This window comes from Myotis myotis, unplaced genomic scaffold, assembly GCF_014108235.1.
Source record: "Myotis myotis isolate mMyoMyo1 unplaced genomic scaffold, mMyoMyo1.p scaffold_m19_p_1, whole genome shotgun sequence".
Taxonomy (NCBI): Eukaryota; Metazoa; Chordata; class Mammalia; order Chiroptera; family Vespertilionidae; genus Myotis; species Myotis myotis.
In genome coordinates this window covers 189524520-189593464 of record NW_023416313.1, presented here as the reverse complement: position 1 = coordinate 189593464, position 68945 = coordinate 189524520, and the positions used below count along the sequence as shown (strand labels likewise).

Below are 68945 nucleotides of genomic sequence, written 5' to 3'. Positions count from 1 at the left end.
GTAATTTAGGATGAAAATGGGACATCAGAAAGGGGATTCTGGACGGAAATAATTGGGGAATGGGCAGTGGGTCCAGAAGCCTAGAATTTTGCCTTCAGTCTTTACTTTCATGATAGCCTTCTATAAAGCTGTGTTTCATCTGCAATCAGTCTGCCCATGGTTTCATGGAATTAGACCTTAGAGGGTGGGGGTCTTTGTACTATTCACTGATGTACGCAAAGCTCCGAAATTAGTGCTGGGCCAGAGGAGGGGCTCAACAAATACTTGCTGTGTCAGGGAAAAAGAAACGGTTCAGGTATTTCTTTTTTTTTTTTTTTTTTTTTTTTTTTTTTATATTTTATTGATTTTTTACAGAGAGGAAGGGAGAGAGATAGAGAGTTAGAAACATCGATGGGAGAGAAACATCGATCAGCTGCTTCCTGCACATCTCCTACTGGGGATATGCCCGCAACCAAGGTACATGCCCTTGACCGGAATCGAACCCGGGACCCTTCAGTCCGCAGGCCGACGCTCTATCCACTGAGCCAAACCGGTCTCGGCCGGTTCAGGTATTTCTAATAGAGGTGAGGTCAAAGGCTTTATTCAGCTGATGCAAATCTGGACCTGAAACCCAGAAACTCTCCAAAATGATGCAGGATTGAGGTCTTCTGGGTTGACAAGAGAGAGGTATGGGACCTTGTGGTCTGGCCTAGGCTGCAGTTTTCTTTATCTTGAACCGCTGTAAAGTTTGCATTGTGACAAACAGTTGACAATGACTCTGGGTTTTCATGACTCCTGCTGGAGATCATTAGAGTAATCTTATTCCAGAAATTCAGAACAATTCTTTCAAGAGCTGCTTTTGTAAGCTTGGGGGTTGTGTGTTAATCAAGGCTCATGGAAGGGGAGATAGCAAAACAACAAAAAAAGGGGGGGGGATAGGGAAAGCAAAAATGGGAAAAAGAAACAGGAAGGAGGTAAGAGTTGAAACAAGGAAAATGAGGTCTGTTTTAATCTTTTTTTTTTTTTTGTCAAATGAATGAATAGGCAAATTGCCTTTTCTTCCCCTCAGCTATGCATCTGCCCTTGTGAAATTGCTAGAAATATTTGCCATGTTAATTTTGTTTGAATACACACATATATCCCAAGCAGCTGCTGCCGAATGTCCCCCTAAGAGCTCTGATCTTATACGGGAGATTTGTTTCTGTCTTCGTTTCCAAAGCCTCTGTTTTAGTAGTCATGGTGAATTAAAGTCAGCTTCACCAGGGGCATAACATTTCTTAAGCGATGAGATCAGGACTTGGGGTCCCCACTGAACACTTCAAATATATAGGCAAGAGAGCAGTCAGCCAAGTTCTACCAAGTTGAAAATTCAGTCTAATCCTGTGCTTGTATGTAACTTTGATCTGTTCTGGGGACATAGCCTGTACTTCTAATCTGGTCCCATCACCTTGGAAATGTGTACCTTGCTCATAAGAGACCTGAGAAAGAAGGGGTAGGTAGATCAGGGTGAGACTAACACCACCCCTGGGAAAAGCAACTTCAAGGGTAGCACTGGCACTGTATCAGCATTATTACCTGAAGTATGAAAGGTCCTTAATGTAGGTTCAAAGGTATTTGATTTAAATTTAGGACTGTGCTTGAATTTTGGAATTGAAGAGGGGAAAGAAGGCAAAATGCTATTTTATTTCTTAGGAAAACCCTAACACACACCATCTTCTCTTTTAAAAAAAAAAATTCTTGTTACAATGAATGAATCTTCACCACCTGTGTGTAGAGTCATTGGCTCACAAGAGCCAATTGTGAACATCTGTTTCCCACTTTACATTCAATATTAGGTTGGTAGTTTTAAATTAGCCAAAGGGTGGGAGTACTTATGAAAATTGCAAAATCAAGCTCCCTGTTCTCCCCCACTCCTCTGCTCAAGAGCTGGTTTCCACCAGCACGCCACTGCCCCATCCATCTTCCATGAACTGGCTTAGTACTCATCCTATATAATAAAAGGCTAATCGACTGAATTGTGGAACGACTGGTTGCTATGACATGCACTGACCACCAGGGGGCAGAGCTCAATGCAGGAGCTGCCCCCTGGTAGTCAGTGCGCTCCCACAGGGGGAGCGCCGCTCAGCCAGAAGCCCTGACCCGGGCTCACAGCTGGCGAGTGCAGTGGCGGTGGCAGGAGCCTCTCCTGCCTCTGTGGCAGTGCTAAGGACTTCTTGGGGGATATCCGCCTGCCGGCTTAGGCCCACTCCCTGGGAGCAGGCCTAAGCTGGCAGGTGGACGTCCCCCAAGTGCCCCCCTCCCTCACTCCCCACCCCAGTGCACGAATGTCATGCACCGGGCCTCTAGTTTCCTAATAAAGCTTCAACGGACTATTCCAAGCCAACAATGATTTCCTGCCTGTCAAAAGCTGAGAGTACTTACATGATCTACTCCACTTATTTGACATTTAAACAATATATTGTGGCTTGGATTGTTGACTTTGCATTATTTTAACATGTCAACATTTTACCTTTAAGGATCCTTCATGTAGATTGTAAGCTCCATGAGAGGAAGAACAAAGTACTGCATATCTATATGTCCCTTGGGGTTTGCCAGAATGAAATGGCAGGGACCAAAATAATGTGTTAAAGAAATGTTATTGCCCTGGCTGGTGTGGCTCAGTTGGTTGAGTGTTGTCCTGTGCACTGAAAAGTTGCTGGTTTGACTCCCAGTCAGGGCACATGCCCAGGTGGTAGACTCAATCTCAGGTTGGAGGGTGCGTGGGAGGCAGCCAATTGATGTTTCTCTCTCACATTCATGTTTCTCTTTCTCCCTCTCCCTCCTTCTCTAAAATAAATAAAAACATTTATTTTTTTTAAAGAAATGTGTCATTGAGTAATATTTAGGTGCTGGAAAAATGTAGGCAATTGGAAGGAAAGGAAAATACATTTTGAAGTATGTAAAATTGTATTTTTGGGAAATTTAAATCGACCACATACAGCCGTATGCTATGCCACTTCCAAATTGTTGATAATTGATCTGGTTTATGGTTTTGGGAAACTTTGACATGCCTTTGTGCTAGTTCAGGTGTGTAATCTGAACATTGATGCCCTGTTTGCTCATGCCAGATGTCCTTCAGCACTGAAGCCAGGCATTCAAAGGCAGGGAAGCAAAATATGTCACAAGGTACCCTCTTTTTAATCTGCTGTCTCACTAATCAGTTCTTAAATGGCCATTAATCTTTCCTCAGCTAATAACTGAAAAAGTGATGTAAATTATAATCTGTGCTCCCTACCCAGCTTCACATAGTCATGATTTCTACCAAATGTGTTTGGGGTCAGGATATGTCTTAATACCAAGCAATAAAGCTTCATACATAATGTACCACAGTAATGGATACACATGTTTATAAATGTTTGTTTTAATGCTAATGTCAGATTATTTAGAGCCTAATCCATTCTGTTTATTGAAACTAGTATAAGTGGAAATATAAAGATTTCTATCCCTACATTAACACATTTTATGGGTTGCAAAGCCCACTCTTTCTCTACTAAAACACAAGGTTATGAACTAACGAAATCCTCACTTTCTGAGGGTTTTATTTGACTTAAAAATAGTTTTAGAAAAGACTAATCTACAAAACAGGCTTGTAGGAGTACTGGGTAAATAAGATATCCTAGTTTATAAAATGTTGCTTTCAAATCAATGTCTGTTCCACAAAACATTTGTTAAATGGAGTAGAAGTAAATGTTAAGAAGCACTCTGCTCAAAGCTATTTATATTAATGTGCTGTCACAGATTACAATTAAGTGACTTGAGGCAATCTCCCAAAGAACAAACAAAAGACTAAGAGGAAAGACTCTTGGATTTCTTCACATCCTTTCCCCTGAAATGGCTAAAATTCCTGTCTTATGGCCATTAATAGTTGTAATACTATGATTTATTGTTACTGGGCTCATGGTCTGCTTCACTTTTCCCTCTACCACATGTTCTCCATGCAGCTGTCTTTACACCAATAAGTGACAATTTCGTGGATTATTAAAAAAGCAGGAAAATCACATACTTAGCACTCTGCTTCTCAAAAACAAGATGGTCCCATTTCCTTCGTGCTCAGTTACTGACAATCTCCTGCCTGACATGAAAGAGAATTTTCTCCCTTTCCTCTTAGTGTACAGGTTTCTATTCTACTAATTTCTTGTTCCTCCAGAACGATCCATTTACAACGGACAAAAGTGCTGGAAACTAGGTCTGAGCCAGGTGACCTGACTCTGTTTTATCTGCCTGTCCTATCTGCTGCTCAGGCCTGGCAGCTGATTCAGGACTCAAGGCTTACGGCCAGCAGATGGAATCCATTTCCCAAGAAAACCTGGGCTAACCTATCTCTTTGCTTGGGATATTTGCTTTGAATTGTACCAGGATAAATATATGGGGGCAGGAAGGGGGAGGGGGTGGTAAAAGCAGGTTTACCATTCATGTGGAAAAAGCCATGCAGGTTATGATTATAATAATACAAGAATGAACTCTGTTTCGTGTACTCACAACTGTAAACCTAGTGTTGCTCACCCCTGTATTGCAAACTTTTTCCTTCCTAAGTAAGAAAAGGCTACTGTAGGGACATTACCAGAGCTGAAACAAGTTTCAGGTGCCTAAATGAATTCTATTTGCCCACCAGGAACTTAGTAAACGCTGGGTTTTAGTTTTTAAGAAAATGGAAAAATCTGAAACTTTAAAGTATTTTTCCCCAGTGAAATAATGGAGATAAAGGGACGCTCTGGATTTGTCCAAATAACTTTGTATTGCTTCTCTTTGGATTATTATGTAGCACAAGTGTTTTCTTCCTGCCCCTAGAGTATCATTTAGCAGCCCTTTTCTTTCCAACTCCCAGGGCATTTTCTTTCCTCTGTTCCTATTGGACCATCTGTAGCCAGTCTCGCCATATTCAAAACCATCCTCCACATAGCCACTTGAGGGGTGTTTTCAAACTGAAATTGTATTATGTTATTCTGCTTTTTAAAACTCTTTAACATATAAGTCCTAGCTCCTCAAAATGGCCACCAAGGGCCTGGTCCCTTGAGAAAGTAAAAAGCACCCCAGGCAGCTAGCCTGTGGTGTTCCCACTGAACGTACTGTGCTCACAGAACAAGGATCAGACAGCTCCTCTCTGCAACCACGTCTGGAGCACACAGACAAGGATATTCTAAAATTTAAAAAATGACTAAATATGCCCATTTCCCAGCTAACATGGAAGACTATACAATTGACAATGCAAGCCCCACTTCATTCTTCCTTCTCCTAGATAAAATTATTACATGCCCAGTTACTAAGTCAGCCCTGTTTCTGATGGCACTCAATCCAGAATGGGCCTGCACTTTCTTAAACCCTCCTTAGAAAGACTCAGCAAGAGCCCCCATCCTGTCATGAGCCCTTCCCAACTCCCTTTTACTCAGCTGCTCCAGGAATCTTCTGCTGTCCATTCCCTTGCTAAATTTACCTTTTTTTTTTTTTTGGCCTAGGAATAAGTTATCAATAGTTTTGATCCATTGGCTTTAACATATCTCTTCCCTCCACCTGCCATTTCCTTGGCTTTTTTTTTCCTCCCCAAATCCAACTCTCATGTCAACTCGTGTAAACACTTCTAAGACCCTACATACTTTCTTGAGTCAAGTTCCCATTGTCTTGTGTTAACTCTGAGCTAGAGTGTGTGGTTGTAGAGACTCACCATCTGCCAAACATTAACAGTAGAAGAACAGGTTCAAGTTCTGGCTTTGGCAATACATGACCTTATTACGCACATCAGGGATGAACTGAAAAATGCCATACCCCCTGACTAATTACTATTTTCATTACTACCCATCGATACTTAAATGACCCTGAAAGCAACTGCACAACATCTACGGGCCTGGAGCTCAGAACAATGTCTTTTTCTTATTTGGAGCTTAATAAGACAATGCCCAAGATTACTAAATAAATTATGTTCATTTCCTTTGCCTTTTGCTTCCCTAGTTTGTAAACTGGTATCTATCAACTTTATTCTAGAGCACGGCTGTGAAACACTTATTGGCTCTTCAGGGACGGAACCAGCAGAGGGTCTGAAGAGGAGGCGCAAGTCTCAGTCCCCATACTCTCTCCTGGCCATTTGAACCGGCCAGACTGTCTCTACCTAAAAATCTGTGGTCATTCTCTGAAAGTTAATGAGATGGATGCAAAGACTCTCTAAGTCAGTGGTTCACAACCTGTGATGCACATTAGAATCACCTAAGGAGCTTTTACAACATACGCCTGCGTTCTACCCGCTCCAAATTCTGGCATGGGCCTGTTCATTGGTAATTTTTTAAAAATATATTTTTATTGATTTCAGAGAGGAGGGGAGAGGGAGAGAGAGATAGAAACAGCAATGATGAGAGAGAATCATTGATCGGCTGCCTCCTGCACACCCCCCGCTGGGGATCGAGCCCATAACCCGTGTATGCGCCCCTGACCGGAATCAAACCTGGAACCGTTCAGTCCTCAGGCTGATGCTCTATCCATTGAGCCAAACCAGCTAGGGCTCACTGGTAATTTTAAAAAGTTCTGTAGGTGATTCTAATAGTGCAGAACATCACTGATCTAGTTCTTGGCAGGAAAGTTCCTCTAAAAACAAAGTATTCTCCAGAGCTGCAGAATGGATAACAGAACAAGCATGGACAAATGATTGATAAATTATTAAATTTTATGAAAACCCCAAACACCTTCTCACAGGGCAGGATTCCTCCAAACCAAATAGAAGTAAATGATGGAAAGAATCATAATAAAATTCAAGCTGTAGAAATGAAAACATTAGCAAATTTGGAAATGTATACTATTGAACAGATCAGGGAATTTAGAAATGAAATAGGGCCAGAAGCTAATTATATGGAAATGTTTCTATTTGCACATTTCTCCAGAAGGCAAAGTAGAGATTGCAACCAATATATCTAAACAAGTGACAAGAATATTAAGTTTTCTATCATCCCCGAGTGCATTACTTTTCTCAGCGTGTTTTCTGTCCTAGTTCTTGTGAAGGTGAGAATAATATCAAACTCATTAATTGTCTACATTTTAGATACGATAAGACTTTAGTGGATGTTGTTAATTAAACTACAAAACAACTCCTCTTGCTGTGGTGTGCATACCAAGTTAGAGCAATTAATTCACTCGCTTAAACTGATCAAGATTTAATTACCATCACTCTGTGCAAATTACTCCATAATTAAAGTAATTTGGTTCATTCCACTTGCTGACAGTGTCATTGAACAGCCATTCACAGAACCAAAAGAAGTGATAATTAACTTAAAGAATAGCTCAGGGCAATTTTACATAGACAAGTTCACTGTTAGTTATTCCTAAAACACCTAAAATGGGGTAGAATTGGAAAAAGGAAAATTCTGAGAGAATTCTTAAACAAACATAATAAAAATAAGACTTCAGGGTTTTTTCCCTCCCCAAAATAAGATTCCCAGCAATTTAAATGATTGTGGTAGCTATCATTATAACCCAACCACAAATTAGTGTCATGGCAAAACAAATAGAACTTGAAAATAAATTAAGCACTTAAACACTGGTTAGAGCTAAAAACATTGTTGGGGATTACTGCCTACCTGGGGGTACAAAATATCCTGGTACAAAAGGAACACTCAGACTCTTTCGAGAGAGCAACCCAAAAGGTGTTTAAAAATTGCAAACCTCAAGTTTGAAAGAAGCTTTGGGACACACACACACACACACACACACACACACACACACACACACGGGCCATGGAGATGAACTGTTGTCTCTACTTACCTGTGGAGTCATTGTTTTATAGAGTACCTAATTCATTAGTTCTCCAACCAGAGGAAATGGAGAGGCTAGCTGGACCTGGGGCTAGGATTTGTCTGCCTAGATCAGTGATGGCGAACCTATGACACGCGTGTCAGAGGTGACACGCGAACTCATTTTTTTGGTTGATTTTTCTTTGTTAAATGGCATTTAAATATATAAAATAAATATCAAAAATATAAGTCTTTGTTTTACTATGGTTGCAAATATCAAAAAAATTCTATATGTGACACGGCACCAGAGTTAAGTTAGGGTTTTTCAAAATGCTGACACGCCGAGCTCAAAAGGTTCGCCATCACTGGCCTAGATCATGCCATTGTCACTGGTCAATGACTAATGCAAACTATGGCACAAGTGACTCTCCATTAATCAAAACATGGTGTGTTTTCCCATTCATGACATTTCCATGTATGCATAGAAAATTTAGCTAATGCATTGCTCAGCCTTCTCTTAGAAAAATTCCTTTTTCTTTACTGATCCCATTTGAAAATATGAGAAAGGATTGTACAACACTGTTCAAAACTGACGAACATTAGGTGTCAGTGTCTTTATTATGCTCACTGTGATATTGCAGAGACATTATTTTTCACCACTGCTCAGCAAAATCATCGAATATGCTTAATGCTTAATCATCACTTGTATTATTTCATTTTATTTTTCCCAGTTTCCTTGCATTACTGGTTTTTAAGAGCTTGTTTATGACTAAAGATGTTAACCATTTTCCATGCATTGCAAATGAAATAACCATTTTTCTTGTTATTGTTTTACTCTGGTGTGTTACTCTTTGGTTGTATCATACTTGTGTATTAAATATAATCATGTTCTGTTTAACAAAAAAGAAAATATGATAAGGGGATGTTAAAATGTCATTCGAGAGATAAGACATAACCTCAGAAGATTCTTACAAATTAATGTCATCTATTTCCTGAATATAATGAAAACAATTAAAATAAGGATCTATGGGCATTGGATTAAACGTAACAATAATTTCATCTGTTTCAATGGTCTCCAATACATTTAAAACTTTGTATGTGGCTTGCATTATGACTATTGGGACAGCACTTCTATAGATTATTGGCAAAAGGCTTTAATAAAGTGAAAAATGCTAGAAATTTTAAATAAGAAAGTAATAGGAATTTTAAATAAGAAAATAATAGGAAAAATAAAAGGAGGGGAATGATATGGTCACCTGAGTAGGTGTATGTACATTTTAGGAAAAGGTGTGAGAGTTATTAAAGGTACAGGTGTATAGAACATCTTCCTGTTAAATGCCCATTAAGAACATTTAGACTGAATACATCTCATGAATGAAGTAAGTAGTTATCAAGTACCAAGCATTGTGCTTGACACTAGTTTTCAAAAGCTTTATCCTCTTCTTACATCTCATTGGCCGGAACTGCTAATCCCCAGAGGATAATAGAATCACCATAAATCTGGGGGAAGAATCTACCTTTCAAGGAATCTCTACCTGTTACCTGAACAAAGTCTTGTTATTTTTAAGACAATGTTTTTATTTTTTAAAATCAAGATTTTTTTTAAAAGCGGAGAATGAAGGTAACATGGCTATATACCACAATGTGTGCCACAGTATCCAGGATTTAAAATGAGCAGGTTCACAGCAATGGATCCCTTAAATTAATAACTAAAAACATCATTCAGACAAAACCATCGCCTGGGTTCATTCACATTTGATCATCATCTTCCCAAAACTTCAACCACAGACATAGAGTCCCGTGTCAGCAAAACTGAACTTTAACAACATATTTCATTTAGGTTTGGATTAGGAAATAAAAATGGTTTCAAATTAAGATACACTGAAGCATTTGGTCTGGAACTGGGTAAACCTTAGCAATGACTTATTTATTGGAAGGAGGAAGGGCAGGTGAGGAGGATCAAAGCTTTTATAGAAGACTAGAGGCCCGGTGCACAAAAATTTGTGCACTTGGGGGGGGGGGAGGGGGACCCTCAGCCCGGCCTGTGCCCTCTCACAGTCTGGGACCCCTCGGGAGATAACGACCTGCTGGCTTAGGTCTGCTCCCCGGTGGCAGAGGGCAGGCCCAATCCCTAGGTGCAGCCCCTGGTCGGGCTCAGAGCAGGGCCGATTGGGGAGTTGGGGTGCCGCACCCTGTCATGCACAGAGCAGGGCGGATTGGGAGGTTGCGATGCCACCCTCAGTCACGCTCAGGGTAGGGCTGATTGGGGGGTTGGGGCACCTCCACTTGTCACACTCAAGGCAGGGTCCATGGGGAGGTTGCGGCGCCACCCCCTGTCACTCACAGAGCAGGGCCCATCAGGGGGTTGGGGCACTGCCCCCTGTCACTCACAGAGCAGGGCCCATCCGGGGGTTGGGGCGCTGCCCCCTGTCACTCACAGAGCAGGGCCCATCCGGGGGTTGGGGCGCTGCCCCCTGTCACTCACAGAGCAGGGCCCATCAGGGGTTTGGGGCACTGCCCCCTGTCACTCACAGAGCAGGGCCCATCAGGGGGTTGGGGCACTGCCCCCTGTCACTCACAGAGCAGGGCCCATCAGGGGGTTGGGGAGCTCCCCGTGTCAAGCACAGAGCAGGGCCAATCAGGGGGTTGAGGTGCTGCCCCCTGTCATTCACAGAGCAGGGCCAATCCGGGGGTTGGGGCACCGCCCTCTATCACCCACAGAGCAGGGCCAATCAGGAGGTTGGGGCGCCGCCACTGTCACACTCAGGGCAGGGCCGATGGGGAGGTTATGGCGCTACCCTGTCACACACAGAGCAGGGCCCGTGGGGGGGGGGGGAGGGGGGCGTCGCACCCTGTCACACACAGAGCCGCAGGGTGATCAGGGGGTTGGGGAGCTCCCCTCTATCAGGCACAGAGCAGGGCTGATCAGGAGGTTGGGGCGCCTTCCCCTGTCATGCTGATCCCGGTGCTGGGAGGCATATTACCCTTTTATTATATAGGATAGAGGCCTGGTGCATGGGTGGGGCTGGCTGGTTTGCCCTGAAGGGTGTCCTGGATCAGGGTGGGGGTCCCCACTGGGGTGCCTGGCCAGCCTGGGTGAGGGGATGATGGCTGTTTGCAGCTGGTCACACACCCTTCAGGGTGGGGGTCCCCACTGGGGTGCCTGGCCAGCCTGGGTGAGGGGATGATGGCTGTTTGCAGCTGGTCACACACCCTTCAGGGTGGGGGTCCCCACTGGGGGGCCTGGCCAGCCTGGGTGAGGGGATGATGCCTGTTTGCAGCTGGTCACACACCCTTCAGGGTGGGGGTCCCCACTGGGGTGCCTGGCCAGTCTGGGTGAGGGGCTGAGGGCTGAAGCTCCCAACTGCTCCTTTTTTTCTTTTTTCTTTTTTATTCTGGGCCAGTTTTAGCTCTGGCTCCAGCTCTGAGGCCTCTGGTGCTGAAAGCAGGTATCTGGTTTTTTGGGTTCTATAATCAAAACACTGTATCAACTCCAGCTCTGAGATCCCGGCTCGCTGAAAGCAGGTTTCTGGGGTTTTGTTTAGCTTCTATATTTGTTACAATGTTTCAAACTGCAGGCTCAGAGGCCAGCAAGGCAGGCGGGGAGCGTTGGTTTCCTCTGTCACTGAAGCAAGCAAGCCTCATGTTAGTTTCAAGCTGCCTGGCTGCCGGCTGCCATCTTGGCTGGCAGTTAATTTGCATATCGCCCTGATTAGCCAACGGGAAGGGTAGCGGTCGTACGCTAATTACCATGTTTCTCTTTTATTAGATAGGATAGATTTTCTTGGATACAATATACTTACGATTATATTTGTAATAAACTACCACAATGTCATAGCTTTCTCTGGTGATGAACTCTTTTGTAGCCACATCCATCATGGACTGATGTATAAATTTATATCTTTAAACACTTGTTCACAGGTGTAGTAACCCATCTTTTTAAGGCTTCTAAGGAGGTATTTTAGAATTTAGAATAGAGGAGTCCACGGACTTGGTTCAATAAGCTTTCTTACACAAGGATGGAGCACATTTAGTAATAGGTAGATGTAGACATTATTCATACTCACCTTGCACATTTAATACCATTAATTTGTCAGACCTAATAATATTAATTCATTCAAAAATGAGATTAAACCGGGCACCCCTGGCAGCCATAATCCATGACTGATGGCTCTGTGACATGGATGGCACAGCCCCTCCAGCAGAGCGAGCAGCGCACATGTGGCAGGCTGCAGTGAGAAACCAGCTAGTCTCTCCTGTCTTCAGTTAAAGCACCTTCAAAAAAATGTGCTTGTCTCTCTGCGCTCCTTGAATATTATATTTTAGCAGCCAAACTGACTATTTATACTTAAAGCCAACAGGGCAAAGTCACACAATTATTTTTCTAAACGGCATTTAATGGAAGTCAGCAGGTAAGAAGAGTCCAACCAGGCTCACAAAATGATGGTCGCTGCAGTTGACTTGCTTTCTGACCATGTAAATCGGGCGTCATTAAATGCAGCCGACCAGAAATGGTGCAACATGGTGTCACTCTGAATTATGAAGGACACCCACTTGTTTCTTATTTCCCTCTCTTCTTTGCAATATATTAACACACCATACCTACTTTTCTCTACTTTTATTCGCTTACTGAATGCCTCCTATGACTGAGGAAATGGACTGGAGCTGGGAATATGAAGATTAATAGGAAATGGAGATCTTTCCCATGGAGAGCTTTGCCTGTTGGGAGCCATTGTGTTGCATAGAAAAGAGCAAACAGCCGTACCGCAGTCTGGCAGCTCCAGCCTCTAGTTCTAGCTGGAGTTAGAATAACTAGCTGTGTGACCTTGGCCAAATTACTTAGCTCTCTGAGCTTCCATTTCCTCTTCTGTAAAACTAGAGGCCCGTTGCACAAAATTCATGCACTCGAGGGGTGGGTGTCCTCAGCCCAGCCTGTGCCCTCTTGCAGTATGGGAACCCTTGGGGATGTCTGACTGATGGCTTAGGCCTGCTCCCTGCCGAGAGCGGGCCTAAGCCGTCAGTTGGACATCCTTAGTGCTGCTGTGGAGGCAGGAGAGGCTCCCACCAACGCTGCTGTACTCACCAGCTGTAAGCCCGGCTACTGGCGGAGCGGCGCTCCCCCTGTGGGAGTGCACTGACCACCAGGGGGCAGCTCCTGCTTTGTTCCTCTGTTTGGTCAATTTGCATATTAGCCTTTTATTTTATAGGATGGAGATAACTACCTACATGCTGATCACATTGTCATGAGAATAAACTGGAAAAAACACATAGGTAAGACAATTAGTACAATGTCTAGCACATGGTTATTTTAAAAAGGATAGCTAACATTGCTTTTATATAAGGTTCCCAGCAAAGCATGCGCGAGGTAGACACTCCATAAATATTCACTCCCTTCTTCCTTGTTATTTAAATTGATAATTTTCTGGGCAATGGCCTTAGGCTGTGCTGAAGTGGCAGCAATTTATTTTGGGTGCTGTCCCCCTCTTCCTCTGGGAGAAGGTCCTCTCCCCATGCTTCTGTGTCTTCTGTTGGGAAAAGTTCTGAAATTTCTCCTGGCTGAAACATGTGAGTAAAAAACTGATGAGGAAATTAAATTCTAATGGTAATTTAGTCACCAGCCTATAGATAGGGAAGACTTCCGATTTTTTTCTTTCTTTTCATAAATGGATTAAAAAAGTATGTTCACCTAGAAAAATGGACTCCAGCCAAAAATACAAGTTTCAATGAGCTTAGATTTCCTGTAAGGTAGAAGCAATACACTGTCCACATACATGCGCATGTTTCTGACCTAAGCTAAGGGGCTGGGAAAAGCAACCCAAGTGAATTTGGGAAGCCAGCGCAGTGATGAAATCTAAGATTTCTCAGAAATAGTTTTAAGTGGGGGTAATCCTAGCTGGATGGTGCTTTTCTGTGGGTTTCTAAGCATAAGTCCAAACTTCACAAAGCACCGTCAAAGACTGGGTTGTCCAGTGTCCCAAGTATGGCAGCAGGTCCAAAAGGCTGGATACATGGGCCATGTAAATAACGGTAAAAGCAAATCAAGGCCCAGATGCTGAGACTTGCTCGCATGTCCCACAGCTGAAGAATAAGTAGTTGAACTTGAAGTAGTTTTCCACTTCTTGGCAGATATCCATTCAAATACATCTCATACCCCAGCTGCCTTTTATTCAAAGAACTTCGTGTTCTGGGCACTCGCTTGGCCCTCTGCTATGTCAGAGGAGGTGCTGTCCTGAGGCAAAAGGTGGGTGTGTTTGGGACCAGAGCGCCCAAAGTTCTTGACCTGCATGACTTTGGGAAGAATGGTTTTGTTGAAATGATCCGCCCTAACTGGTTTGGCTAAGTGGATAGAGCGTTGGCCTGCAGACTGAAGGGTCCCAGGTTCGATTCTGGTCAAGGGCAGGTACCTTGGTTGTGGGCACATCCCCAATAGGGGGGTGTGCAGGAGGCAGCTGATAGATGTTTCTCTCTCATCAATGTTTCTAACTCTCTATTCCTCTCCCTTCCTCTCTGTAAAAAATCAATAAAATATATTTTAAAAAAAAGAAAGAAATGATCCTCCAGGGTAGGTGCGCTGAAGTCTCTTCATCCTCAGCCATGAAGAAGGCACCCCTGGGATCATACTAGTGTAAGAACTTATATTTGCCCTTAGCAACTTTGTTGATAAAACTACTATTTGCCCGAAGCTCAGCTGGCCTCTCTTCCTCAGTCAGGTTTCACATGCATTCAGTTTCTGCTTTCTCCTTCTCAAGCGCTTCTCAATCTCCTCTGTTCTTCCTGATTCTCTTCAGCTCCCAAAGTTTCCACGCCTCATATTTCTCCTCATTTCATCACCAGTATTCAGTGCATCCAGGGATCTCTTGTTCTCCCCCAGCTCTTCCCTGGTCTCCTCTTCTACAATCTTGAGTGTGTACTTGCGCCTCTCCTCAGCCATGTGTTTTGCCTCCTGCTCCAACTCCTTCTGTTTCATTGCTTCCGCCTCATGTTCTTGAACTATTACTCGGTCCTTCTTTCGAATGAAGGCTGGTTTAAGGCGAGGCTCCATCTCATCTTCATCTCCTCATCCTCAGACTCTGATTCTGATTCCTTCCCAGAGTGTCCCCTCATCTTCCACTTTCATGACTTCCATCTCTTCCTTTGTTCTCTCCTGTGCTCTCTGACCATCATGCCAGAGCGCCACTCTATTTCCTCCTCAATGTTTCCCTCTTCTTCACTACTATCTTCTTGTTTCATGCACCACGCATCTCCTCCTTCTGAGTCACTTCCTCCTACCACTTCAGGTTCCACTAGTTTCCCATGTGGGGCCAATCTCTCTCCCACATCTTCACAGATACAGTTCTGCAAACGCCATCGGTGAGGGTCACCTTTCTCATAATTCCTCGTGGATGATGGTGAATGCAGCACACTTGGCTGCTGATCAGTTGAACATTAAAATAGCCTCTGCTTAGGGAAATTTTTTTAAAAAGGGCAGGATGCGAAGCCTTGCTACATTGCTAAGTGATGTTTTTAGAAGATTTGGAGACCATCTACATGAAAAGATTTCCCGACAGCTAGATATAGAAAACAATTACAAAAGTATTCTTGTCTGTTCTTCTAAGTCTTTGCTAATATGTTTTTAGCCCCAAACACCTGCCTCAAATCCTTTGCATTTAAAGTAGCAAATTATTGGGACTAAGTTTTGCTTTTTGCTGAAGTAATGTTTTTCCCTAGGGGACATGGGATGCTAGTAGATGAGATGAGGAATATTTTTGTAGTTGGAAAACAAATCATTTTTGTGAGCCTGTGTATACACACACGTGTAGACATAATAGCTGTGGAGGAAAGACTTTTTTAGACAGCCATTGATGAGCCAGACCTCTGGCAGAGTGCTGGAAGGAATGGGTGAAGCCATCACAAATATGACTTTTCTTTTAGGATAGTGACAAGTCCATCATAGGGAAACCCTATGGTTTAGTCAGAGTTTTTATGAGAGAGTCTCACTTTAATCTGTCCCTTGGTAGATCAAGTGTTTGTCTTGATCGGTCATGTGTGAAATATGAGCTACTGGTGATCATTGGTAAGACTTTCACTTAAACATGGTCTGAACCCATTTTGGCTCAACACTTATGAGGGATTCAAAGTTTGGCCATTCCCTCTCCTCTGGTCTCTTCTTTGTAATACATTTCCAGGGGTGTAGCTCACATTTTCATGCCAAGCCACTTCTGTATTGAGACCAGAGTGCTCACAGGGTCAGGCAGTTTCTTAAATTAGGAATCTTCTTGGGAATTGCTAATGATTAACAAACACACACACTAGATCCACTTTATCTGAAACCATTGCACTTGGTTACACATATCTGATCAAATGGGTGTAGTTATAACTACAAATAAAATAAGCAAAAAGAAAGTTTTACTTTTTAAGTTTTATATAAATAGCATACCTTTAATTCAACTCTCTAGGCTGCTTGGCTATTAACTAGGAATATCACTGCCATTATAAGAGTATAATTATTGTATTAATTTATGCCCACTGGTCAACTATATTTTCTATATTTGCCTCCAATTTCATCCAAAATATGATTTTTTTTATTGCTTAAAGTATTACAAAGGGTATTACATATGTGTCCTTTTTTCCCCCCCGCCTTTGACAGTCCCCTAGCCTCCCCTAACCCCCTGTGTCTTATGTCCATTGGTTATGCTTTATTTTGAAACATGGCCACATTGTCTTCACATGGGGCAAGGAAATGACGTTTTACTCATTTTATGATAAGCTAATAAAGTTTTATTCCAGTTTTTTTGGTTTTTTTGTTGTTTGTTTTTTGTTTGTTTGTTTTGTTTGGCCTTCCCCCCTCCCCTCCCCTCCCTTAAAGCTCTTACATTTGGGAACTTTGACTAAAATGCATATTTTAAAAGACACTACAGTGATCGAGACATTCTTTCCAGGGCTTTCTTTCAAATTTTAATTTGAAAATTACATCAGACTAAGCTAACATAGAGCAGTTCATCAGTGCTTTGCCTCATCTCCTGGCCTCTCAGTTCCAAATTTTCAGTCCAACAAATAGCAGTTTGGGGTGTTTCTTTATTATGGCATCTATCTGGCTGAAGGCTTCTGGAGGCTCTCTCTCCAGTCAGAACCACAGCATCTCAACACACCCGCATCCGTCGTCCTAGGGTGGACTCAAATGCAACTAGACTGTGTGAAATGTTTTCATTTCCTATTGACTGGTTGTGTACTTACCTTGTGTTAATCCCTTGTTAATGGACACTTTCTTGGAGCAGCTGAGATCGGAGTTGTGTTGTCTTTGTGATTCTAGCAGATTTTATTACTTGGATATCTTTGTTTTCATTATTTTGAGATTTGGGGATTTTGTCTGTTTCATTGATATCGATTCTCTCAGTGAGAGATGGCCGGGCCTCCCTCTGTTTCTGTTTGTGTTTGATCTACAAGCAGTGGGAGGGAATCCTCAGGCTGCAAATGTTTTGGTTCTGTGCTTCAACTGGGAAAGGCACGGTAAGAGCCATCAGCAGCTTTCTCAACTGAAAACAGATGAATGTGGCTTTCAACCTGGGTGAGGGACTAGCATTTTGTCATTTAAACGGCCTCAGGTGGTGTTCTGGGGCACTCATTTTGGGGGGCAATGTGGAATTTTGAAGAGTCTTGGCAACCAGTTTATGAGAAATCCAAAGAAAAATAACAGTCCCTTCCTTTAGTCGTTAGCTGTGCCTATCTGTAGCTGTGTGACTTTGGGCAATTCATTTAACCTCTCCAGGCCTCACTTTCATTACCTTTAACATGATGATACTAGACCTGGTGATATTTAAGTTCTCTCTCCCATTGATTAATATATGGAAAAGTAACATTTCTTATGCTCAGGTGCTTACATATTTCATGTCAATGACCTATACTTATTTCACTTAGCAACAACCCTGTGGTTAATTATCCCATTTGCCAATGAGATAACTGAGTTAGAATGTAGGTATATGTTCTGTAATCTGTGCTAGAGATATCGTTTGCTATATAGCTGCTTAGTACTGTATGGGGAAAGGGACCTTCTCTCCATTAGGGTTATAAACTCCCAGAGAGGAGAGACACCACTTTGGCAGCACCCCAAGCAAACTGGATCATGACACTGAACATGCACAACGCTGTGGGGTTGCACCAGGCACCAGGCCTACTTCAGATGGCAGTTAGGAGAACTTTGGCTCTTCACTGGGGATTCTAGCTGTTTACTGCCTTGTCATCTGACTAATTGCCAGAAAGATGCTCCTTTCTGCTCACGATCCCTTGTTAGGTAACCTATCCTTTCACTTATGTATCTCTTGAGAAAGGTTAAGCATTGACTTAATATGCATTTTTAAAAAATATTTTTTAAGTATCAGCATTAGTAAGGAATTTTAAAAATAGAAAACATGTTGGGGAAAAATTTAATAGCCACACAATTTTAAAAATCTAACCTAAATTGGCTACAGGTTTTACAATCGTAATAAAAATGCTGTCTGAGAATGCATGCCTCTGAGCTTCCCCTTCATTATCACTGGCAGTATGGGCTGGACGTCTGTCTGTCTGTCTGTCTTTGCAGGGGGTCTGGGCCAGGGGAAGTAGGGGAGCAGATGGGCAGGTCCAGACTGAGACAAGACGACTTAACTTGGATCCCTTCCAAACTGATATTCTTTACATTTAGGTTCAATATGTAGAAAAGGCTGAAGGCTTACGGTGGGAAGTTGGAGAACACCAACTGCTGGTGTCAACAATTCAGCCTTGGCTGCACAATCTCTAATTCCCGCCCAGCAAAACAAAACTGTGGTTAACCAAGCTCATTTTTCTTAGTTTGGAAACCCTCAAATGCCCCTCCTAGCATGCCCTTTGGGGTTTTGATCATTTTAAACTTGAAGCGATCTATCAAAGAATTCTTTCCAGCCTGAAAAGTGTTCTTGTTAAGTGTAGTTTTCTCCATCGCCTTCCAGTTCTGGAGATGCTACAACGGGGTTTTGAGCAGCTGTTTTGCTGAGCCACCCTTGAATCCAGCTCTGGGCCCTGATGATATGGTTTGATGCCCTCCTGCCGTAACTCCCTTCCATGGACTGACTTGTTGGGATGCTTGAAGATTACCATTAGAACTTCTCAGTGGATGGCATCTCTAGATCAGTCATTCTCAACTCTGACGGCACATCAGAATTCCCACAGGAGCTTTTTAAAAAAATCCCCAATGCCCAGGCTGCACCCAGACCGATACCTCAGAATCTCTTGACATGGAACCAGGCAGGAGACTCTTAAAAACACCCCAGAGGATTCCTGTGTGCGGCCAAGGCTGAACCCCATGGCTTGGGAAGGACTGTGCTTACATGGCTCTTACCTGGAGTTTGCACTATATTCATCTGGATCTATTTATCTGGCATTTTCGATACATTTATCTGTTGAAAATTTTGGCTGCTTCATCAGCTGGTCTGCGGAGGTCTGAAGGAAAAATGTTTCTATTTTTAAAAAGAGGAGTGGAGAGGAGCATGCAAAACCAGAGTGTAGCAAACCACAACAAACCGTGAGCTTGTGGTGATGCCAGCTCTGTACTCACCGGGGCTACAAGGGTAGCTAGCCTAAATGTGTGGCTAACCCCTCCTGGAGAAGCAATTGGGAAAATGTTGCCTTGTGGAAAACGAGGACAAGAAAAAGCTGGGGGAAGGGGCAGAGCTGGGCTCTGAGTCAAGGATTCTCCTGAGAGGCTATATTGGGGAGCAGAAGATTCAGAATGGCCCACGTCATTGTGCCCCTCCCCTCCCCCATCCAAGGTGTCAGTGCTCCTTTGGATGGAAGTAGCTGCCCATTGTCACACCCAGTGGCTTTCCATTGCTCTGCTCTATCTACACCCCATTCCCCTCCCAGATATCTACTTACTCAAAAAAATTTAGTAAGTGATATGCCAGGCTCTTTTCTAGGCCTTCGGCAATGGTTTCTTCTACTATAATACACATCAGAGTTACCTGGGGAATGTATTTTAAATTCTGCTTCTGCCCTGCCCTATATGATTAAAAATGAAGATTTCCAGCACTCACCCCAGAACTGTGATTCAGCAGAGCTGGGTGTGCAAAGAGAGCTGCATTTTTAAGATGTTCCCCCTGTGATTCTGATGAAGTCTGAGAACCTCAATTTGATATGCTATCCCAGAGGATATATATAGAGAGAAAGCTCATGCAGTCCCTGACCTTGAGGAGAAAAACAATTGGTATACCGAAGAGTTATGAGAGCCAGAGTGCAGGACCACAACATAGGGCACCCAGCCGGGAGCAGCAGGGGCCGGTCCCGCCTATTCTCCACTCATCCAGAGAACTCTGTCCTCTCCACTAGAAAGGGCCCATATGGGCTCGTCACAGCCTCGGGTTAACCCAAGACCAGGGTAAGATCCACAGAACATGACTTGCTATCTCCCAACTGGGCACTTTGGTGCTTGGTTTCTTCTGCCTCGTCTGCTCTTATCGATCTGGAGAATCCCATCAAGTCTTTAACATTCAGTTAAGTGACCCCTTCTGGATAAAATCTTTCCTGATCCTTCCAAAGCCTGGTTGATGCATCCTGTGGCTTTCATGGCATACGTTTTGCCATGTCTACATGTTTGCTGCTCACTATGTCTCACATGGTCTCCAGAGCAAGTAGTGCCTACCAATCTCAGTATTACTAACACCTCACTGGGCACGTAGCAGGTACTCAATAAACATTTGTTGAGTGAAGTCCTGAGGATAGAACAGGTGACCACTGGGCCCCTTACCACAGATAGGAGCACCCTGAGCAGTGGGAGTGAGATGGGAAGACACTCCCCTCCCTATACTCCAAGAATGAGGAACCGCCCAGCTGGCGTGGCTCAGTGGTTGAGTGTGGACCTAGGAACCAGAAGGTCATGGTTCAATTCCCAGTTAGGAAATATGCTCAGGTTGTGGGCTCATCATTGATGTTTCTATCTCTCTCTTTCTCTCCTTTCCTCTTTGAAGTCAATTAACAAAAGTTTCTTTTAAAGAATAAGGAACCATGGGATGCGAGCATCGCTCTGTGAAGACCAAGGCATCCAGCATGCTGACAGATGCATTTCCTGCAGAGCTCACAGTCCCAAAGACAGCGCTACCCAACAAGCCAAGAATGCATGTGTAGCAAATAGAAATAGCTGATACACAGTGGCTTGTGTACTGGCCCTCACTCTAAGCCAGCCGAGGGCAAACTACGGCCCGCGGGCCAGATCCGGCCCGTTTGAAATGAATAAAACTAAAAAAAAAAAAAAAGACCGTACCCTTTTATGTAATGATGTTTACTTTGAATTTATCTTAGTTCACACAAACACTCCATCCATGCTTTTGTTCCGGCCCTCCGGTCCAGTTTAAGAACCCATTGTGGCTCTCGAGTCAAAAAGTTTGCCCACCCCTGCTCTAAGCACTCACATGAGTGACTCACCTATTGTCCCTATTTCACAGATGAGGAAACCAGGGCAGAGCATTTAGTTGATGTACCCAAAGATGTTTCTCTCAGAGTGACAGGATTGCAACTCAAACATGGGCAGCCTGGCTCCAGAGTCTGGTTTAACCACTGTGCTTAGTGGTCTCTATAAATATTGGAAAGTGTTCATTTTTTTTGGCAGAAGTGGGGGAGAAGCTTATCATTTGTGCAAAACCCAATGTTTTCATTGTATTAACTTTTCGTATCACTAAAAATTGTTTAAACCTCTTTGCCAATCCATTTGCGGTAATGATTCATCATCTTCAGGTATTTAATACCACCTCCAAATCTATATTAATTCTCTAATATAGAATTCAACATTTTTGTTTACCTCTTCAGCTGCTACATGGGGAAGCAAATTGACTGTGTAGAATCCTTTCCAGTATTTTGTATGATTTTATAGAATAAATTATTTGTTATTTAAGCTTAGTTTTCAATGCTCTCCACTGAGTTTGCCTTTTTTACTCCTTTTCATTGCTTCAAGGTACTCATTGGAAAGGATTTAAAATTATTGCTTAGAATGCTCTCTCCCTCAACCAAGAGTTTTAAAGAACATTATGTATCCAATAGCCTGTTAACTCACCTTTTCCATTTAACTATCAGAAGTTACTCATGCTTAATGTTTGAAGCAGTAAAGAAAAAAAGCTTGTATATTAATGATTTCAGGAATCAATGCAAGTGAGCTCAGGGGGAACTGGCAGGGGCACAACACAGAAGAAAAAAAGCTTAGGAAAGTCAGAGAGGAGGTACTGTCCTGAAGCCCCCTTGGCTGGCACTGGGGTAGGGACCTGGGCGTTGGAGGATGCCTGAGGCCAGAGCCTGCAGCAGACAGCTATGTCCTGTTGCCCAAAGTGTGGGGCATTCTATATCAGCAAGCAAAGTTCCAGAGACTTAGAGCTTTTGCATTTGTCAGCAATTATTCACTAACTCTGAATCCCTTTTGTGATGAAGGAAGGAAGGAAGGAAGGAAGGAAGGAAGGAAGGAAGGAAGGAAGGAAGGAAGGAAGGAAGGAAGGAAGGAAGGAAGGAAGGAAGGAAAACACCCTACAAAATACACTCCAAAAATGGCAGAAGGAAATGGTAAGCCTACTAAATCCTACATATTATCTATTATTGTGACTTTAGTTCTAAATTTTTTTAAAAAAATACTTAGAAATTTGCATTCTTTTCTGTTTTTGTGTTGAATGATGAGTTGATTCTTGGTCTAGAAATTTTCTGGAGATGGAGTAGAAGGATATGGGATGGTTTGGGACTCCCCTAGGAAGCAGAATAAGATAAACTTGCCAGAGGGTTATAAACTTACCTCTTGGAAAAAGACAGAACATTTCACATCTGGTGTGGGGGTGATAGTGGTAAGAGCAGCATTTAGCACTCTCTAAACAAAATTCTAGCAAAGAAACTGCTGGATTGTATAGTAATAGTATGTTTAATTTTGTAAAAACTCTTCCAAAGTGGCTTTATTATTTTGCATTTCCACCAGCAATAAGGAAGAGTTCTTGATGCTCCACATCCTTGCTAGCATTTGGTGTCAGAGTTCTGGATTTGGGCCATTCTAATAGATGTGTAGTGGCATCTCATTGTATTAGTTTACAGTTCCCTGATGACATATGATGTGGAGCATCTTTTCATATGCTTATACCATCAGTATATCTTCTCTGATGACATGCCTGTTAAGGTTTTTGTCTATTTTTAAATCAGGTTTTTTTCTTATTAAGTTTTAAGAGTTCTTTGTATATTTTGGATAGCAGTCCTTTATCAGATTGGTCTTTTGCAAATATTTCCTCCCACGTTGTGGTGGCTTATCTTCCCATTCTCTTGGTATTGTCTTTCACAGAGCAGAGGCCTTTAACTTTAATAAAGTCCAGCTTATTTCTTTCATAAATCATGGTATTGTATCTAAAAAGGCATCACCATACCCAAAGTCATATAGGCTTTCTCTTATGCTATCTTCTATAGTTCTCTATTTTCTGTTTAGATCTGTGATCCATTTTGAGTTGATTTTTTGATTGGGTGTAAGAACTGTCTAGATTAATTTTTTTCATGGGAGGAGGTATACTATTCTTTAACTCTTCCTTCTGCTTGGAAGGTGCACATCATGGCTAGGACTTGAGTAGCCATTCTGGAACATGAGATGGCATACAAAGGATGGCAAAGTGTCCATCTAGACTAGAGAATGCCTCTTCCTAGACCATGGAGCTGCTATGCCAGCACTCAGTTGCCTTCCTTTGACTTCTTTTAGGTGAAAAAGAAAGAAAGACACTTCTATCTTATTTAAGCCTCTGTTTGATTTTTGTTTATTTGGTTTTTGTTGTTGTTGTTATCCTATTTACATGTAGCCAAAGCTAATTTTAATATATGCATCTGATTTTTATAGCTTATTATGGGCATTATCAATTTAGTTACACAAATCTTTTTAGATGGAGAAAGCTGAGACAGATTTTCTCAGAGACTTAGAACTTATACCTCAGTGTATCAACAAGTTTCTATCTAATAGGCCCTCTTTTGCCCCTAAATCAACAAAACATAACTGAATTTGATGGCTAAAGAAAAAAACGCATAAACATGAAGAAAAGTCTAATTCCGCAACCCTTGTGGTGGGGGTTCAGGATCTGAAGGAGGGGCCGACGCACAAATTAAAATGCTATACAAGAGATGAATTTAGGAGGCATCGGGGGCCAGGTGGAGCCTCTTTCTTGAAGAGACACACGACTTCTGGCCTGGTCTGTTATTTATTTACTTGAATACACATTTGCCCTTTAGCAATGCATACAGGCATATCAGAGTAAAGTTTGGTAAACAGTAAAAGGATTATCAGGTTAGAGAATTGCCTTGAGCCACCACTATCTCAACAGAGGAGGTGCTTAGCATCAGCCCTGCTAACGCCCAAGGTCCAACAGCTTTCCACGTTCCTTGGTGCACTATCACGACAGTATTAGCAGGCAGTGGCTTCCCGCAGCCTAAATAAAATGTTTCTGAAGAGGGAAATGATTTGTCAGTTTAAAATTCCCCTTCCTCCTATCAGCAGATCTCCAGAAGAGGAACCCGTTCTGATATCCTGATGCTTAATCATCAACATGGCAAACTTCAAACTGACCTCTTGGTCTTAGCAATAGCTGCTGCTAGCATTAATCCTAACATCTCAATACTTTTGCATCAATGCAACCCACCTGCCCTTTTATCTTGCACTAAGTGAATTGAAGCCCTCAGCTGGTGCACATCACACTTTCAGATGTGTGAAATGCTGACACAGCATAAATAACCACTCCTTTCTCTCCTGAAACCATGCCCATGATTCATCATATACATTAGGGCTGTCACGAACACACCAGCTCAGTATCCTATACAATAAAAGAGAAACATGGTAATTAGTGTACGACCACTACCCTTCCCATTGGCTAATCAGAGCGATATGCAAATTAACTGCCAGTCAAGATGGCGGCCGGCAGCCAGGCAGCTTGAAACTAACATGAGGCTTGCTTGCTTCAGTGACGGAGGAAACCAATGTTCCCTGCCTGCCTTGCCGGCCTCTGAGCCTGCAGTTTGAAACATTGTATCAAATATAGAAGCAAAACAAAACCCCAGAAACCTGCTTTCAGGGAGGCCGGGATCTCAGAGCTGGAGTTATACATTTTTCGATTATAGAACCCAAACAAACCAGATACCTGCTTTCAAAAGCAGAGGCCTCAGAGCTGGAGTCAGAGCTAAAGCTGGCCCAGAATAAAAAAGAAAAAAGAAAAAAAGGAGCAGTTGGGAGCTTCAGCCCTCAGCCCCTCACCCAGACTGGCCAGGCACCCCAGTGGGGACCCCCACCCTGAAGGGTGTGTGACCAGCTGCAAACAGGCATCATCCCCTCACCCAGGCTGGCCAGGCACCCCAGTGGGGACCCCCACCCTGATCCAGGACACACTTCAGGGCAAACCAGCCAGCCCCACCCATGCACCAGGCCTCTATCCTATATAATAAAAGGGTAATATGCCTCCCGGCACCGGGATCAGCATGACAGGGGGCAGAGCCCAAACCCCCTGATCGCCCTGTGGCTCTGTGTATGACAGGGGGCGGGGCCACAACCTCCCTATCTGCCCTGCTCTGTTCATGACAGGGGAAGGCGCCCCAACCTCCTGATCAGCCCTGCTCTGTGCCTGATACCGGGGAGCTCCCCAACCCCCTGATTGCCCTGTGGCTCTGTGTGTGACAGGGTACGGTGCCCCAACCCCCTGATCGGCCCTGCTCTGTGTGTGACAGGGTGTGGCGCCTCAACCCCCCACCCTCCCACGGGCCCTGCTCTATACAATAAAAGAGAAACATGGTAATTAGTGTACGACCACTACCCTTCCCATTGGCTAATCAGAGCGATATGCAAATTAACTGCCAGTCAAGATGGAGCCATAACCTCCCCATCAGCCCTGCCCTGAGTGTGACAGTGGCGGCGCCCCAACCCCCTGATCGGCCCTGCTCTGTGGGTGATAGAGGGCGGTGCCCCAACCCCCTCCCCTCACGGGCCCTCCTCTGTGTGTGATGGGGTAGAGCCATAACCTCCCCATCGGCCCTGCCCTGAGTGTGACAGTGGCGGCGCCCCAATCCCCTGATCGGCCCTGCTCTGTGGGTGACAGGGGGCGGTGCCCCAACTCCCCTATTGGCCCTACTCTGTGCACGACAGGGGGGAGCTCCCCAACACCCCTGATGGGCCCTGCTCTGTGGGTGACAGGGGGTGGTGCCGCAACCTCCCCATTGACCCTGCCTTGAGTGTGACAGGGGGCAGTGCCCCAACCCCCCAATCGGCCCTACCCTGAGCGTGACTGAGGGTGGCATCGCAACCTCCCGATCCGCCCTGCCATGTGCATGACAGGGGCGGCACCCCAACTCCCCAATCGGCCCTGCTCTGAGCCCGACCAGCGGCTGCACCTAGGGATTGGGCCTGCCCTCTGCCACCCGGGAGCAGGCCTAAGCCAGTAGGGCGTTATCTCCTGAGCGGTCCCAGACTGCGAGAGGGCACAGGCCAGGCTGAGGGACCCCCCCTTTCCCCTGAGTGCACAAACTTTTGTGCACCGGGCCTCTAGTCCTATACAATAAAAGGCTAATATGCAAATCAACTGAATGGCAGAATGACCAGTCACTATGACATGCACTGCCCATCAGGGGGCAGACGTTCAATGCAGGAGCTGCCCCTTGGTGGTCAGTGCACTCTCACAGGGGGAATGCCACTCAGCCAGAAGCCAGGCTCGTGGCTGGCGAGCTCAGTGGCGGTGGCAGGAGCCTCTCCTGCCTCTGTGGCAGCACTAAGGATGTCCGACTGATGGCTTAGGTGGGGAGCAGGCCTAAGCTGGCAGTCGAACATTCCTCGAGGGCTCCTGGACTGTGAGAGGGCTGAGAGACCCTCCCCAAGTGCACAAATTTTGTGCACCAGGCCTCTAGTTAGGAAAATAATCCAACACCATCTCCTAGACACAAGATGTCATTCCACAATGCATTTTTTTAAAAAGCCCTTATACTTTTTTCAAGCAGGTGGATGATTGAAGTGTAAGTTGGCTAGCCCCTAAGAATGGGCTTTTCAACAGAAATCCAACACAATTGGCAATGTTGTTGGCATTTCTTTAGAAAGACGATTTGTGAAGAGGATCCTATTCTCCAGGGGGAGAGTCCTGGGGGAGATCAGCAGGACCGGTGGGACTTAGTTGATTCCTCCACAAGGCAAGGGGCATCTCGTTGTGGTCATGAGGAGCTGGTGCTAGGGTTGAAACAAGAAGGGTGCACTGGATGATTCATGCCATTTTGGGGGAATAAAAGCAGACTGGAGCTTAGAGTTAAAAAATAATAGAGTTAAAAAATAAAGAGTTAAAAAATAATAACCAGCAGTTAGAATGTTTGATTTTTCATTTGTGTTTATCTTTTTTTTAGATCAGTCACGGTGAATATGCAGCACCTTTTTCATTGTTTCCCTTTCACACCCATGGAAAAAATGTATTCTTTGCATGCATGCTAAGTCCAGATGTAACTTCAGGGTACCTCTCAACACAGCACTAGGCAGCTACTACCAGTCCATTGGCTTTGGATGATTACCGGGTCCCTGCTTTGGATGCTTGAAATTCGGCGAATGTTATTTTAGCCAATGCAATTGATGTTGTGTCTGAGTCCAATGGAGTTTCTGGTCATCTAGTCTTAGAAGACGTCCAGAGTGCCTCATCCATGGTTTCCAGTTTCAGTTTTTATCAAGTGAAGTAAAAATGTAAAAGCAACTGTCAAGCAACCTCAGTTCAGAATGCTTTTTTATTTTTAGAATTTTCCCCCTGACTTTGTCCACACTGAGTACATCTGCAATATTTTTTTTAGGGCTCAGTTTCATCAAGTTTTACTAAGGCATTCAACTGGGTTTTCATAGAAACAACTCTTTGTGAGCTCACATTTCATTGACTTACATAATATTTAATTAAATTGCATAATTAAAATAGCCTGGTGTAAACAGGTTTGGGAACAATCCTAACCAAACCTCAGGAGGCATACAACTCACCAGTGGGAGATCAGATTTCACTATAGATAACACTGGAGCATGTTTTCTTTAAAAAAATAAATAAATAAAAGGAAACCCATTAGCTCTGAATGTCGTCATTACATTTTTTCTCTTTTGCAGGAGTAAGGGAGCAAATAATTTTTTAATGGAGTGAGGTGTTTTTAAACAAACACATTGGAGAATGATACCATGCTTCAGCTTTGGACACAAGTCTGCAGAACACCTTTGCAACTGGTTCTATGATTGCAGAACCTTTCATCTCACCTCTGTTGTTTACTACCATTTACTATGACCCCCACACAATGGTCCAAGTAAAGAAACGCAGTGTTTCTTCAAGATGACCTTCGTGGTTGAGTTCACTAGGTGTGCCTTCTTTCCAAACTCTGGTTTGTTTTCTTGACTATGGCCATCACCGTGTCGCCCACGGCAGTTCAGGGAAGTCTTTTGGGCCATTCCTCCATCCACTTTACAGAAACATACAGAATTTTGGCCCCTGTGTTGTCAGTATAGTGGGTCATGATTCTTCCAGGAAAATATAAAAATTTGCACATCCTTGCCTCCATATCTTGAACATGGGAAAAGGCTACATTTTTTTTAAATGTGGTAATACATATTTATATGATATGTAATCAAATTTACCCTTTTAACTCCTTTGAGTCTAAGTATCATGTTGCACAACCAACACCACTGTCTACCTTCAGAACTTTTTCATCACCCCTAACAGAAAGTCTGCATTCATTAAATGCTAACTTCCCATTCTCCCCTCCCCAAACTCCTGGCAACCACTATTCCACCCTCTGTCTCCATGCATTTGACTACTCTAGGCACCTCATAAATGGAATCATACAAGATGTGTCCTTTTGTATCTGGCTTCTTTCACTTAGCATAATGTCTGTGAGATTTACCCATGTTGTCTTACTGCTTTTTAAATGGCTTTCCCACTCAGACCACACCATCATAGCCTAGAGTCTTCCATACACCCCCCTGAAGACCATTTTGAGGTTGCCTTTCTTCCTTCAACCTCCTGAAAAGTGGTAATCACCTACCCCCCCCCCCAAAGTGTGAGTGCCAGCTGTGGGCCTTTTACGGCGACCACCCTACAGTCCCCCAGATGTGGTTGCTGGGCTGCATTCGTCCTTTCCAAGGTTCTAGGATTTTCAATTGCCCATTAAATCTTCTGCAACAATCAATTTAAATGCACAAGTTTGGCTATTCAAATTACTTTTTCTAAAAGTACTTTAAAATGCATTAAGTTATTAATTGCCTGCTGGCACTTTAATCAAATGGGAAAATTGACATAGCCAGAGGCGTGTATTTTTGTGGAAAGAAAATTTATTTAAGAAGAAACAGCAGCTCTTACTGCTTAATTTAAACTGAGAAAACTGTGGAAAATCAACTGCTATGGAAAATTAATAAAACATTTCCAGCCGCAAACAGTGACTAATTGTACAAGGTGAAGACTGCCCGGAATTAATAACTCGCAGTCTTCTGTGTGGGGAACCCCCCACCACTTTAATTTACCGGGAGATTAAATGACTTCTAAGTTTGCCACATTAAAACAGAACATGAATAAAACGTTAGTGAACGCACATCTATTATTTACTGTCTGTGATATGGATATAATTATTTCCAAACAACTACAAAGTGACGTGACCAGTCATATTTAAATGACTCTTTTAGCAAGAGAATCTACTGAAACATTTTTTCCCCCCTGAGGGAAAAAAATATCCTTCTTACTTGTAAAGTAGTAAAACGATGCCTGGTGGGCGTCCACAGATGCTACGTCCCTGCCCTGATAGACTGAAGCATGCTCAGTGTTGGAGCCTCGCCTTCCCGCTCTCTGCATCAGAGAGTGCTTTGGGGGAGCATGTGCAGCAGAAAATCTTAGCCACTCATTTTTGAGCTCTGATCTTAAATGGACGCTGATCCCGCAGCCCGGGAAACCGATGCCAATGCTTATAGGCTCCTCTGGTGCCTGGTGTGACGGTGTGACTGTGAGCACAGGGGCCCAATGGAAAAGATTCCTCTGTGGGAGGCAGAAGGGAAGGCCAGAAGGATGTCCAGAGGAAATGGGATTCATTCACAAGGGACAGACACTAGCACAGCCCCGTCGACATCATGGCCATATTCTCAAGCTTGCTTAAGACATTGCATTCCCTTGTAGGCCTTAATTTTCGCAGTGATAAAATGAGGATTAAATAACACAAACAAGTTTTGTCCTTTTTCTATCTCTGTTGTCAGGATTGGATTATTTTCTTGCCCCAAAGAGCCACCAAGAGAGTCTGTCCATTTTCCTGATGCGCTGACACTTCGAGATTTTGTGAAACAAGATACTGCAAGGGGATGCCATGCAATGACCAGGAGAGATTCGGGCAAGCCAGAGATGGAGGAAAGGGATTCAGAAAACCAAGAGTTCTATTTTTATGGAGTGGTGGGTTTTTTTTATGTTTGTTTACTTGTTTTAATTTTAGAGATTAAAAAATAACTCAAGAAACCAAGAGGAACGCGGCTATTTGATGTGTGTGTGTTGAGGGGATATATCAAAAATGGAGATTTGCTCAGTGGAGAGGCCCTGCCTCTTGGCCCTTATCCTTTAATGCTCTCACAGAGGGTACATTCAGCCTCTTGCTACTTGATATTGCCTGCAGGAAGGTCCGAGTATTGGCCTGGAGAGAATAAAGGCATGTTGTTTAGAAATGCGGAGGCTTAACCTGAAGCATAACTGGTTAGGGGTTTACCACAGAAGTTATCTGGACATATCATTTGATTTCCAGGTTTTAAATGTAATTCTAAACAAGATCGGGCTGCACAGTCCTCCGTGTGTGACACAGAGAGACTTTATCTGCCGCCAAATGCCATTCAGGCTTACTGCTGTAGTAGTGGTGAATTGTATAAACTGGGGCATTCTTTGAGGCCTGAAAGCATTATGGCCTCTCGGAGGAGGAGAAATGAGGCCTGCTTCCTCCTCTTTGCTGCTCAGGCAAGACACTTTTTAGGTCTATTTGAGTTTATTTTGACCATTTTTTGGGAACATTTAAGACTTACTTTAGCAGACCACGACTTGTGTGCGGGCCGGTGGGCAGCTGCAGATACCATTGGATCTGAGGAGTCATGGGGAAGGTTCCTTGACCTGGGAAGTCTGCCCTCCCTGCTGGCAGACAGGAGGCAAAGACTCCCAAGAGAGGCAATGAAATGATTTGTGCTTCTGCTAGTGACAGCTCTCAAGCAGGAATTGAAAGCATGAATCACTAGATCCTGAAGGGGAAGTGTGACTAGGGAAGGTGCCAGACAGGGAGAAGGGAAACATGGGACATAAAACCAAACTGCCTGGACCCAAACGGCTTCTGCCCTTTAGAAGTGGCACATGTCTTGTTCATGTAGTTCTGATGCATGGAAGGCACTTAATAAATATCGATGTAACATTAAAGGAACATAATGGTTGAGAATATTTCATTCCATCCAATGTAGGGATGCCCTCTCTTTGCAGAATATGTGCAGTTGCTATGGCAGAATCATATCGTACCTAGGGATTGGGCTCTTAAAGTCTATAGATTCCAACGTACTTGTTTCTGAATAAGACCAGCTAGTCCCTTCATTAGTATTGGAACAGAAATTGATATATCTTTGGTTGCGCACCAGATGAAGTTGTTGGTTTGGTTTAGGAGCCAGGATGTACAAAAACACACATTTTAAACACCAGCCTCTCATACTTGGGGTGGGAATGTGCACACACTCTGAGAGGCTGATGGCAGTCAGCAACGTGGACTCCTGGCTCCAGTCTCCTGGCCACACACGCTCCAGGGCTCATGCCTGCTCCCTCCTCGTGTCAGTCCTATTAACCTTACCCATACCTCTATGAAGCATCCCCTAACTAAGCTCTTTTCGACTGCACCTCTGTGAGTGTGATATTTGTTTTCCATCAGAACTCTGGCTGGTAGAGAGGTGGAGTAGTATGGCGAGAAAAAACCAATTTGGTGTCAGCCATGAATTTGAGCATCAACCCCATCCATCAACAGTGGTGTGACTGCACATATTTTTATCTCACTGATCCTCAGTTTCCCCATTTATAAAATGGGGATGATAACACTGTTCTCACAGGGTTACTGAGAAGAATAGGATAATAGATAGTACCTGGCAAATAGCCGGGGCTCAACAATGGTATTACAGAAGTCGAGGGAGTATTCGCTTTCATTTTACAAGATAGTCTTGGAAATATAAAGCTTAAGCCCAAAGGAACGACTTTCTTATGAGGAAGTTTCAGATCCCACAGCAAAATCAAAGAAAAGATTGAGGCCCTGACAGGTCCCCTGGGTGGGGAGGGAGGAGCAGAACTCTAAAATAGTCCCCAAGTTTCCCAGCCCATGGTGTATGCGCCCCTTCTCCCAGTCATTCAATCAAGCACTAATATAGTTATTATTTTGAAGGGGTTTTGCAAATCTAATTGAAGTTCCACATCAATTGACCTTAAGAAAGGGAGATTATCCAAGTGGCCTGATTTAACCAGATGAGCCCCTCACAAGCAGATAGTTTTCTTCAGTCACAGGAGAGGAAGACAGAGATGCACTCCAGATGGTGTGGAGGAAAGAAAACATCCAGATTATGCTGCCTGTGGGGGCCACATGGTGAAGACCTGCCGCAGCCTCTAGAACAGCGGTTCTCAACCTGTGGGTCGCGACCCCTTTGGCGGTCGAATGACCCTTTCACAGGGGTCGCCTAAGACCATCCTGTGTATCAGATATTTACATGATGATTCATAACAGTAGCAACATTACAGTTATGAAGTAGCAACGAAAATAATTTTATGGTTGGGTCACAACATGAGGAACTGTATTTAAAGGGCCAGAAGGTTGCGAATCACTGCCTAGAAGCTGAGAGTGGTCCCCAGCCACCAGCTAGCAGGGAAGCAGAAAAACAAAGACCTCCCTCCCACAACCACAAGGAAATGGTTTATGTCCACAGAAGGACCTTGGGCCCCTGATGAGAACTGTGGCTTCAGCTGACACTTTGATTTCAGCCTGATGCACCCAGATGAATAGAAACTAGAAGATAATAAATTTGTGTAGCTTGAAACCATTAAGTTTGTGGTCATTTGCTTCACAGCAATAGAAAACTAATTCATTCCCAACCACGATGCCAGCAAGCTCCTCTCCTGACTCTAAAGAAGATGCATTCTGGTTCCAACTCGGTCACTGAACTGCTCCATCCTCCGGCTTCCCCATCAGCAAATGACACACACTCTCCCTAGGCTTCCAGCTCACTCATCCTGAATAGTTGTCCCCCAGGAACAAGATTTCAAACAATGTCAAATAATGACAACCACACATCAAACTTCTACCCGTGCTGGGGGAAAAATCGTTTGCACAGCTATTGGCCAAAGGGATAAACACGCGAGGAGAAACAACGGAGAAGAATATCTGACTTGAAATGACATTTTTAGTGAGCTCACTTAATTTCAAAAGTGGTAATGGAAGGCTTTGGAAAATTTCTCAGTTCAAGAAAGAAAAAGGAAGGCTTACCAAAAGGTGAATGTATTGGCACATATGGTCTTGTCTGCGCTACCTGTTTCTTTAAGCTACTATGCTCTTTCTCAGGGGACCATTGTGCAAACACCTAAAATATTAAAGAAAATAAAGTGAAATAAAGCATATAGGGGACTTTGTTTATGTGGTGTGCCTGAAAAAAAAATGATTTTAAATAACTATTGTGGTAAAGTAGAGTAGATATTAGCCTTAAGAATCAAGGCTACTGTTCAAGGAACCTTTTGAAGTCTGTATTTATATGGAATTATAGGCTACAACAGAAGAATCTTATTTATGATTGCATATATAAATTTATTAATCTATATAATTTATCTATGTAATTATATATTACCTTATAATATACAAGCTTAATGACATATGTTTGATTTTTTTTCCTAGTAAGGCACATTATTGAAATTGTATGCTTCAGTAGATTTTCATGATAGATTTTTAAAACATTTCCTATGAGCACTGAAGGGAATCGAAGTCCTTGTTGTTTCTCTGTTCTATGGAATCATGTGCAGAATTGAGCTTTGCAAAACAGTGCTAATGGCTTTGTTCCATCATGGGGCTAATTATTACCATAGGTCATTATAAGATAAGAAGCCACAAATACATTAGTAATGGCAAAGATCTAAGCAGCTAATGCAGTGTACATGCTTGGATGGTGAAATATTCTTGCAAAGATATCTTTACATTTCAGTAATTAAGTGTGTCATATTAATTGCATGGCCCTTTCACAAAACCTTGCAAAAAAAAAAAAAAAAAACCACAACACAACACCAAGAACTTTCTCTTGATATCAGATTATAACTGATTGCATAATTACATTACCTGGATAATTAAATACACATTTAGAAGCCTCAGAACTGTACAATATTGTGGTTTCATTTTCTAATAGAATGACCCTGCCTTTGGTGTAGAATTCTTGCTAAGCAATGGAGATCTAATTACTTAGCGACATGATATTAACTCCTCAGGGGCCTTTCCTCAGAGAAAAGGCTCAGATTAAAAATGATTCAGGGAGCTTCTTTCTCATTTCATTACTGGCAGCCCAATCAGAGGAATTAGAGATGCGAGAGATCTATTAGGCTGTCTTCTCTCCCATCCAGGGGCCAGGAGAAGAGTGCTCACCAGATTTGACCTAAATAGAGTTAAGTCCAATTTAGATGATGAAGAACCAGTTCTGGATGCAAGACATTGTTGGGGCAAGTCCCTCTGCCAGTCCCTGAAAGACACATCATTACTGTCACCTCACAGATCCTAGAATGATCCAAGGACACACTTGTTTGGCCACGGTACAGAGTGGTAATATGGGTGTGTTCCTGCCAGAATGTCAAGTCCCTCATGTTGGAAATGATTTTAGGCATAACTAAAACAGGAATGTCCTCAAGTGAGGGGTACCTTCCAATAACTCTGAAAATAAATCTGTGTAGCATTTGAAGCCCATCATCATTTGGTTTGGTAAACAGACTTTGAAGCCACCTTTGCAAGTCAGAGCCCAGATGCTTTCATAGTTGTCCAAACTTCTACCAGCTTCAACTCTGAAAAATTTGCAATCAGGTGTTTGAAGAATTATCATCCAGACTGCTGACAAGATTCCTGTCTCTGTCCTGCCTGGGACTTCTGTCTCATTAACTAATCTCAGTCCACGGCATGGTTTGAGATAACGCAAGTCTTTTAACTCTGGGAAGACAGAATGACATGTGTAAGTGTTAAGAGACTCAAATGTGTAGTTTTGGTATCTTTGAGTGAAAAGGAATCTGAATATTTGATGCATATTACTATTTGTGATAGTTAAGAGAAACTATCCTATTAGAGTAATGGGTCAGTTTTGCAATTCCAGTGTTAAAATGTGTGATTCAGGAATTGATTTAAACTTGTGATTTTAAGTTGAAATCTAACTAAGGTTATAAATAGTGTTAGACTGTCTAAGGGAGCTTAAGAATCGCCATGTACCTTGACACTGAACTCAGCCGTGTGACTTGCTTTGGTCAATGCAATGTCAGTGGGCAGGACCCGATCAGAGACTTGAAATGGGGCTGTGCATTGGTTTGCTCTTCCTTGAACTTTTGCCACCACCATGGGGCCGTGCCGGGACCAGCCTGACAAGGGCTGACTCACACCAGTCATACCAGCAGCCAGTCTAACTCTAGACATGGGATGGGGCCAAATCAAAGTCAGCAGGACCACTTAGCTGACCCTTGGATGGTCGCAGATGCATGACCTACAAACACAGACTGCCACAGACTTCAAACGTGGGCAACCTATGCTCTAACTGGTCATTTCCACTAATAGAGGCAATAAATGATGTTTGAGTGCAACAATTGATGAATACATTGGGTATATATACACTATATACACGAAATTCATGCACGGGGGAGAGGGGGGGTTCCCTCAGGCCACCTGCACCCTCTCCAATCAGGGACTCCTTGGGGGATGTCCGACTGCAGGTTTCAGGCCTGATCCCTGTGGGATTGGGCCTAAACTGACAGTCGGACATCCCTCTCACAATCTGGGACCACTGGCTCCTAACCACTCACCTGCCTGCATGCCTGATTGTCCCTAACCATTCTGCCTGCCTGCTTTATTGCTCCTAACCCCTCTGCCTGCCTGCCTGTGCCGGGGTCCAACCCCAGCGGGTCCAGGGGTCCCCAAAGGCATAGACAGAGTCGGCGAAGAAGGAATGACACGGAGACAGTGTTCAGTTGATCAGCAGCCTAGCCAGGATCTCTAGCCAGGATCTCCAGCCAAGTTCTGGTCTGGATCTCCAGTGAAGTTCTGGTTAGGATCTCCAGCCAGGTTCTGTGTCCATGTTGTCTTGCTAGGTTCTCCAGCCAGGTTCTCCAGGTTCTCCAGCCAGGTTCTGTAGCCAAGTTCCCTCGCTAGGTTCTCCAGCCAGGTTCTGTCCAGGTTCTCCAGCCAGGTTCAGTTACCAGGTTCTAGTCAGGTTCTCTTGCAAATTTCTGCAGTCAGGTTCAGTCCAGGATCTTTTGCCATGTTCTCCCCAGCGAAGCTCTTCTGTCTCTAGAGAACGTTCTGTGTAGGTTCTGTGCCTCAGTTCTGTCTCTCTTCCTTCTGTCTTCTTACATCTGTATTTATACCAGTTGATTCCAATCCTATCAATCTCTATTTCAAAGGTTAGGGCGTTTCTTATCTCCATTCCAGGGAGTAAAGATTATGTAGCTTAAGCATGATTGTTCGTAGTTAAAGTGATTAATTACCCACCTGGCACTTAGTTAAGAGGTTTTATTCCCTCCCTAACTTCAGGGGAAAATCCCTACCTGGGGAAACAACCTTTCTCAGACACCTTGGTTAAAACACATAGTGCCAAGAAGGTGAGCAAACATATTAAGAACAGTATGCCATATATGCCAGGTCCCTTGAAACAGCAAGCATGGACCGGCTCCCGGCATGCCTGATTGCCCCTAACTGCCTATACTTGCCTGCCTGATTTCCCCTAACTGCTCCCATGCTGGCCTGAATGCCCCTAACTGCTCTTCCCTGCTGGCCTGATTGAGCCCAACTGCCCTGCCATGCCAGCCTGATTGCCCCCAGCTTCGCCCCCCCCCTGCTGGCCTGGTTGCCCCCCAACTGCCCTCCCCTGCCAGCCTGGCCCCTCCCCAACTTCCCTCCCCTGCCAGCCTGGTCACCCTCAACTGCCCTCCCCTGCAGGCCCAGTCGCCCACAACTGCCCTCCCCTGCAAGCCTGGTTGCCCCTAACTGCCCTCCCCTGCTGACCATCTTGTGGCTGTGGACGCTGCCATCTTTGAGGGCATGGCAGTCAATTAGCATATTCCCTCCTTATTGGCTGTGGGCACCGCCATTTTTGCAACAGCATGAGGGTCAATTAGCCTTTTCCCTCTTTATTAGCTAGGATTGAACCACTTTCTTACATCTTACACCAAACAGCTGTTGCCCTTAAAACTCCTCCTCGGCCCCCACCTTAGGTTCTGCCTTCACCGTTCACCTAGATTAGGTTCTGATTTGTTGGTTTCTATGGCAGTCAGCGTCAAAAGTGCTGCCTCCTAGGCAGCCATTGGCTCTTCTGGGAAATCCAGAATGGCCCTGCTGACAGTTGTCTCTCTCTCTGGGACTATGTCTGGGCCTGATCCACAGCCTCCACAGCATCTGTTGATCAGGCTCTGTCTCTCTCTTTCTCAGGCCTTGCCAGCAGCCATGGTGGCTGTTGATCAGGACCTGCCTCTCTCTCCGGGCCTCTCTCTGCGTCTGATCTGTAGCCATGCCCACTTCGCCCTGCCCACCGCCCTGCCTGCCTGCCTGCTGCCAGCCTTGTGGGCCACGGGGGAGGGACCAAGAGGTGCTCCATGTACTTCCTGGTGACCAGTCGTCTGTCTGGCTGTTTAGTCGTGATGGCCCTAGGCTATTATTAGTATAGTTATATATGAGAATATATATGTACATATATCTTACCAAGAATACAAAATGCTTTGAACTCCCAGTAGATAAGCTATGTTTACATATGTGCTATAACATTGCACCAGGGTATTAAAAATAAAGCCAGTTCTGAGCCAGGACTGTAAGTCTATGCACTGAGGTGTGGTAATCCCTCTCCTGGAGTATACCAGTAGGTCTCTTTAACTCATTAAGATACCCTGCTTCTCGTTTGCATTTCTTTTCTTGGCATTTTCATGCCAAATGCAAGCAGGAGATTGGAGAGTTCAGTCTGTCTACTCTGCTGGAGGGATCTAAACAGTACTCCCTGTGTCACCTGCTCACTGCCACTGTTACACGGCTGAGCAATGGGAACCAGGAGGTGCCCTAACATGGGTGTCATTTGATCAGGGCTTGTGCCTGGTCTTTAAAAACAAACAAAATAAAATCATTCTCACTCTGATCCTCTTAACCTGAAGTTCTTACCCTGAGGAGGGCTCCAGGAGCCAGGGGGAAAAAGAGGAGGAGAGCAAATTGAAAGTCACAGAGGGGTGTTCCTCAAGGCAGTTTGCAAATCCACTTTCTTTGTCATAACAAGAACAAATCCCACCTTTGAAGTTTTTCCTTCTTGTTACAAGGGGAATGTCTTTTGTTTAATCCATTTAGCCCTTAATACCTGACCTGATCAATCCTGTTGGTTAGATTACACAGCATTCATGCTGATTTTAAACTGGCCTGGTCAGGGGAGGGTGCCAGGTTCTGCCTCATTGGTTGGAGAATCTCAAGAATAGTCAACATCTATGCCCAGACCATATTTATTTTGAGAAAAAAACAAAACAAAAACCATCTCTTTATACTGAAGTGCTTAATCTTAATGAGCGTTGTTAAATAGATTTTGGTGTGTTCTATAAATGGTGTGTTTTCAGTGGTCCTTTAAAAACTTTCTTATTCACAATGGCATAAGGAACATAGTGTCTTCAAACAAAATTCAAAACCACTTTTTTCCCCTCCAGACCCCACATCAACTGTGGGTGCAGTTTTGAGTAGCAGTGGACACAACTTCTCAACCCCTAACCTCTCAGTGTCATATCTCTTTCCCAGGGATCTGATTATTGAATTAAAAAGAGAAAAGAAGGAAGAGAGCTTGTCTGTCAAATGCAGCCTTATTTCTTCCATTTTTAAGAGCTTTTAGCTCCATTCCTTGCAAGAACTCTCAAAGCCAGTGACCAGCGAAGGTGAGGAGCCCTCAGAGTAAGCCTCAAAAGGGCCACTTGCTAATTCAGAATTTTTCTAAGCAAGTGGCCATTAACAATACCTGTTGTTTCACAAATCACTTCAGGTTGCCTGGGAGTTGAGAAACCTTCCCAGAAAACCAAATGGCTGAGTAGGGAGGAGGACCTGGGCCAAGCTGCAGTTATCAGGGGGCCTTCTGCTTACCCTCTTGTCCTGAAGGAGCACAAGAATTCCCAACGACTCCCAACCAGCTTGGCTTGTTTTTGAGAAAAAGTCAATTGTAATAGAAAAATAAAAAAAGAAATTTTAAAGAAGAAATAGTCAACCACATGACTAGAAAATGGTCCAGTCAATGGGGGCAAGGGATACATATTTGATACTTAGATAAAGAAACGGGCCATTGGCCAAAGAGCAAGATGGGTTGGCTCTGGTTTCTTCTTTGTGTCTGTGCTGTGCTTGCTTTGATAGTTGGCCCCAAGCTTCCCAAGGGCAGAAACCACATGTATTCATCTCTCCAGTCACAGCCACTTCACAGGGCTTGGATCTTTGTCAAGATTTAAGAAATTCATGGGTACCTGAAAAAAATGATTTTGAGAGGATATTTCAACTTCTAGAAGAAAGTGACAATTTCATTTGTTTTGTCACCAATAATCACATGAAGTAACAAATGTGGAACATGACACTTTTTCTCTTTAACCATTGGGGAGAGAGAGAGAGAGAGAGAGAGAGAGAGAGAGAGAGAGAGAGAGAGAGAGAGAGAGGAGAGACTAAGTTAATGGTATGTGAGAACTGAAATTAGTTAATGGATATCATATTAATCCATTGATTCCCATGATGTTTTTTCACTCTTTCCCATTGGCAGTGGAATGCACTGGTGCTTGTATAAAATAAATACATGAAATGATCCTCAGAGAGAAAGCAGAGCGTCTTGGCTCACTTGCTTAAGTCACATGGATTAGATTTCAAAGTTACTGATTTTTAAATTTATCTTAATGTAAAATGAATGTGGGTGCGGAAGTTGACAAGATGATTCTAAAATTCATGTGGAAATGCAAAGAACCCAGAATAGCCAAAACAATTTTTAAAAAAGAAGAACAAAGTTAGAAAACACTTCCTGATTGCAACACATCACAAAGCTGCACTACCAAGACCATGCCGTGCTGGCAGTAAGTGAGATGTGGGCTGTGATGGTCAATTTCATGTATCAGCTTGGCCAGGCTACTGTCCCCTGTTATTCAGTCAAAAATAATCCAGGTGTTGCTGTCTAGGTATTTTGTAAATGTGTCTAAAGTCTATAATCAGTTTACTTTAAGAAGGGAAGATTATCCTAGATAATCTGGTGGACCCGATTCAATCAGTGGGAAGGTCTTAGGAGAAGAATATAGGCTTCCCTGAAGAAATGCTGCCTGTGTGTAGCAGCTTCAACTTGTGCCTGATAGTTTCGGCCTGCCTTCCTGTCAATCTGCCCTGTGAATTTCAGACTTGCCACAATCGCATAAGCCAACTCTGCAATAAATCTGTGTGTGTGTGTGTGTGTGTGTGTGTGTGTGTGTGTGTGTGTTCTACTAGTTCTGTTTCCCTGACTGATACATAGATCAACAAAATAGAATTGAAAGTCTAGGAATCACCCTTACATTCTTATATTTATGATTCCATTTATATGAAATATCTGAGATGGGCAAATCCATAGAAACAGAAAAGAGATGAGCGGTTACCAGGGGCTTGGGAGAGGGGAGTATGGGGAGTGATAGCTAATGGGTACATGGGTTTTTTTGGGGGGTGATGAAAATATCCTGCAGTTAGTGATGGTGGTTGCAACTCAGAATATAATAAATCTACTGAATTGTATGCTTTAAACTTTAAACGGTGAATTTTTATGGTATGTGAGTTATATACAGTATATCTCAATGAAAGAATGAATAAGGGGTAATTATAAATTATTTTACATACATTTAGAACATATATAACTTTATTATATATTACCTTTTGTGACAGCATGGATGACCTGGAGAATATTATGCTAAGTGAAATGAGCTAGTCAGAGAAAGACAAATACCATATGATCTCATTAATATATGGAATTTAATGAATAAAATAAACTGATAAAGCAGAAATAGAAGCATGTACACATGAAATAGACTGACTGCTGTCAGAGGGGAGGAGAGAGCGGGGGCCTGGATGAAAGTAGGTGAAAAGTTAGCCAAAGAACATATATGCATAGCCCATGGCACAGGCAATAGTGTGGTGTTGGCCAGAGGGAAGGGCGGGTGGCAGGAGCTGGGTGGAAGTGAACAAAGGAGGGGAAATGGGGACATTTATAATAGTGTAAATAATACAAATAAAGTTAAAAGATTTACATGTAAAAAAAATACAGTGGTTGCTATGGGCATTTCCTACGACCTTTCCTTTAACCTAGGGATATAATTATCACCAGGTTTTGTTTCTTTTTTATATAGAGCTGTCTAAATATGTGCATGATATAGAACTAAGACATTTCCAAACTTCATTGTGTGATATAGAACTTTCTGACTCTAGGGAAGTGAAAACATCTTCAAAAAGAAAACTTGGACCTGATAAAAGTATACCATTGAAGATATAAGACATTCACTAATACTTTCTTGAGCATCTACCATGTGCTGTGCACCTTACATCTGTAGCATCATTTAATACTCAAAACAACCCTCTGAACTGTTATTTTCTCATTCTACCAATGATCAACCTGATGATCAATGAGGTTCATTAACAGGTTGACTCATGTTACTCTTTAGTAGAGTGTGACCATGGCTTCGCCAAGGTTCAAACCTCCAAAGCTCAGGCTGTTTTTGCCTTCTCAGAGAAGGCCCATGGATGAGAGCACTCTCCCTCCACCACATACATTTGGAGAGCTGGGATTGGTGAAGGGATGGAAGATGTCTGCTCGTTCTAGAAGATGGCCGACAAAAGTAGAAAAGCCAAACTGGATTGTCTTCTCTTTGAGATAGGGCGCTTCTTCCTTGAAAAGTGTGCTCTTTTACCATCCCACACAGCAAAGTTTTCTGTGGGTGCTTTATCCAGCAACATCATTTCTTAAGGAATTATAACATATAACAAAACTTTGTTTGGAGTTCTCATTGATTCAGCTGACTATTGGGCACTAGACACCAGGCTCACGGCTGGCAAGCGCAGCTACAGTGGTGTAAGCCTCTCCCACCTCCACTGCAGCTCTACAGAGTAGCGGCAGGCACAGTGGGGCCAGGATGAGCGGGAGTGGCACAGCACCTGGCCCAGGCTCGGGCTCCTTCCCGGCCATCTGCCGCTTCACACACTACTACATCCCTGAGGGGATGTCAGACTGTGGGAATTGGGCTGAAACCGGCAGTCCAACATCCCCCGAGGGGTCCCAGATTGTGAGAGGGCACAGGCCAGGCTGAGGGATCCCACTGGTGCACGAATCTGTGCACCAGGCCTCTAGTTTCTAGATAAATACGGAACACTTCCAAATAAAACAGAGAAGCAAAGTTTCTCCCACCCTTTAAAAAAATCTCCCCATTACCAACTTTTCTTAATTTGGTGCATCTGATTGACCACTATTGAGAAAGGCTGAGCTCCATGGGTGTTCTTCCTAATGTTCATTCCTTTCCAACTCCATTTGCTCTGGGAAATTACAAGAAGGACATGGCCATTCTGCCTTGACAAATTCATGACAATGCAGCACCCATGGCAGCCACCATATAGTATAAGGTCCCTTCAGTCATTCCAGATAGCTAATAAATTGTGGTGAAGATGGTCCACAATCCTGAGGCCATGCACATATCAGGTTGTAATTACGAGAAAGATTTCAGCTTCTGCTCCTGGCAGAGGACCTTGTTTATCTTTGTCCCTGGCACCATTGCGTCATCACTGAGCCAAAAGCTTATTAGCCACGAAGTTGGCAGAGGCTCAGAGACCAGAGCAGCTGACTGTGACATGAAGAGCTGATATTCTTGCAGCCTGAAGTGTCTCCACTGCAGCTTCCCATTGGCCATGTTTGCGAGGACCCACCTCTAACAAGGGGCAACTGACTAGGTGTCGTCATCTGTGTCACATCCATCTCCAGCCCAAAAGACAGAAATAACTTGATACTAGACTTAGATATTTCCATCAGGTTTTTCTTTCAAGCTCAACATAAAAAAAAACCCACAAGAAAAGCAGCCCAAGATGACTTTTTCCCTGAGTTGAAGCCACCTAGTTTTTATTTATCATTGAATGTTCTGAGAAATGGCAGTCTTATGAAAACACATATATTTTTCTTGTGAATAAGAGACTTGGTTATGTATAATCTTTAGGAAACCAAGAGCTTGTCAAGGGCAGAAGCAAGGCTTTATTTCAGTACCTGCCCATAATTCAGTATTCCCTCCCCACAATGTCAGTTTGTACTGATTTTGTCCTTACTCTTCTCTGTCTCGCCTCCCTCATCCCCACCTCTTGCATCATTTCTTCTCTTGGAGGTTTCGTGTCCCTACATATAAAGATTTTTTTTAGTGTATCCAGTTCTGCATCTCCACCTATTACTAGCACAACAAAGGCAGGCTAGCCAAGTAGTGCAAACAGAATCGAGGGAGGGGAAAGTTTGAATATTTTTATCCATGTAACCCTTGTAAATCATAATAACTGATAAATGTATACCTCTACTTAAAAACCCCCATGTGTCCCCCAACTTCTGAATCTCTCTTTGCCTACCAAATAAGTTCCATCCCATTCTTCCGACATTTAAGGTGCCCCTTGACCAAGACCAACCTTCCTTAAAAACAGGGTTTCCCAATGCTGGCAGTTACTGACATTTGGGGCTGGATAGATGTGGCAAGCTGTCCTGTGCATTGTAGAATATTTAGCAGTATCTCTGGCTTCTACCCAGTAGATGCCAGTAACATCCCCTAGTAACTAGTTAGTTAGGGCCTAGTTAGTTATGAAAAACAAAAATGTCTCCAGATATTGCCAAATGTCCCCTGAGTAGCAAAATCTCCCTGGGTTCAGAAACACTGCTTTTAAAGCCTTCTCATGGACTACTTCCTGTACTTTGCCTATAATCTCTCTATATCCTACACACTGAATTATCACTCCTTCATACCTTTGCTTACTCTGTCCCTTTGGTTTGGGATGGTCTCTTTATCACTCAACTCCATCAACCTAAAAATCCTATTAATCTTTTAAGGTCAAAGTTATGCTCCATGAAATATTACTTGATTTCCTTTTATGGAGAGCTTAATGTATTCTTCCTTTGAATTCTCCATAAAATTTTGTTGATACCTCTCATGACTCCATTTCTACTTGACTTCTTGAATGTAGTAACTATTTTGCAAGTGCTCAACAAATGTTTGCTGAATAAAAATATAATGCATCTTTTGTGGTGGGAAAATTAGAGCATGAAGGTAGAAGATAATGTTCTCTCCCCTTAGTGAAGGAGATCACAGGGGACTTGTTCTCATGTTTTTCGCATCCTTCTTGCTGAGTTACCAACAATCCTATCTAATAAAAGAGAAACATAGTAATTAGCGTACATCCGCTACCCTTCCCATTGGCTAATCAGCGAGATATGCAAATTAACTGCCAGCCCAGATGGCGGCCGGCAGTCAGGCAGCTTGAAACTAACATGAGGATTGCTTGCTTCAGTGACGGAGGAAACCAACATTCCTTGCCTGCCTTGCCGACCTCTGAACTTGCAGTTTGAAACATTGTTACAAATATAGAAGCAAAACAAAATCCCAGAAACCTGCTTTCAGCCCGTCGGGATCTCAGAGCTAGAGTTGATACAGTGTTTTGATTATAGAACCCAAACAAACCAGATACCTGCTTTCAGCAGCAGAGGCCTCAGAACTGGAGTCAGAGCTAAAGCTGGCCCAGAATAAAAAAAAAAGAAAAAAAGGAGCAGTTGGGAGCTTCAGTCACCCGCCAGCCTGAAAACAGCCCTCAGCCCCTCATCCAGTCTGGCCAGGCACCCCAGTGGGGACCCCCACCCTGAAGGGTGTGTGACCAGCTGCAAACAGCCATCATCCCCTCATCCAGGCTGGCCAGGCACCCCAGTGGGGACCCCCACCCTGATCCAGGACACCCTTCAGGGCAAACCAGCCAGCCCCACCCATGCACCAGGCCTCTATCCTATATAATAAAAGGGTAATATGCCTCCCAGCACCGGGATCAGCATGACAGGGGGCAGTGCCCAAACCCCCTGATCGCCCTGAGGCTCTGTGTGTGACAGGGTGCGGGGCCACAACCTCCCTATCTGCCCTGCTCTGTTCGTGACAGGGGAAGGCGCCCCAACCCCCTGATCAGCCCTGCTCTGTGTGTGACAGGGTGCGGTGCCCCAATTCCTCCCCCCCCCCACGGGCCCTGCTCTGTGTGTGACAGCGTGCGGCACCCCAACCCCCTGATCGGCCCTGCTCTGTGTGTGATGGGGTAGAGCCATAACCTCCCCATCAGCCCTGCCCTGAGTGTGAGAGTGGCAGTGCCCCACCCCCTGATCGGCCCTGCTCTGTGGGTGATAGAGGGTGGTGTCCCAACCCCCTGATCCGCCCTGCTCTGTGTGTGACAGGGCACGGTGCCCCAACTCCCCTATCAGCCCTACTCTGTGAGTGACAGGGTATGGAGCCCCAACGCCCCTGATGGGCCCTGCTCTGTGCGTGACAGGGGTGGCGCCGCAACCTCCCCATCAACCCTGCCTTGAGTGTGACAGGGGGAGGCTCCCCAACCCCCCAATCGGCCCTGCTCTGAGCCCGACCAGGGGCTGCACCTAGGGATTGGGCCTGCGCTCTGCCACCCGGGAGCAGGCCTAAGCCAGCAGGTCGTTATCTCCCGAGGGGTCCCAGACTGCGAGAGGGCACTGGCCGGGCTGAGGGACCCCTCCCTCCCCACCGAGTGCACAAATTTTTGTGCACCGGGCCTCTAGTCCTATATAATAAAAGCCTAATGTGCAAATTGTCCCCTCAACTGGGAGTTCATCCGGAAGTTTAACCAGGAGTTCAACTGGTCGCTATGACATGTACTGACCACCAGGGGGTGGCACGGAACATGGCGGGCGTCAACAATGAGGAGCTGGCAGCAAGCAGCAGTGGAGGCGCTGCCCGCCCCAATGGGCCTGACAAGAGTGGATCTCGGCGGGATGGTGGAGCAGGTGAGTGGGTGGTGCCAGGCCAAGGTGGGTGTGAGCAGGGCCGATCACCCCGCTGATTGCCCTGCAGACAGTGACCAGCAGCAGCAGCAGGAGGCAGGGCCACTGCCTGGCTCCCAGGCGCTGAGGGAGGGGGGCGGGGGCCTGATGACTCAGGTGGAGAGGGGCTCATGGGGGGACCAGGTGATGCCCAGGGTCCAGGTGTTGCCCAGAGGTCAGCTGGGGCCTGCCCTTCCATGCCAGATGCTCATGCTTTGATCGCTGGCCAGGTCTAGGGACCATACCCATGCACAAACCGTACCCTGCCGGGAGCCGGTCCATCCTTGCTGTTTCAAGGGACCGGCATATATGGCATACTGTTCTTAATGTTTGCTCACCTTCTTGGCACTATGTGTTTTAACCAAGGTCTCTGAGAAAGGTTGTTTCCCCAGGTAGGGATTTTCCCCTGAAGTTAGGGAGGGAATAAAACCTCTTAACTAGTGCCAGGTGGGTAATTAATCACTTTAACTACGAACAATCATGCTTGAGCTACATAATCTTTACTCCCTGGAATGGAGATAAGAAACGCCCTAACCTTTGTAATAGAGATTGATAGGATTGGAATCAACTGGTATAAATACAGATGTAATAAGACAGCAAGACACAGAACTTAGAATACGGAACCAAGAGAGACAGAACCTAGGCACAGAACCTACACAGAACTAGAGACAGAAGAACTTCGCTGGAGAGAACATGGCAAAAGATCCTGGACTGAACCTGACTACAGAAATGGGCAAGAGAACCTGACTAGAACCTGGTGACTGAACCTGGCTGGAGAACCTAGCAAGAGAACATGGACACAGAACCTGGCTGGAGATCTGAGGCAGAACCTCTCTGGAGATCCAGACCAGAACTTGGCTGGAGATCCTGGCTAGAGATCCTGGCTAGGCTGCTGATCAACTGAACGCTGCCTCCATGTCATTCCTTCTTCGCCGACTCCGTCCACACCTTTGGGGACCCCTGGACCCGCTGGGGTTGGACCCCAGCAGTACCCGTGCACCAGGCCTCTAGTATATTATAACTGATCTGATGATTCAGTAGATCCTGCCCTACTCAAAAGAATTTAAGAAGCAAACAAGCTGATCTTGATTGTTCCCTCCTAATGACACACACACACATGGTGTGTGTGCTAAACCACTCTCATTGTTACTAAGTGACTAGAAAAGCTTAGGCTCCTCCCCTTCTCCATTGAATCCCTGGAAATCCATATGTCCCAGCTTTATCTGACCAACCACCCACCTCCCCTCCCGCCCTCCCACCCCCCACCCCAGCCATTAGCCCACTTCAGAAGCCTTTCTGTCTCACTAGGTTGCATCAGCAACAGTATAAAAAAGTAGGTTTTACCTATCTAGGCTTGAATTTTTCCTCTAACTCATTTCTCACCTCTAAACATAGGGCAACTAGAAACTCATGGATTCCAGTCGAGCCTTCCAGTTGTCGTGGTGGCTGACTCAATGTGGTTTGGGAACCGTCTTTACCACTAACCCACCACCAAAGGAGTCCTTCACTGGAGTTGACTCGGAGTGGAATTCATTTCAAGCATATCTACACTGCCACCTTGAGCCCACTGAGAGCTGCGTCCTCCTTCCTCTTGTCATTAAACAGACAAGCCAGCTGTGTGATCCACCGTTTTCTGTGCCTCAAATGACCGGAACTGCAGCAGCCTCAAGAAATGGAAGCCTTGTCCTTACACAGGACTCTAGTTGCTCAGGTTATTCTGGCCACAGGGTGGACCCGTCAAAGGAAGACTTTGGTGTCTCATTGCTTGATGGCATATCCTGGGCATACCATGTTGCTTTCTTTAAATGAAAAGCTCAGAAGTAAAAGCTCAGAATGAAATGGAATTACAAAAAGTAGAAAAAATAAAATTAAAAAACAATCTCTACTCCTGCTTGGCCGGTGTGGGTTAGTGGTTGAGTGTCGACCTATGAACTAGGAGGTCACGGTTCAGTTCCCAGTCAGGGCACATGCCCGGGTTGCGGGCTTGATCCCCAGTAGGGGTCGTGCAGGAGGCAGCCGATCAGTTTCTATCTCTCTCTCCCTCTCCCTTCCTCTCTGAAATCAATAAAAATAAATTAAAAAAATAAAATAAAATCTCTACTCCATCAGGCTGACTAGGATTCAAACTTTCAAAAGCAAAAATAAGAATAGTGACCAAGGAATCTCTGTGTGTGTGTGTGTGTGTGTGTGTGTGTGTGTGTGTGTTTGTAAAAGATGGAGAAAATATGATATTGCTTAATTTCTCTCTGACTTCCAAAACAATTCCATATCACTGAAGTTAATACTTTGTCATATCACATAATGGGGTTTTATTTATATCTGAATAGCATCTTTAAAAAGGAAGTCTGTTTAAAACTTTTTCATTGTTTGTATTCCTAGAATATCCCCCCCCCCCCGCCCCCCCACCTCCCACTAGTACCTGGTTTGGAAATCTAGAGGATGTTTTTTCCCCCGCCCCCTCCTTTTCTTGATAATTGGAGTGTTTTTCTTAAATATCTGTTATATTAATGATTAAAATCAATTAAGTTTATCTTGGAAAGTGGTATGAAAGGCACCAATTTTCTCATTCCAATTAGGTGATTTACTGCCCTCTAGTGATGTGATATGCGACATATGGATGTAAAGCAAAGCAGAAAGAATTTGAATTCATTCGCTTAATAATTTATTTACTACTCTGGGCCATGCATAGTTCTAGGCTTCCCGGTTAGAGCAGCAAAGAAGATAAGTCAGAATCCTAACTTCAAGGAGCGTACATTGTAATGGGGGAAACAGAAAATTAAAGTTTAAATAAGAACAATTTTAGCGATGCTTGCTCTGCAGAAAATTGAAGTGACAGGATCAAGAGTGATTGAGTGGACACTTTACATTGGCATATCCAGAATGGCTAAGAAGGTGATATTTGCCCCTTGACTGGATGTGAAGATAGCCAGTCACATGAAGATCAGGAGATGGTGTACCAGGCAGAGGAAATGGCTAGAGCGAGAAACTTAGGACAGAAATAAACTTGGGTATTTAAGGAACAGAAAGATGGGCAGAGTGGCTGGAGCATGGCCAATGGAGAGAATGGTCTGAAATAAAGGTGCAAATATAGGTCACGGCCAGGTCATATAGGGCCTTAAAAAACTGAAGGAAAGAAAATTGAAGGACACTAAACATTTGAGTCACATTCTTTAAAAACTCACTCTGGTTCCTATGTGGAGCATGAATTATGGGTAAGCAAAGGAGGAAGCTGGGAAAGCTGGGGGTGGGCTGTTACATTCAACCTCCATCAGCGTGAGGGTGGCTTGCTCTCGTGCTGCAGTGGTGGCAATGGCCAGAACTGGCATGTTTGGATATGTGTTAAAGTGGATTCAACAGGACATGTTGGTTGGCTTGGATGCAGGCAGTGAGGAAGAGCGAGAACTTGAGAGCAACACCTCAATTTTTAATTCATGAACTGAGTGGGAGGACATGGTATACACCGTGGGGAAGGTCGCCTAAGGATTCGGTTTGGGAAGCAAATCAGGTCATGGCCTTCATGGTGTGGATACAAAACACAGTACAGCCTCTTAAAGGATGTGTTATGCAATGAGGCCAGGCCAATAAATATAAATATTTAGGTTTCAAGAGGTACAGGAGAGCTACAGAGCGTAAGAAAGGAAATTAGGAAGAACAGCCCCCAGACTGCAGTGTGAGGGGACACAAACAGGTAGGGCAGGAGAATTTAGTGCCATGGGGCCAAGAGCCCAGGGCTTCAGACCTTCAGTGAGGAGCTTCTCTCCCGGATCCTTGTCAGTGATTTGGGGACTGACATACGTACCATGACAGAATGTTGCAAGTCACAGGACACTAGAGATAAAAAACTGGAAGAAAAACTAGTCCTAGCTGTCCCCACCTTTTATTTTTAAAACACAAATAAAGGAGTTGAAGGCTAGAGGCAAGAGGTGGAAGACACACCTGCAATATACCAGATGCTAATGAAGAACTTCATTTACCCCACCTCATCTTCTCTTTGAACGATTTTGCTGGTTTTGCTCAGTGGATAGAGCATTGCCCGAGGACTGAAGGGTCATGGGTTTGATTCCAGTCAAGGGCCTCTAATGCAGGCTTGATCCCTGGCCCCGGTTGGGGCACGTGCAGCAGGCAACTAAGCGATGTGTCTCTCTCACATCGATGCTTCTCTCTGTCTCTCCCCTTCCCTTCCACTCTCTCTCTCGAAAAAAAAAAAAAATAAAAATAAAAAATAAAAAAAAAATCAATGGAAAAATGCCCTCAGGTGAGGGCTAACCAAAAAAAGGAAGAGAGTAGTATATAAATTCCCATTTTCCAGCTAAGAAAACTGAGGCCCTGGGTAGGTCCTGTAAAGGGCTACTGGCAGAGGTGAACCTGTCACTCTTGAGTCCCAATACTGGAATCCATGCAATGATGTTCTGAAGAAAATTTTTGAAAATGTGAAGAGGAAAATGAAACTAATTTGGGTAACTCTTCTTCGAGTTTAACATTCCATCCTTCCACCCAAACATATGGGGCAAGCCAGACTGCAATGCTTCCGTAAGGCAGCCGAGTGACTACTCCTGCCTGGGCCAGAGCTTGACTTGGGAATAATCATGATGGTGATGATGTAGCTGCCATTTCTCAAGTGCTGTCTATGTTCCAGTGTTTCAAACACTTCCTCTTGTTCCATCCTCACAACAACGTTGCAATCTGTTATCTCCATTTCACTAATGAAACTGAGACGTAGAGAGGTTAAGTAATTTGCCCAAGGTCACGGCACTATGACTCGGGGGAAAAGTTTGGATGAGGACAGATCTGCCTCCCCTGTAAGCTCACATTACCCTTTTAATAACGCCTCTTCTCTGGGGTCCCAGTGCAATGGCTCACACAGGCCTGTCCTCATTTGCAGCGCTGGAGATACGGGGAAATGGGACCACTTCTGGGGCAATCTTTGGCCACCATTGAGCACCACACACAGTGTAAAGTCTTATCTCACGTGGTATTATGACCCTATAGGGAAAGGAGAAGCACAGATGGGAGCCAGCACAGCGTCTGTCTGTGAAGCTGGGAGCTCTGGGGGTCCTCTCTGAGTTGGAGGGAAGGCCCTCTTGGTAGACAGTGGGTATCCCTACAGGCTCAGAGCGGAGACTCTGGGTTATCCTGGAGAGCCAAGTATATCCTATTCAGTTAGTGGGAGGTGAAAACCGAAGCTGAGAATAGAAAGGAGGTGAGGGTATAGGCCTTTTCTAAATAGAAGTCTTTACGGATTGTAAGCTAGAGCCCATGGCTCACCTAAGAGCCTGTTAATACGATTCAGACATGCTTGAGTACTGACTCTTATTGCAGTTCTGTGGTTTAAGAATGAAATTAGACAGCATTGGCCCGAGATACTGAGGAGTCTGTGGCAACCTCTGGGCTCTGTGTCATATTGTTTGCTACCTAACGCTGAGGTTCCTGAGATACATCAGACCCAAATGAGTGGTTGCTGGCATCTACCCAGACGAGTTAATGTGTAGAACTCTCCAATCTCATCAAATTGATACTAAATCACAGGATATTTTTAGCCCAAGTATGCACTCACCTTTGTGAGGATTTGCGCATCTGAAAACTGACCTCTGCCCACCTAGATGCCTCACTATCTATCCTGACGGCCACATCGCTCACTGTACCCAGTGGCATCTGAGTCTGGTCTTTCCATCGATTCAAGTTTGCTATTGACCTTTGTTCCCATAGTCACCTTGCAGATCAGAGGCAGAGGTGGGAGTATTGACATGAGGAAGAAAGGGACCCTAACAGAGGTGAAGGGACCAAGGCAATGTCAGTGTTGGAGTGACCAGATGAGCATCTGTGGTTTGAGACACCAAAGGGACTGAGATATGTAACAGGGAGAAATGTGTGTGAAGCATGTCTTCTATCTTCTTGGATCTGGCCCACGAACTTAAAATAGAGCATAGTTGTTGTTTTTCCCACAGAGTGTAAACCTAGAACTGCCTTGCTATTGTTTACGGCCATGGTGATAACCAGTGAGCCAGTAGGGGGAGCTAATGCACCATACAGGGGACTTCTGGATACAGAGATGCATTGCAAAGAACTCAACTACTGGAAGAAGGGCTTAAAGTGACTTTGTTGTAGGAAGTTTTGGGATGCAGTGTAGAGGCACAAGCTCGATAAAAACATTGCTAACAAGATTCTGTTGGTAAGTGGTGGCTACTCCAATACTTACATGCTTAATTAAAATGCATATTATAGCCCGGCTGGCATGGCTCTGTGGTGGAGCATCAGCCTATGAACCAGGAGGTCCACAGTTAGATTCCTGGTCAGGCCACATGGCCAGGTTGCAGGCTCAATCCCTAGTGTGGGGCGTGCAGGAGGTAGTCAGTCAATGATTCTCTCTCATCATTGATGTTTCCATCTCTTTTCCTCTCCCTTCCTCTCTGAAATCAATAAAAATATATTTTTAAAAATGAATATGATGAATGACAAAACTTGGCTGTCATCCAGATGACTAGGGTACCAAAAAAAGTGCCCCTTTCCCTGTTTAACTGGCCATGCTAAATGGGAATCTTTGGATTTATTAAAGCCCTGGATTTACCAATGCTGAGAGGTGTGAACATTTAAAACAGTGCAGGCTCTCAAAATACAATAGGAAATAGAATCTTCATGGAGGAAACAGTGAATGCAGCTGCCCATCACTCCCCTTTTGAAAGACAATGGTCTACTGTTGATCACTAGTTAAAATGTGCTCTCCTAAAAAGAACACCGGAATAATTCGAAGACCAGAAATTCCAAAACCATCCTTCATAACACGTGAAAGACACTTAGACCTTGGAGGGGTAGCTCACAACAGGTTATGGATGAGATAGAAATGACACAGTAAGGAATGTGCAAGAGGACGTGAACTGGTGGTGGGCTATAGGATCCATCACAGGCAGCTGCAGCCTGGAGCTCAAACATCCTCACTGTAAGATTTCCTTCTGACAACAGGGACTTGCGAGAGTCCACGGCCAGCATGGCTTTCACGGGTTCAAAGACTTGGAGGGAGGGCTGACGCGCAAATGATACACAAGACGGAATATTAATTTTTATAATTACCGGGGGATCCAGAGAATAACTCAATTAAAGAAGTCAAGTTCTCCCTGTTGCTCCTTTCCCAGCTGCTTTTATTAGCTAGAATACACAATTGCCTTTAGGAATGCAAACAGACATATCAATGGCAATGTTTAGCAAACAATAAGATTGCCAGGTCTTGGGGGAGTTTGCTTTAGGCCATTGAGTCAGCAGCAGGTAATAAAATGTAGATATTCACCCTGTGAATATCAAAAGGAGTTCTGGTCAGTCTTCTGCCAGACTCCTCACATTTATATCATTTACTGTTGATCTTGGTCTCCAGCAGGGACTTACTTGTGAGAAGGGAGAAGGGAGAAGGGAGAAGGGAGAAGGGAGTGGTTTGGGGGGATCTGCCTATGAGGACAGGGCATTTACCTGGAGCAGGACAGGGTTCCAGATCCTGCTCTGTCTTGGGAACCTGTTACACTGTCAGCGGAGGGCATGGCCTTTGAGTAAAAGGCAGGGGGAGCCATTCAAACTACCCATGGGACTGCTCCTAGGAAAGCAGCCGAATTCCTCTGAAGAAAGGAAAGTGAGAGAGCAGGCATCCTTCAGGAGCACCCCACACAGAGGGGTAAGATGCCTCCTAGCTTCAGAGAGAGAAGGAGAAAGCGCAGGGTGTCAGGGAGCTCAGAGCAGGCCCCTGATAGGGAAAGGGCCTGAGATTTCACTTTTAACCAAAAATAAACAAACACATAGGAATGGAGGCAAATGGTCCCAAAGTCCAAACAAATTCAATGTAAATACTCAATGATCAACGTTTAATTTTAGATTATAGGCCATTTACTGAGAATCTGTATGAGTCAGTACTGGAAGGTGTTTGGAACCATTCAAACCCAAGAAATATCAGGATCTCTGGGGCTGGGACCTCAACATCAGTATTTTCACCTTCGTTCCGACGTAGGGAGAGGCTTGGTTGTATCTACAGGTGCAGTCGATTAACTGAGGAAGACAGATGTTCAGGCAGGATACAGGGACACCAGATGTTCCCCAGGCATTCCATTCCAGGAGCCATTATTTTCCGTCTGCAACACCTTTGCCTTCAGCAGTTATTTCAGGCCCTTTCCACCAAAGCCACCAAAAGGCTTTAGTGTCTCAAAAGTGAAGGGCCCTCTATTTTGAGGGCTCCTCTGAAAAGTTAAGCCTTGGAGAGATGAATAGTTCCTTGTTCCCTGCATAAAACTCCCATTTAGCTTACTGAACGACACGAAGGTTTCTTAAATAACCATGTGATGCCTTCAGTAGGAGCCTCGTAGCCAAGGTTAGTCTTCCCAAATGACCGGCCTGGTCCAGCCGGTTCTCCTGTTTCCCCTTGTGCTCAGAGGCTTCGAGCCTGATCTGTCAGCCCAGGAAGTTGCTGGCGGGCCTCTTCTTTCACGCAGGAGGCACGGAAGGCAAAGGGGTCCTACTCCTCAGAGCTTTCAAGAGCACAGTTCAGTTGGAACTGGAAATCCCCCCCACAGGAGAACAGGAACTGCAGGGGCATCATGTATGCCAATGTTACCAAACAATGAACCAATTTTCACTGAACTATTGACCGTGATAATATAGAAACACTTCAGGCATCTGTTTACTGGCCCAGCCCAGCCCAAGGAGATGCTGAGGCCTCTACCAAGAATTCAAGTCCAACTCAGCACCAGAGAGGGACTCGTGAAGACACACAAGGAACAAGCATCAACTCTGAGGACGCTGTGCTGGATGGTGGACCCCCACTTTACAATCAAAATAGCCTTTGCTGCTCCAGTTGTGGTTAGAGAATATGAAATTTGATTAAAACTGAGCCTTCGCCCCAGCCAGCTTTTTACATAAGAAGTTCAGTTGTGGTCCAGGAGCCCTTCCCTTCCATGAATTCGGGAAAGGTTACTCCACTGGCCAGATAATGTGGAGTAACCTTGCCCGAATTCATGGGCGGGGGGGCGGGGGCGGGGGCTGGGGGAGAGATCATGTCTGGAGGTTCAGATCTGGAATTGGCCTCAGATTGGCTCATGCACTCACTCAAAAAACGCTTTCAGGAAAATTGTGACAAAGTGTCATGGTTTTCACAGCTTTCAGAGGAGCGCAGAGTTCTGGGATTCACAGCATGAGTTTCTGAGCTTGTCAGGCTCCAATACGGCAAACACTACCTGTCTTTCCATGGTAACTCCCTCAGCGGTAGCTCTCAGAGGAAGGTCAGAGGAAAGGTGGGCACCACCTGGTTTAAATGGTGATGAGGGATGAAGAAATGAAGCTGGAAAGGAGGCCAAAAGAAAAGAGATGGGGAAGGTGGGTGGGAAAACAAATATAGCTAAAAGCTAAAAGACAAGAAAACCCATAGTTCAAAGTTTCAGTGAAAAACGGATGGGCAGAACCCCAATTGGACCTGAGATTTCTGCTCTCTTTCCCATATTAATAACACTAAGCCACAGTTAGTACGTTATAGTTAACTAGAACTCCCCACCACTTCAGCAGGAAGCCCCCAAACTCAGAAATTGTACCAGCTCCCTGCACTCCCGCCCCTCTCCCCCCAGCCAGAAGCTCTGGGCAGGTGGTGTGCCAGCAGCTGACTCACATCTGCAATCATCAGCAGGTACCACAGGCTCCAGGGACCACAGACAGCGCTGCGGCGGTTAGGCCAATGGTGAGAATAGATGTTAAGACACGTGTGTCTGAGCGTAGCTAGAACCCTTCTAGCAACTGCAGGCAAGCAATTGCAAGCTTGCACTGGGGACCCATTCTTTACACTGAAGCAGAGAAAGGCCCTAGCCAGGGGGCATGCTGAGAATTTCAAGGACAGACAGGGTGGCCTCAGAGCGGCTTCCTCCCACATTCCCAGGACAAGGAAGGAGCCCAGGTCTCCATTTCCTCCAATTCTCCCTCCCTAGATCCCAATATTCTAAATCCCTGCTCCTGGCCCTTGAAATGCCGTGCCTACAACGGGCAAACGTGAAGTCGTAACTCTGGTGTGTTGGGGATACCACAGCGGTGCCCGCCTCAGCTTTGGTCTGCAGGATGACGTGGCTGCCGCATCGCTGACTCTTCTACCCGGGGATGGTGGGACTTTTCATTGATACTCAGAACTTGAAATATGGGATGTAGCGTTCATCTGTGTGTATTAACTTTGGTCAAAAGATGGCAGCAAAGTTCAGCTAGCTCTTCCGACGCCACTTGAAAGCTGGGGGAGAAGGGAATGGCTGTTCACCTTAAAGGTTAACCTGTAAGCAGCAGACAGTTCGTCTTGGCGATTACACATGGCCTTTTCTTTCTGCTCATGTATCACAATATTTACCAAATATTAAAATATCGTCAGTTCAGTGTAAGCCAAGTGACAGTATTAAAAGAACATTAACTCATTCATCTGTTAATTAACACATATAAATATCCATTAATTTCCAAATGTTGGAGAACTTGCTGGGAACTAGCACTGTGCTGAGAGCTGATGGTACTTGTCAGCAAAAGCAGACAGGATGCCAGCTCTCATTGAACATGGAGCCTGTGTGAGGCAGACATTAAAAAGATAAGCAGAAATGAATTCATAATCATTCACAGAATTACCCATAGAATGTAAGCTCCACGGGACCAGGGAGTCTTGTTCGGTTAGTTCCCTGATGGATCTCAAGTGCCTAGAGCAGTGCCCAGAGGCATTCCACAAAGGGTTGTTGCCTGAATGAAGAAATGTAATTACAAAACTGAGACACATGTGCCCAGAGCATGAGTCTATGTGAGGATCTAAAAAGGAACATGTCATGCATTTGAGGAAATGATAGAGATGAGATGAGGCATGAAGGTTAAGCAGGTTAAGGTTTTGGGGGGATGAGGAGTCCCAAGACATAGAGAAGACCATGCGTAGAGGCCCTTCCAAGGTAGCGGTTGTGAAAGGAGGGAGCAAAAAGAGGTGTGGGGAGCCCTGGCCAGCTTGCTCAGTGGTTAGAGCACATGCCTGTGGACCTAAGGGTCCAATGTTTGATTCCCAGTCAAGAGCATGTATTTGGGTTGTAGGTTTTCTCTCTGGCCCTGGCTGGGACATGTGTGGAAGGCAACCAACCTATGTGTGTCTCTCACACTGATGTTTCCCTCTCTCTCTCTCTCTCTCTCTCTCTCTCTCCCCTTCCATCCCTTCCATTCTCTCTAAAAATATCCTTGGGTGAGGATTTTAAAAAAGAGGCATGGAGTGTGGCTCATTGCAGGAAACTAAGGACATCCTGTATGGCCATAGCAGAGAGAGAGAGAGAGAGAGAGAGAGAGAGAGAGAGAGAGAGAGAGAGAGAGAGGTGGTATGGTGATGATCAGTGGAATCAGATGAGTGGTTTGAAGGGCCTTTGGTGAAAAGAATGAGTAAGAGAGGAATAAAAATGGACTTGAGAAGAACAGGTAGGAGGCCTTCTACCGCAAGTCCAGATGAGAGAGGACAGCAGCATAGACCAGGGAGATGCTGATGGAGTGGAGGGAAGCTGTTACAGTCACCAGGTACTCAGCAGGCAAAACCAGCAGGACTTGGCAATGAACAGGCTCAAGAGTGTGGCCAAGAGAGCAGTTCCAAGGATGGTTTACAGATTTCTGACCTGTGCAATGGGAGGTGTGAAGGGAAACGCTGGAGGAAAACAAGTTTGGGGGGGGGGGCGCTGGGGGGCGGGGGGGAGGAAGATCTTGAGGTCTGTCTGGGCGTGTTGGGAATTTGAGACATCCTAGTAGAAATATGAAACGCATGGTTGGATTTAAGGGTCGGGGCTCAGAGAGGTCTGGGGTAGACCTCTGAAGGGGAGGGCATGATTGAACCCTCTTAGGGAGAGGAAGTGGGGGGGGGGAAAGAGGGGCCCGGCTGGAGCGGGATGGACCTGTCAAGAAGACGGAGAAGCCAGAGAAGCAGAAAAGCCAGAACAGAGCATGTGGGCCCAAAGGACAGAGCTCCCCAGAGCGGGAAGTTCAGCCAGTCATTCATTTACCACTTTAGCAGTGGCTCCCACTAGGCCCAACACAAATGTCCCTGACTCCTGGTAGAGCCAGGCCCTAGGATCTAATAATGTTAGAGCCACCAGAATCATAGGCAGGGCAAATAGGATCAGGAATAATGGCATGACAGCAACGCCAGTTAATTGGTGAAAGAAATGAATGGGAGAGTTTATTTACAGAGAAACAAGGAAAGATCTCTGGACCAAGGGTCAGGAAACCCGAGATCCAATCTGTTTCCCCACTGGCCGCTATGCCAGTTTGGGGATCTCGTCACCAGGCTGGATTTCCGTGTTAGCATCATTACATTTCAGGCGAGGACCGTGGGTGGGTGGGTGGGCCGGTGGGGAAAGAGACGAGAAAGGGAAGATAATACTCACAGTGCCTACCTCACGGGATTCTTCCGAAGAGCTGATGGAATCAACTGCCTACGTGTGCTTTGAAAAACATATAGCATCAGGCATGTTTCTATACGGCACAAGGACTGTTTTATTAGTCGCGTAAAAATAGAACCATATAATTTCTGAATCTGGAGCGTTTCCAGGCGTTTATTCCTAAAAGGCTGTGTGAATGCCTTTTTATCCCGTTTAGCCTGCTGCCAGCACCTTATTCTCTTCTAACTAAAAATAAAAAGCGAAACCAACAGTAACAAAAAATTCCTCTAAAATCTATTGCCGATACAAGGAAAGGATAAATGTAGAATTTTTAACAGAATGGATCCTGGACCACCCAAGCTAATGGATTTCAGGCCAGACAGTGGAAACAAAAGGATTGCCGCTAAATCTTCCAATCTGTTTGGAAAGCTGAGGAGGAGGGTTACCTGGACACCCTGTGTGACAGCTATTGGTGGCCTCTCCCCGGGAGGCCCTGGCTTTCAATCAGCCTCTTCAGCGCAGTGGTGGCGGCGCAGGTCCCAGCAAAGCCCTTTCTGATTTGTGGGGAATCTTCTCTCGAGCAGCACCACGTCGGCCAAAATAACCACCAGGACCAGGCTCCAGCACCTTCCATCCGAAGCCCTGCATTTGAACTGCTCTGACAACGATTCACGCTTTCCTTTTCTAAATATGATCTCCATTTGAGAGGTTAGACATCGCGTTCATTTCCTTAAATTCTCCTTTAAAAGTACCCGGAGTCCAGAGGCTAACAGATCATGAAGCCAAGAAAGCTTCAGCGTCAGGGCTTTTCCACGAGGGCCCTTCTCAGGCCCGGGCCTCGTTTTGTCTTAGTGAGCGGGTCTTTTTCTTGAAGAGCCAAACACGCTGCGCCCCTGCCCTGAACCAGCAAGAATATGCTAGACGTGCGAGTTCCCCAAGGACTGAGACTGCAACTGGGCAGCGTTTGATGGCTGTAATCCACTCTTGATGGCTCATTTTACTCCAGATTTTTTTATAGGTATATGGATATAAACTGGATGCCCAAATCCTCCAGGATTCTGGGATCATTCTTCTAATTAAGAAAAACGAATTGAGCCCCTTGCACATACACGTAGGGAATCCGGCATGCTTCCTCCCATTTCTAAAGCTTTTGGGAGCTGGGTGGAGAGGAGAGCAGTGACTTCCTTCTGTGACCTCCCGGGGTGAATTCCTCCTGCTGCCCATCTCGGCTGCTGTCCCCTCCCCTCATCCTCCCCTGAGAACTCAGCTGCTCCTCCATTCCCCAAAGCACGCCTTCCACAAGAGTGTTGCTTAAGGTAACTGATTTCTGCTGAAAGGCGGAGGGCAATTATAGAGCAGCAGGAAAATCTTAATCAGATACTGGACGTGATTTTCCTTCAAGATCATCATCTCCCTGGGAGGATCTGCCTCTGCAGTCTCAGGGCCTGTTCTCTGGTGGAAACTGATCTCTTCTCACGTCGCCAGGTCCCTCAGGGACCACACACTTCCTCCCTCCAGAGACACGGTGGGAAAACTCTGGTACTTTATTACAGGGACCATTTTTCTCTCTCTCCATTTTCATCTTCGCCTCCCGGTTCAGGTCTAGGGAGCGTTGCCTTTCACAACCAGAAACAGCCATTCGGTGGCGAATCTCATCATGACATGGCTCTTTAAGGCACCCCCACCCCCCTTTAAATATACAATGTTCCTTTCCATTATATCCCAGGTAGAATTTTTCACAGGGTTCTGGGATTTGGGATCATGCAGTGTGGCGCATACCTTCTGGGGTTCGCATTTGTAGCACTTGGTGAGCACACTGGCCCTTCGCAGTCTGGAGAACTTAGCAAAGTCACTCCCCACAGGATGGTCTTTTCGCTTTGCTTCCCCTCCCCCCACACCGCCTCTCCTGCTCACACAGCCATCTTTCCCAAGTGAGCTTAGTTTCAGGTCAATGCCTAGGCAAGTTGCTGGCAATCTTAGACCCGCCTGGACTTTGGGCATGCGGGAAAACAGCGCTGCCGTGTCCCGGACACCCCTTTCTTGGTCTCTGATGTTCACTGAGGAAAAGGTGGCTTCTAACCAGCGTCGTCACTGACCATTGGTTGCCTGCCTTCTTAGGCTTTGAGAAGCAGATCAATGTCAAAACGTCACAAAGAAACCTGACCGTCATAGAAAAGTAAAGTGAGCACCCTGGCCGGTGTGGCTCTGCTGGTTGGAGGTTGCAGGTTCTATCCCCACTCGGGAGGCAACCAATGGATGTTTCTCTCTTACAAAGATGTGTGTTCTCTCTCTCTCTCTCTCTCTCTCTCTCTCTCTCTCTCTCTCTCTCTCTCTCTCTCTCTCTCCCTCTCTCTTTCCAAAATCAATAAACATACCCTTGGGTGAGGATAAAAAATAAAAAAATTGAGCACACTCTAAAGACCTACTTATGTCATTGAAGGGCCAACGCTGGTTCAAAGGAATACAGGAGAAACGGATGTGTTTGTAGTTGCTGAAAAACCACACTGGAATAAATGACTGAATTACACACACAATTGGTTAATGTCACACAGGGCAATAAAACCTAGACCTTTGGGCTGTAATCTTCTTTACCACGCAAAAATAATGGCTTTGTGGGCAAAATTCATTTGTATTGCTCTCAGATAAGAATCACTGGCATTGCTTTAAGGTTACTACAATGTAACATTCACAAATCACTAGTGAGTAATAAGTCATGCAAAGGTACATATCAACCCCTAGAGAATTAAGTAGGCCTTAGGTGGGCCCATTGGACATTGCTCCAGGGTGACATAGTACACGGTCACCCCTCTCCATATTCCCAGGTTTGGGGCTTGTGTTTTTTTTCTTAACATTAGAAAAAACTGCATTTTTTCTCAACTTTTCTAGGTATTCCAATTATTTAAAAATTCTTTGCTCAATGATAGCATCTATGATAAAGCCTATTTTAGAGAATAATATACTTAACATAGTTCTGAGTTTTAAGCCTTCCCTAATTCCCCCCCCCCCCAAAAAAAATGCTCTTATTTAGAGTAATCTATGGATGGGTTAAGTGCAAGGTATTTATATACATGCAGAAAATGGAGTAGCCCTGGTCAATGACATCTAGCGTGACCGGATACTGGGCTAAAGGTCTTATAATTATGCTTTCATCAGAGAGACAAACACAGTAACTTGTTACCTCTCCATGAACTTTGACATGTTAAGAAGAACTGAACAATAGATTCTTCTGGGTGCTAGCCATGATTGTAAGTATGTTAAAGGGAGGAAAGTGTAAAACGTATTGATCTTCTGACTGCTCATCTCCCGATGGTCCGTAGATCACTACAGAGCAGGTGCCCAGTCCCGAAAGGACGGATGGGAGCTGAGCTCACTTCAGTGACTGCCCAGTGGACCCCCCCGGGATGCTGCCCTATGAGAGGGAGATGGGGAAGGTGTTCCCAGCAGTTCCTACTCATTAGCACTACCGGAAGGAGGTTGTTCAGAGATGAGGAAACACAGGCAGGAGTTAGCTGTGCCATGGAAGCATTAATGTAACAGCCCAAGTGTCCACCTGCAGCACCCCAGCCTCTGCTCCAGGCTCCAAATTCCACTGTAATCCCACAGAATTCCCACTGGAGGCTCTCCTTGGCGGAGCCAGCACAGAAATTCTTTCTGCAGCTGCTGGGGAGGCCGGTCCCAATCAGGGGAGAGTAACAATAACAGCACTGAGCTACCGCACATCCAAGCATAATTCCACAATCACCGAGGATAAGTGGGATGAGAAAAACTTGAAATCTACAGATGATCCCCAAACTTAAATGCTGATTAGGTTATAATTAACCCCGTGTTCCAAGAGGGCCACGGATTAGGCCAATAATCAGCAGTACTTATAAGGTTAAATGTATTCTCCCTTCATTTCCCTTGCTTATTCCTGTTGAGGAACAAATATGGAAAAAAGGCCAAAGGTTTGACTGGTGGCTAGGAGTGGGGGAGTAAGTATCTCTGACTTTTACCAAGTTGCACAATGTATCTCTTTATATCACTTGGAATGTACTGGCGTCACAGGAAACACTGCTTTTTGTACTCTTTATTGTCGTAAAATATACAACATAAAATGAACTATTTTCAGGTGTACAGTTCAGTGGCATTAGGTACATTCACAGTGATGTGCAGCCACCTCCATATCTACTTCCAGACAGAAAATCTGACCCAGTAAACAAGAATTCCCCATTCATCCCCTCCCCCCAATCCCTGGCAGCCACCTTCCCACTTTCTGTCTCTAAGAATCTAACTATTCTAGGTCCCTCATATAGGGTGGAATCACACAATATTTGTCCTTTTGTGCCTGGTTTATTTCATTTAGCATAACGTTTTCAAGGTTCAACCATGGTATCTTGTGATGTGCTGTAATAAATCTCAAACTCACATCTCCAGGTTTGCCCTACAAAACAGCTGGCAGTGGCTCTGTTACTTTTTTAAAGTTTTCTTTTTAAGTTATTACTTTTAAATTTAAAAATTATTTTATTTTTTTATATTTTTAGCTGTTACTTTCTTTTAAGCCAGATAGTAGCTCTAAAAAATATGAACAAGGAAAAAGTATAGTTCAGAATGTTCACCAAGTGATTAATCTTGGCTGCAAGCATGACTTGCAATTCAGTAATGAAAGGATATCATCTCCTTGTACTAGACTGAAAAAAAACAACAACAAAATGTCCTGCTCATTGCTCCTCCCATGAGCCTCAGAGAAATGGGACCATGACTGATGCCAGTTGTTAAATGATAATGAAACGAAATCGGTGTCCAGCAGATGCAGCAGAAACACTCTGAGGCACAAGAAAAATATGCCCGGATGGTAGTCTCCATTTTTCAAACTAAAAGAGCCAATTGCCTCTCTACTTTGTGCCCAGATGCTGCCTTTTCCAGATAGAGGCTCGCGCATGGATTTCATGACCAATGAACCAGTGTGCAGATTCACCAGCAGATCAGGGCTTCCTTCCTCCCAGCCCTCCCCACCCCACTCTCACATGGTGCCTCAGATACTGGGGAAGGGGAGGGAATGAATGGAGAGAACAATGTATAAGGAAAATAAGATCAAATATGATCAGGTAGTAACCCCCAACCTAGTTCATCCCAGCTGTATTCCAATTACAGTCAGTAGCTCCCAGGTGTACCACAAAACAGCCGTAACAAAAAAGTAAATTCTTCTTTAGGATAAGCTTCTCATGAACAGTTCCAGTTGTACCCAAATTCATGCCCTTAAATAAAAGCTTCAAATTGTGTGACGCTTAAAACACAAACACATGCAAATGCACACGCAAGACCAAAATGAGATAGTGAAGAGAATAAATTAGCGCCAGCTGCAGCCCGATGAAGCACAGGTTTGCACAAGGGAAAGCTTACTTATAATTTACCTAAACCCTCTTCCTTTGTGTTGCAATTTTCTGCTTATTAATTTTTCGTATGAAAATGACAACAAAGAATAACCAAGAGCATTGTTATCACTTCAGAAAAAAAAGAAAACCCCAGCTCTTCCAATCAAAAGAATGCTTTAAAAGTGTATTTTCAGTCAAACATTTACATTTCTAATATTTAAAATTTTAAAAATCAAAGTTACACATGCACACAGTTAAGAGTCAAAGTTTATGGTGAAAGTCAGTAATTTCCAGCTCTCTTACCTTTTCAGGGGCCACAGCCTTCACATCTTTTAACTACTGCTTCTGGTATTTGTCTGTATTTGTAGATAATATACATCTATGGGGTTTCTGGACTTATGAATTTTTACTTTATCTGTTGACTTCCTATATGATGGTTTTCCTGTCTTTTATCACAAATCCTACCACTGCCAACCTCTCTGCCTCCCCCGGCTTCCAACATAATTATGTTGAGGAGGGGAAGGAGAGGGTGAAGAAAGCCTGAGGCCTAGTCCACTGTGTGTTGTGAAGTGCATATAAATGAGCAAAGAGAAAATAATAGCAAGCTCTCACATACATAGCGCTTGCTTTGTGCCAGGCACAGTTCAGAGTACATTATATACAGTAAGTCATTTAACCCTCTCAACAATCCTATAAAGGAGGTACTGGGGTTACACCCATTTTACAGATGAGAAAACTAAGGCACAAAGAGTTTCAGTAACTAAGAGATGCTACAAGTCATCTTGGATCACTAAACTAGGGATCCAAGATTGTAGATGCGACAGCTCTTTGAAAAGTCAGGAGCAATAGACAGCTGCCAAGGAGATAATGATAATGTTGACGATGCCTGGCCAGCACACACATATGCAGCAAGGAATGAGAGCAAGAAGGGCATGCAAAGCTGACCCAGGTTTTGAGGGGAGATGACGGATATGTAGTTTGGGGGGAGGTGCCTCTTTAAGTAAAAGGGTATGGATTTAGGTAGCAAAATGAATATTTCTTTAGAGTGAAAAAAAGAAATCAAAGCCAATTAAATATCTAAAATAGTGACAAATACCAAACATTGCAACATCCAGAGAAACAACACAATGTATTCATTAACAGCTGACATCCTCTCTGGTTCCTTTTTTCCTATTTTGGCTGGGCACTCTTTGATCCCCTCTACATATATCAACAAGTTGGTAATATTGTTTACTAGAGAGAGCCTAGAGGCGGATTCATTCTTTCCTCTGCTGTGATTGATAAAATGTGTTTTTAATATTGACGGTTTAGCACTTCATTTCCGTTTTACAACTGGTTATTGGAAATAGCGTGTGAATCTTAGGATGTTGTTCATTTGAGAAAATCTCTAGTCTATTGATCTTTCATTATGAGCTGACAATCTCAGGCCATTCCAGGGTTATTGTGTTGTGACTGTCTTACCTACTCACGGAATTGATGGCATTCATAAGCCAATGACTAGAAAGGGGCCCAAAGTGTGGAGACTTCCAGCTCGCTGCCTCTGAGGGCAGAGACCCACGGCCTTAAGCCCTTGACCTCTACTGCAGAGGCCTCCCCTCGCAGCTCCGATGGTGCAGCTCAGCTCAGGGTGATGGTGGTGTCTGCTGTTTCTCCAAGAAGCTGGCAACCTGCCCCCAAGAGCAGGTCAGATTTCCTCCCCGGGTTGAACACTGCAGTGCATTGAGATAATAGGCCTGTGATCCTGGCCAATGCTGGTACCCCTGGCAGCAGCGTGGCAGGGGCAGGAGGCTCCGGCAGTCTCTGCAGCTAAAGCCATGCTTTATTCCAGGAAGGGGGCTAGGGCTTGATGGGCGGAAACTGTGCCAAATATGATCACAGGAAGACTTGCTGGACTGTGCATGCGCTGAGAGGGAAATATGCATTTCATCATTCGAATCAAACACCTGCACCATTTCCACCAAAATAAAGGCATCAGACTTCGTTTGAACAACTTTCACGATAAACCCACAGGAAGAACAAAGTGGGGTTGCTAACTAGAACGGCAGTCAGGAGGCCCGGGTTTTGCTGCCTGTGCCAGGCTGCAGTGAACAAGCCATTTCACTCCCAGCCTACAAGCCTTCACTGTGAATAGGAAAGCTGGAATCGATCACCAGCTTGGTCCCTGTCAGGACCCCGGACTAACCAGACAAGAGTGTGAATGGGAATCCCCACTCTTCCCCTACACCTGACAGGCAGTTAGCACAGTGGGAGCCCAGCTCTGGCTACATCTTCTAGGTGCAAATGTACATTTTCTCTGAGCAGCCAAGGTCAGGTGCCAGCCTGAGAATTGGAAAAAAAAGAAATCCAGGAGAGGGCACAATAAACCATTTTGTAACAGCAGAATAGTTCCCATGTCATCTAGGAGTTTTAGAACTTGTAAGAATTCATGAAACTTTGATGCCTGAAAAGTTAAATTGCAAAGAGAGGGTATGAAAGAATCTATAAGCATCTTGTAGCTAAAGGCTTGCAAACTATTTTCAACAACGGAGGTGAGAAAGAATATCAGTTCCTGAATAGAGCATTCGACTGCTTTTCTCCTCCTCCCCTCTCCCACTTCTCCCTTCTCCCCCTTCCCCCGCATCGCCCCCCTTCTAATTAATGTAAAATATAGTGAGGCTTGTCACTTTCTAAATTCTGTTCATGTCAGCATCTTTTTTTTATTTTTTAAAAAAATATATTTTATTGATTTTTTTTACAGAGAGGAAGGGAGAGGGATAGAGAATTAGAAACATCGATCAGCTGCCTCCTGCACACCTCCCACTGGGCATGTGCCCACAACCAAGGTACATGCCCTTGACCGGAATTGAACCCGGGACCCCTCAGTCCACAGCCAAACCGATCAGGGCAGATGTCAGCATCTTAACTATGGGCTTTTCTAGTTAAAATATTAGGAAATGAGCTATTACACTACTACTTCTCTGATCAATGGAAAAATTATACTTTAATGATGTGCAGTGGCGTTGCACAGTTAGAATATACACACCTGAAGTGGTAAAGAGCCTTCTCTTCCCCAAATATAAACACTGGCCTGCAAATGTGTTCAGAGAAACACCCTGATTTTCAAGCGTTGCATCATAAGCTCTCTGGTATTGGTGGTTTTTAAAAATGAGTATGCAGCACCCTTTCTATGTTCAATATATTTTTCTTCTTTTAAGGATCACTGTTGTTATCTCTGATAGTAAAAGTAACATACGCCTGTAATTACAGTGGCAAGTGTATGCCAGGAAACGGTAAAGGCCCCTGTCACCCCAGAGATAAACACTGCTTCCTTTATACTCATCCAGATATTTTCTCAGTGGATGTGATTATAGATCTTTATGGTATATATAAATTGAAAAAGGAGCATGCACAATGCCCCTTTCACTTTGCCTTTTCTGCATTTCAAGCCTGGCTCCCCACAGTGGACATCTTTCCATGTCTGCACGTGTAGAGCTGCTTCGCTCTTTTGACGCCACCACAGTGTCCCATTATACGGAAGTATCATCACGATTGTTTAATCTGCCATTGATATGTGTTTGGGTTGTTTCCAATATTCCTGACTAGGAACAGTAATGAATAAAATTCCCATATAATAATCTTAGTGCACATCTGCAAGTGTTTCTGCAGGAGAAATTCCTAGAAGGGGACTTGCTGGGTCAGGGCCGATGCATATCTTAACCAGAACAGATACTGCCAAACTGTCTTCTACCAGGATGGAGCCAATTTATATCCATCACCACCGCTATATAAATGAACCTGCCTTTTCCACTCATACTTTGGCTAACGCTGTACTCCCAGACTTTTAAAACTTAACTGATCTGATAAACAAAAGAAGACGTCTTCTTGTTTAAATTTTTCTCATTTGGATTTATTGTTATACTAGAGGCCCAATGCACAAAATTCATGCAAAGGGCTCAGCCGGAAGGTCATCCGGAAGGATGTCCAGTCTAATTAGCATATTATACTTTTATTATTATAGATAAAATACAAAGATATTATATAAGGAATCACTAACAATAAGCCACTGAATAATAAATAAATGAATACTGATAAATGAGTAGAGCAGTAATGAGAAAACTTAGTTCAGTACTCCAAGCTTTCTCTAAGTATCTCCAACCTCACTGCGTGGGCTCTGAAGTTCTCAGCCTGACACAACATCTTCAATACCATCCCAATCCCCTGAGAGGACCAGGGCAGGAAAAGGAAGAAGGGAGAGTTACCAGTGACTACACCTCCATTCTGTGCCCTGAGCTATGCTGGGAACACATTTCATACCCTTCCTTCCTTTTAAGTCATAGCACTGTCTTTCCCAGGTTCCCATGGGACCGACCCTCCAACCCTCCCACCTAGAGGTGTACATGTGACTCAGAACAGGCCCATCAGCAACCTCACCAACATCTTTGTTGTGCCCCTCAGCCAAGAGGCTCTCTCCTTCCTCCACCCTTCTGTCCTCAGTGCTGAGTGTCACGTGGGCCCAGAGCTGCTGGGGAAGACTTTTCCGAGTGAGGCCAACAGAGAAATAGTCAAGGTGGAGAGAGAGAGAACACAGATGTCCAATGACATCTTTTGCGTGCCTGGATGTTGCTGTGCCTGAAAGCAAAGCAGCTCCCTGGACTTTTCAGTTGCATGAGCTAGTGAAGTCCTTGCTTGCACTATCTTGATTAATGCAGTAAAAAGCTGGAATCTGAACCCAGCTTTGTGTGACTCCAAAGCCAATGCTCTTTCCACTACACAGAACAGCTTCCCAAACAGCTTTCACTGAGCCAGCATTTTCCAGGGGCCCAGCTGCACGCTTTAGGGTGAAGAACGAGTCCAATGCAGCCATGGGGCTGAGGACACTACTGGTCCTTTGCAAAAGTCACCCCTTCCCAGCAGACACACACAGTCATGCCTACATATGTGTCCCCCTGAGGACTGGTGGCTGGGAAATGCTTTCCTTGGTATCTGGTCCCCAATCATAGTTGGGGTTTGGGGCTTGTTTACAGCTGAGTGGTACTGCAGCCCCTTAGAGGTGCCAGCTGAGATCTTGCTGGAACTCCAAGCACTCAGGGGAGTGGGGAGAGCACCAGCAAATTAATTGTCACAGTTCACAGTGTCCCTGGGAAAACACTGCTGGGAGATTGTCTTGGTCTGTTTGGGATGCCAAACAAACTACTTAGACTAGATGACATACACAACAGATTTTTGTGTGTGTGTGTGTGACAGTTCT

General features: G+C 44.6%; 1 pseudogene; it reads right to left on the bottom strand.

Moving 5' to 3' along the window:
- Positions 1-13677: 13677 nt before the first annotated feature.
- Positions 13678-42832, bottom strand: LOC118678647 (annotated as a pseudogene).
- Positions 42833-68945: the final 26113 nt, after the last annotated feature.